General features: G+C 39.9%; 5 protein-coding genes across 7 annotated transcripts; 3 read left to right on the top strand and 2 right to left on the bottom strand.

The window, feature by feature from the left end:
• The first annotated feature begins 23,343 nt into the window (after positions 1-23,343).
• On the top strand, positions 23,344-26,339 carry LOC137612287 (junctional sarcoplasmic reticulum protein 1). The gene is made up of 7 exons (XM_068340747.1): positions 23,344-23,442; positions 23,977-24,077; positions 24,760-24,788; positions 24,881-24,956; positions 25,033-25,161; positions 25,245-25,342; positions 25,432-26,339. Exons 2-7 carry the CDS (start codon positions 23,984-23,986, stop codon positions 25,753-25,755), a joined length of 750 nt encoding a protein of 249 aa, XP_068196848.1. The 5' UTR covers positions 23,344-23,442; positions 23,977-23,983; the 3' UTR covers positions 25,756-26,339.
• Positions 26,340-26,420: 81 nt separating this feature from the next.
• sf3a2 (splicing factor 3a, subunit 2) lies at positions 26,421-29,347 on the bottom strand. Its single transcript, XM_068340746.1, has 8 exons — positions 29,296-29,347; positions 28,551-28,796; positions 28,397-28,443; positions 28,004-28,113; positions 27,820-27,869; positions 26,958-27,098; positions 26,779-26,847; positions 26,421-26,696 (listed from the first exon to the last, which is right to left on the bottom strand). Exons 2-8 carry the CDS (start codon positions 28,746-28,748, stop codon positions 26,421-26,423), a joined length of 891 nt encoding a protein of 296 aa, XP_068196847.1. The 5' UTR covers positions 28,749-28,796; positions 29,296-29,347.
• Positions 29,348-29,735: 388 nt separating this feature from the next.
• plekhj1 (pleckstrin homology domain containing, family J member 1) lies at positions 29,736-34,377 on the top strand. The gene is made up of 6 exons (XM_068340512.1): positions 29,736-30,084; positions 30,224-30,291; positions 30,999-31,065; positions 31,253-31,343; positions 31,551-31,614; positions 32,936-34,377. Exons 1-6 carry the CDS (start codon positions 29,991-29,993, stop codon positions 33,026-33,028), a joined length of 477 nt encoding a protein of 158 aa, XP_068196613.1. The 5' UTR covers positions 29,736-29,990; the 3' UTR covers positions 33,029-34,377.
• Positions 34,378-34,625: 248 nt separating this feature from the next.
• LOC137612081 (fizzy-related protein homolog) lies at positions 34,626-40,759 on the top strand. Of its 2 annotated transcripts, none has more exons than XM_068340406.1 (14): positions 34,626-34,766; positions 35,836-35,909; positions 36,489-36,617; positions 36,800-36,863; positions 37,549-37,676; positions 37,770-37,855; positions 37,945-38,128; positions 38,255-38,320; positions 39,139-39,241; positions 39,343-39,527; positions 39,630-39,863; positions 40,003-40,107; positions 40,269-40,361; positions 40,485-40,759. In XM_068340406.1, exons 2-14 carry the CDS (start codon positions 35,841-35,843, stop codon positions 40,524-40,526), a joined length of 1,488 nt encoding a protein of 495 aa, XP_068196507.1. In that variant the 5' UTR covers positions 34,626-34,766; positions 35,836-35,840; the 3' UTR covers positions 40,527-40,759. The 2 variants fall into 2 exon arrangements, with proteins under 2 accessions (XP_068196507.1, XP_068196506.1); XM_068340405.1 differs by having other exon boundaries at positions 37,546-37,676.
• Positions 40,760-55,102: 14,343 nt separating this feature from the next.
• On the bottom strand, positions 55,103-62,701 carry LOC137612663 (spindlin-Z-like). Of its 2 annotated transcripts, none has more exons than XM_068341300.1 (5): positions 62,610-62,701; positions 59,088-59,130; positions 57,850-58,109; positions 57,130-57,363; positions 55,103-56,316 (listed from the first exon to the last, which is right to left on the bottom strand). In XM_068341300.1, the coding sequence occupies exons 2-5, from the start codon at positions 59,105-59,107 to the stop codon at positions 56,111-56,113; spliced, it is 720 nt and encodes a 239-aa protein (XP_068197401.1). In that variant the 5' UTR covers positions 59,108-59,130; positions 62,610-62,701; the 3' UTR covers positions 55,103-56,110. The 2 variants fall into 2 exon arrangements, with proteins under 2 accessions (XP_068197401.1, XP_068197402.1); XM_068341301.1 differs by lacking the exon at positions 62,610-62,701 and adding an exon at positions 62,267-62,291.
• Positions 62,702-70,960: the final 8,259 nt, after the last annotated feature.

The following is a 70,960-nucleotide window of genomic DNA, read 5'->3' as shown; positions in this document are numbered from 1 at the left end:
ATACTACTGTGTGTGGTATACTACTACTACTCCATCTGGCCTTTCAATTTCATTGTACCATCCCTGTATAATGATAAATAAAGCTCTTTGTCTTTGTCTTACTGAGTGCAGTACTACTGTGTGGTATTAGAATAGAATAGAATAGGTATTGCTGTGTGTAGTACTACTGTATATGGTAGTACTATGTGTGGTACTACTGTGTGTAGTACTACTGTGTGTGGTACTACTGTGTTTAGTACTACTGTGTGTGGTACTACTGTGTGTGGTACTACTGTATTTGATACTGCTGCGTGTAGTATTACCGTGTGTAGTATTACTGTGTGTAGCACTGCTACATTTAGTACTATTATGTGTAGCTACACAGTGCTACTATGTATAGTACTACTGTGTTCTGTACTGTGATAGTAGTACTGTGTTCTGTATTGTGATAGTACTACTGTGTGTAGTACTACTGTGTTCTGTACTGTGATAGTACTACTGTGTGTAGTACTACTGTGTTCTGTACTGTGGTAGTACTACTGTGTGTAGTAGTACTGTGTTCTGTACTGTGATAGTATTACTGTGTGTAGTACTACTGTGTTCTGTACTGTGATAGTACTGCTGTGTGTAGTACTACTGTGTTCTGTACTGTGATAGTACTACTGTGTGTAGTACTACTGTGTTCTGTACTGTGATAGTACTGCTGTGTGTAGTACTACTGTGTTCTGTACTGTGATAGTACTGCTGTGTGTAGTACTACTGTGTTCTGTACTGTGATAGTACCACTACAGAAGGAGTGGTGCATTGATATGCAAATGATCAGAGCAGTAAAATCTACATAGTTGTTGAAGTTGTCCACAAAACTTCTTTCATTTCTTTTTAACGTTTCCATCTGAACGCTGGAAAAAAAACACAAATTTTAATTAACTCCATAAAAATGTTTTTTGGCAGCAACTGTCAAAGTTGTTCTACTGCATTAAATATTTTGTTAATCCAGTGAATGTAATCCTTTCATTTTCAATTTTTTTGAGGACCGTTTGAAGTGTGACTTACTACACACACATATGGACTAATGGATACCATACCATTATGCTCTGCACACTTTAACAGTGGGGAAGGATTAATTCAACAGTAGTTGTTTGATTGAGAAAAGAGTTGGCGCAGACAGAAACACAGTTCCTGACAATAATAAAGTGATTCCTCTGCAGCTCATCCTGTGGTCTCAGGCAGCATATTCACTGCTCCTTCTGCCTGAGCCGGCCACAGCTTGTCAGGTAATAACTTTGTCTTCTGTGCAGCTCCACACAAAATGGATTTACAGAAGAAAACAAATCCTCTACCTCACAGCCTTTCTTTGTATGCTTCTGAACGAGGATAATCAATGACACATTTATTAGGGAATAGCAGTTAGTTGTGATGGTAACGATGTTGGCGCTACATTATCTCCTGTCTCCTCTTCGTGTGTGTGTGTGTGTGTGTGTGTGTGTGTGTGTGTGTGTGTGTGTGTGTGTGTGTGTGTGTGTGTGTGTGTTGTGTGTGTGTGTGTGTGTTTATGTGTGTGTGTGTGAATGGGTGTTAGTGAGGGAGTCTTATCAGTGAAAACAGACCTGGACGTGAGCAGGGTGGCGAGCAGGAGGATGTGTGTGTGGGGTGGAGGGGGGAAGCAGGAAAGCAACAGCAAAATTTAAGGATAAGAAAAGAAATAGGAGACAGGAAGTGGACAGAGATAGGTGGAGGGGGTTGGATGATAGACACATGGGACATCAAAAAGCTATAATGTGTTGTGAACGAGGAGAACGCAAGATAAAAGACAGAAATGAAGGGGAGTGGGAGGGAAACAGGGAGCAAATGAGACGTGATGTGGATGGAAAGTGGGAACTGAGGGGGTGATTGGGAGGAGGAAGACAATAGAAGTTGGGTGAAGGAAACGGTGGCTAAAAGGCGATTAACAAGAGTAGGCAGGTGAGGGGAGATGAGCTTCAGAAATTAGGTTTTTGATGGACTAAACTGCCGTGGGGGTGGGTAGATGCCACTGTTAATATCATGTAGGTTTAGACAATAAGTTACATAAGATGCAGTGTATTCCTAAGCTATCTATACAAATGCATGTACAAAATATTAATAATTGTAATAGTATGTTGTTTTACATACCCTGGTGACATGCAAGTGTCCTTTTAGAAGACATTGTGAGCTTACACCGATGTAAAATTTGCATGCACAGCACTTCTACCCATGAAAATAAAGCGAGAAATATTCCAGGCCTGTGCCACTGAACACGTTCAACAGTTCATGTTCAAAGAGCCCGAAGCCTGTATTTGGGAGTCAGAAAACATTTATGAGAATCGTGTTCTCCTCCAAAAAACCAGTGTGAAAACGCACGCATATCGTCCAGGTCCAAAATCTCTAACTTGTGATTCATGTCTTCCACTGGATTCACAACAAGTTCATTTCTATGACATCAAGAATAACAGCATGTTTGAGAAGGCCTTTGCGAGTCAGAAAGAAATCATTCAGCTTGTTGTCGTTATGACCACATGCACACACATTGGTAAGACTTCAAAAAGAAATGCACACTAAAATCACTGTATTTTTTTTTTCATCTTCTATTTGATGCTATTTAATTTCTATTTTTTTAAGCCTGAAGTTTTATGTTCAGCACATAAAATAAATACAAACACCAAATGATACAAGCTGCATTTTATGGTTTTTTAAAGTGTTATACTAAAAAGTTCTCATTATAATTTCAGTGTTAGCTTGTGGTCCGCTTACTCTCCCTGTGTTAATTATTTTTTACAGGACGTAAAAGAGCCGTTGTCATAAGTGTCACAGCTGTAGCTGTTTTGCTAGGATTTTAAGGTGTGTATGAGCTTTCTTGGAAGTTTACTGGAGTTTTTCAGAAGTCAAACAAAATTATTTTGCAACACTATGGAACTCCATTTCACATCTGCACTCCTTTTAAATTCATTGTTTTGTGGCTGATTCATTGTGAATTTTTTTGTTTTTCCTGTATTTTATGTCTGATATTTGTAGCTCAAAAGTGAATGACTTGTCAGCATTTTATTTTTGTACTGGTTTCACATTGTTCTTATAACTATAGTCGACCCCATTATTATTATTATTATTATTATTATTATTATTATTATTATTATTATTATTATTATTGTTCCTTCTAACTGTCTGACCACCCCATCATATTGCATATTCCCTGATATCTTAGCATTTACATGGTCAGGATAAAATACCTGGATGAAAGAGAAATGTTTCAAATATCCCTTGAGTGTAAACATTCATATATGAAAAAAAATGTCCAAAAAATCCATCCCATTAATGTTAACCCGTCCTTAAGTAGGTGTTATATAAAAACTCTATCTTCAACGAGTTAATGGGATGCATGAGGGGGACAGAGATGCAATAAATTTTTGAGGACATTGATAGCAAAGAAAAACAAGGGATAAATGATAATGTATGACGTGGAAAGACAGTGTGTGCTTGACAGAGAGCTGGAGAAAAGATTCTAGCGAGGGAGAGATTATGTGAAAGCAACCCTGCAAGGTGGAGTCAGTGTGGGAATTAAGAGATATGGAGATATGACAGGAGAAGCTCTGTGAAAATCAATATAGCATTGACAGGAGAGAGATAACGCGGAATGAGGGGGAATTGAGGCCAGGAAGGATGGTGAATGGTTACAATAACGCTCAAAGAAGGGTAAAGGAGGCATGTGGAATGGGCGGGGGGTGGGGGGGTGAACGGGTGATAAGAAAAAACAAGGCAGAGAGAGGGTGTGATGAGAGAAGAGAGAGAAAGATGATGTGAGAAGAGCTGTTGTTTGTCCTCAGGCTGCTGTCTTCGAGGAAGGACGAGAATGTGGGGGTGGTTAGGAACAGCTACTGACATTAAATCTGAGTGCGAGTGTGTATGTGTGTGTGTGTGTGTGTGTGTCTGTGTGTTCATTTCTCACAGTAACCAGCCACCGACATAAACAGCCAATTATATAAGTATGATCAAAATGGAAGAAACCATGGTAACTAATCCAACAGCCACACATAGAGGGAACACACAACGTAAGAGAAGCATCCTAAAGATGTCAGAAAACAAAAACGGGTTTTGATAATCACGCCTGATGTTACTGCTCTACTGTGATTTAGAGACGAGCTCTCATCCTTGCCGGGAGAGCTGTTTTGTTATCACGCCACTGCAGACCACGAGGATCTTATTCAGAACATTCCCGCCAGCTCCCAGACAGCGACGGGTGTAGCTGCTGGTAAATGAGTTTATTTCAGGCCTGAAACAGAGGCCTGATGGACAGAAGATCAGGGCATCTGGGTCGCCACCCTACACGACTCCCACGATTCCAAAACCTCAAGCGCGAGCCTCCAAAGACTCTCCGAATGACCAGCTTAGGGGAGGATGAGGGGGATAATGGAGACGGCTCCAGAGAATGCTGTTTCACTAGCCACAGCTTAAAAGCTCATTTACATCTGTTTCACCCTCACGTAGGGCTAAACTGGGCCTTGGGTGGCCTAGATACCAGTCATTCCACCTGTCTTTACTCTTTGACAAACAAAACATGTGATTGGTTTCTTTTTGTTGCAACACGTCTGTATTTTCCACTGACTGAATGTCTCTGTCTGTAACTGTGATGCTTGGTGTCACTGCAGATGTCCAGAAGGTCGTGTCATCTCCTCCACCACGCAGGTTTCAACCTCCATCTGTTGGTTGGTTTATTTGTCAGCAGGGGTGCATAAAATCTGATAAAAGGATGGGACACAGGCCAATAAAGAACCCATTAAATGTAGGTGCAGACCTGTATCAAAGGATGTATAATGGAAAGGGCTTTTTAGGCATTTTATCTAACCATGTAAAAAAAACTACTGCATATGGAGGCCATGCTGTCACATCAATGTGGTAGCAAATATGAACACATTAGGAGATTTTGCAGTGGTATTCATGGGTAAGACTGAAATAACTATATAATGCATACAATAGAGAATATATAATGGTAATAACTCATATTTAATACAGTTCGAGCACAGAGGGATGCTTTTTTTTTAGCTAAATGCTACCAGACAATTTAACTGTTATGTTGGTACATTTAAACTTTATGCAGCATTTATTGGTCAATATTAACTAACTACTTAGGGCAGATTGGCAGTTTAATGATAGTGACAAATTAGGTTATTTTCAAACAAAGCAACATAACAGAAAAGTAAAATTATAGCTGAAAATATAATTAATAATGCATCGATTCCATTTAGTTGTTTTCATTTCATGGCGTTGGTATCGTAGCTGTTGACTCATTATCATAACTTACTGGGACACTCAAATGGAACGTTTACGTTATCAATAACATTCTGAACATTCTGCTGATGGAAGACCACATCACTGACACTCAAAATTCTCCATAGAGACAACTGAATGTGAGTGGAAGTTTATGTTTTGGCCCTTTTATAAAGTAGCAACATGTCATGGGGATATTCTGCCTCCCTCCCAAAGTCAGCTGGGATCGGCTCCAGCCCCAGTGACGCCGCAGAGGATAGACAGTAACAGTTAAAGGATTGGAGCGATGGCCAACAGTTTTTTATTTTTTCTGATCATTTGTTTGACAAAAACTTTATTTAAAAACTTCTAATTCATGATTTATAATATAATAATATAATTGACATGCTACAAACAAGAACTCTACATATATATATTTACTCCATTTGAAGTCACAATGACTCCAAAAGGACCACATACACACAAACACACACACACACACACACACACACACACACACACACACACATACACATTTACACATGCGCATACACACACACTTTGTTATCATTTCAGAACAGGTTTGATTATGCTGTATGATACTGTGTTGGTACCCAGGTGTGCATTGCATCTGTTGTGTCTGGTGCTGAATCGTTTCTATGAATATCATCACACAGGGAAGACAATAGAGTGATTGTAAAACACTCTGTCATCAGAGCTACTCTCTATTGCCACTGGATGAAAATATGCACCTAGAGATGATCTTTGCATTTCTTTCCCGTATTGGACATTTAATTTTTAATGCATAAAAAGCCATAATACAAGGCAGGATTGATTATGCACATATTCATCTTCATTACGCCACTGTTTGGTTCACATTACGACTCCAATTCTAGAATGGAAGCCAGGAGAGGAGTCCTTGTACGTGCCGTCTAGAGACAGAATGAAAAAACGATGAGTCAATTAAAAAGAAGCAGCAAGAATAATGTCTTCTGACATGTGGAATGAAGTGTAAGGATCACATATTGTCATTGTAGATACCCAAACACGAAAACACGATTATTGTGGCTGTGTGTTTCTGCAGTGCTCTAAACTCTACTGCATATGTGTGTTTATTTGCTTTTTGCCTGGAATCTGATGAGCCTTGAAAATGGTTTGTGACATGTGGAAGGCCAGAGGACGAAACACTGAATCATATTGTTTGCTGGTCGTATTAGACCCTCATGTTTCCATTTAGTCATGTGACAAGATACATTCTCACACCTGAAGGCTGTTCTTACTGTCCTGTTTGTGGAGTTTTATTTTGTCATAGCATCGACCTGATTTGGACTGCAGACCTGGGGGAGGAAGAGAGAGAGAAGGGGAGACAGAGAGATGGAGAGGAGGAGGAGGAGGGGGAGGGGGGAGAGTTTTTCATGGAGTGTGGAAGCATTATCTGCTTTTAGAGGGTGTTGTTGTTCAGAAGCAGCTGACTGAAGAGCCCTGCCTGCTGTACCTAATTGGAACTGAGAGTGTGACGCCCTGATTAGAAACCCAATGAAAGCACTCACACACACACACATAGACACACTCCATCCATCTGCTTTCAACTAGTCATGCATTTAAACCCACACTTCTACACACAAAATGAATTAAAGCCAAATCGATCAGATCAGACCACGTTCTGATTTGTGAAAAGAATTGATTTCACAAGGACCTGTTTGTACAGATTGTGTGCTGAATGCAAAATGTCCAAACATATTTCATTAAAAGCAGTCCAGTAATATGAGCACAGTTTCACTCCACTCTTCCCTCATATTCTTCAACCAGCAGTTACTGTTGAGGGAAACAGAGCTCGGTGGCTGATATGGGATGTAAGCCTTCTCTGGATGAGTAAAGGTTTAATAAATGCCAGCACAGACACACACACACACACACACACACACACACACACACACACACACACACACACACACACACACACACAACCGCTGACTGTGGATATATCTACAAAGAGAAGCTTGTTAGAAAGGAATCAGGTGATTAATTAATCTTTCACCTTCATCCCGGTGCCATGTTTTTTCTGCTACCCTATGTTTCAGTACATCCCTCAATCCCTAGTCTAACCTTTCATCATCCATTCTCCTTCTAGTTTTGTGGTTCTTAACCTTGTGATCATGAGCAGTGAGTGGCTATGCAGGCATAAAAAAAGGAGTGGGACTTGAATTGGCATGCATATATCTCCAGCTAGTATTAGCAGGCAGAATGGAATATGGTTAAAGTGCAAGCCTGGTAGGTGATCCACATCCCAGATACGGTAGCTGAAGATGTCTGGGATTGAAAGATCACATATGTTTTGGCTGAGTCGGTTAAATACAAATCCAGATTATTATAAATAGCAGGATGGTGTTTTTCATTACTGATGGGATGATATGTTATCACTCAGTAGCTCTGCTGTATTTTATTACATCCCGTCTTTGGACTGAAGGTTTGTTTTTGACAGAACTAAGGCAACATTTATGCTGTGAGGGATAGAAGAACAGAAATTGGAAGAGAAATTTGAGTGAAAATTGATGCACTAAATAATAGCCAATTATGGCTCAAAGATAGTTTTGCTTGGTTGATCTTTGACTCCTCTGTTTTACTAAACAGTCCTTGGGGGTAATTGATGAATAAATTGCCCCAAAGTTCATTGCTTGCTCACTTCTGGAAACACAGTTCATTAAGAAAGTGAACAGTCGGCAGCCTTAAAGCATCATTTTTGTTGAAAACAGTTTTCTCTTTGCTCTTTGAGAAGGTTCCATGTTCACGTGATAACATTTTAAAAATGATCCTTGTACAGACAGACCCACAGAAGCGGCTGTAAACATTAATAGTGAGCATGTCAGGTCAGTAGTTAGTCGTGTTCGTTTTCAAAATCAACACCAGACAATGAGATCACAATAATGATACAGAAAATTTATATTACAACAAATTAAAAAACAACGTCTACAGCACAAACAAAACCAGACAGGTGGTAGTGGTGACATTTTCTAACAATTTTATCCTCAATCAAAACGTTGGGTAAAAGCATCTACCTTATGCTCCAAGCATTCCTAGGAATTAATTGTAATTAGCCAACTGTCAGTACCAATTTAAATTATACCCAACATGTAGCAAAGTTTAAAAAAAAAAAAAAAGCCATAGAGTAGATATTGTGATGATGAAAAATATCTGACCGTCGTCCTTCAGGTTGGAATATTCAGCACATCATGGGTCTGCAATTAATGCTTGCTTTACTGATCGTTTTTAAATTTCACAATTCCTGCAATATTTGGATGTCTGTACAATAAATGTAGGTGAACATTCGGCATGTTGGTAATAATCTTTTTTTTTAAAAAGTTGTTTTGTCAGTATGAAGGTCACCTGACACTGTTCAGCCATCCCTATTCCATGCCATTATTTGCTGAATTATTATTATTTTCCTCATAATATTTAAGTATCTCAATATGCAGAAAAGGGAATTCTGCGGCGTCGGCTGTGCATTGGACCTTCTTGGCAAATCTCTTGATTAATCTGTGATCTATGCTCCAACACTCACCTAGGGTAATGAGCTTCGGGTGGTGACAGAAAAAACTAAATTGCAAATTTTATGCAAATGAGCTACCTTCATGAGGAGGCGGGGATCGCCCTTGAGGAACAATGAGGTGGGGAATTCAGAGTGGAGATGCTGCTCTTTAGTGTCAAAAGCATACTGTAGGTATACAGGTGGTTCAGGAGCAGATCAGGTTACCTCCTGGATGCCTAATGTTACAGGCTTAGATAGATAGATGGATGGATGGATGGATGGATGGATGGATGGATGGATGGATGGATGGATGGATGGATGGATGGATGGATGGATGGATGGATGGATGGATGGATGGATGGATGGATGGATGGATGGATGGATGGATGGATGGATAGATAGATAGATAGATAGATAGATAGATAGATAGATAGATAGATAGATAGATAGATAGATAGATAGATAGATAGATAGATAGATAGATAGATAGATAGATAGATAGATAGATAGATAGATAGATAGATAGATAGATAGATAGATAGATCGCATATGAACAAATCAATGATCCGTCACACTAACTTTAAAAATGTAAAAAGAACCTTGTCTACTACAATCACTACATGTCCAAGTAGAGTCATTAGCTGGCTTCCTTTTGCTAATGCCCTATTTCCTGTCCTTGTCCCGCCTTTCCTTTCCTAGGATGTCCGATCTGCATGGGAGGAGAAAAGAAGGCACATTAATCACCAAGGGCGTTACTCTCTAGACTCCTCACAGCCTCTGAAACACACACACACCCTCCAAAACATTAAAGATACTTAGCCTCACACATCCACAAGTTCTCTGGGCCTTCAGAAAAGCAGCCCAGTTCCATGCTGTTTAAGCACTCCGGGTCTCTCATGGGCTTTAGCAAAGGAAGGCTTACAGCCGTGTTGGAAGAGGTCAGGCAGACAGGCACCGAGGGATGGGGCAGAGAAAGAGAATAAGAGCCAGGAAAGGAGGAAAGTGAAAGACGTGATTTCAAACAGTAGAAGGAGAGATTAGCCAAAATGAAAGAAGGAGGTCTAAATGAGAATATATAATGCATGAAAGAGAGGAGGATTGACAGCTGAGTGGGCAGGAGCAAAAGCAAAATAGAGGCTTTAGCAGAGATGCAGTATGAAATTGGCTGCAGAATAAGAGCGCTGGGAGAAACACGATGGCGAAGAGGCCAGAAAATGAAAGGATTGTCAGAAGAGGATAAGAACAGTGGGTGACTGTGACTGAAGATTTGAATGTTACTTCCATTCACCTCAGAATGAAAAATGTATTCCTGCTAAAAGCAAAACAACACACCCACGCACATGCGCCCTCTTTTTCCTCTTTCACGCACTCAGATTCTAGAGATTGATCTGTGGATTTCTTGATTCCAACAAGTCATCGTTCTGCAGCTGAAGGGAAATCTGGCCTCAAATGTAGAGAGGTTATTCCAGCACACTGCAGTTTGTATTTTTTTTAACCAGAGTCTCTAACTTCATTATTGTGTTTCCTTTTTTAAATATTTTTATATAAATACTTTGGAGTAAGCGGCTAATTTTATACAACAGAGGCATTTGAATACGTAAAGATTCTGAAGCCCTAAGGCCTGCATACCACTCCATAAAAAGAAACAGGTAGTAGCAGCTGGTACTCTGTGCGTCTGAATGCATGAACTAGCTTATGAGATGTAATGCGGCATTACAGCTTCTATGCACTCAAAATAACCCACTGCAGCCTTGCAGCATACAACTATGGCATGTATGGCATACCTTCCATAAAAGCAGGCATGGAAAGAAATGTTTCTTTCTGAGTAGCACTCAGAACCATTAACAGGCACTCTATCAATTTATTATTGAGCTTTTCAATAGCTGGAAGAAAGGAAAGAATAGCGAAAGGACAGTGGATAAACACTGTTTTGCTAGAGATTTAGTACAGGCAAAAATTAGGAGATAGTACAGGTTTATGTGTCTGAACCATAACGAAGGCAAGAAACCTGAATTCTGTTGGTCCAAGCTGAGAAAACCCAAATGGCCTCACTGTGATATAATCACAGTTATTTTTTCAGACTTGACAAAACTCTTCCTTAGTATTAGGTGCTTGTCTGGGGGGAATTTTTTGTTAAACAAGAATATCGCTTCAATGTAGCTGGTTGTCGTGGCAACACCATCCGAAACTGCCATGGCAGTAATCTTTGACACGACGCACACCTTGTGATCCTCTCGTCAGGTGAAGAAGCTTGGCTGTTTAAAAATGGTGGCTTTTGTTCTGTACAGGATATTCCATGTGTACTGAGATTTGATAATGAATTGATACGGTGATGATGAACATGTCACGTTTTAACGTCTGGTCTACTACTTTTGAAACAAAAAAGTAGAAATGAGGTACTTTAAGCTAAAGGAAAATCGAAAAAGAATTTGTACCACATGATGGAAAAACAATGTTCAGAAGCAGGATGTGAAACGCAGCATCAGAATTGACTCAGTGCCTTTAAGGCGCTTGTGTTTTCTTCTCATATGTAGGCACCAGTGTGCAATCACATCTGAGTAATGTCTGTGAAACACGGGGGGGAGAAAGAAGTTATCCTTTTAGATTTCTTTGTGTGAGGGTGTGCTTGTTTAGTCATCGTCTGTGTGCGTGCATGCATGTGTGTGTGTGTGTGTGTGTGTGAGTGTGTTGGGGGGGGGGCATAAATGATTATGTGTGTGGAAGTAATGATGTGCGCAGTGATGCATGTCCAGCTCTTCATCTGTGCAGGACGTAATAAGCCAATCACCAAAGGATGATGAAGGGGGGATGAGTGATAAGAGCTTCATCTCCCAACGGAGGCAGAGACTGAGGGAGATAGATGGTGTGTGTACTGATGCAGGCTGAGCTGCTTTTTTGTCTGGCATGACCACCTCACAGCTGAGACTAACACAACGGTAGCCTCAATTGTTATAGAGAACACACACAGGGAATTGATGTCTAAAAATTATGCTAAAATAATTGCTGAAACTGTTTGTTTTGTGATGGATTACATCAGCGGAAATGTTGATGGCTCTGCTAATATTCACACCCGGAATTGATTATTACATGTTATATTAAGAATTTAACAAGTTCTTGGTCAAGCGTCATGGAAATTCATGCATACATAAAGGAACACAATAAAAAATTAGAATCTCAATAATTACTTCTTTGAAACTGCACTGAGGAAATGAGTGTATAGTAATTGTTTTTTTTCTATTTTGGCAACTGGTATGGGACTCCCATGTAAACAGACGTAGCTATTACAAAAGGCATTAAACACACAATCTACCATCATTTCATCACGTTCCCCTCTTGTAATGATCCCATTCCATATTATATGATTTCATTTTGTCTGTACATCTCACTTTATGCATTACTGTAAATTACAATCACACATGGATAAAAGCAAAAAAAACAAAAACAAAACCCTCTCGTAATTATTATTACAAAATATGCTGCACTGTCTATGATGGTGTCAAGAGTCATAATCATACAAATAAGGAGAATGAAGCCGGCTACAACAAATCTTCATCTACACAATTATTCATACATGGAAATGTTAAATCGACTTCCAGAAACAGAGGTCCCGTGTTGCCCAGGCAGCCTTTCATTAATTCCTACCAGGAACTTCAATTCTGGTCTGGGGTGATCACACAAATATATTATTACACATTTATTGTTTTGTCATCTCAGCAAGTTCGACTCGGCTATGGCCGACCATCTGATAGAATGGATTGTTGCCTGCAAAAAAGAAAAAGAAATACACTTGATGACATAACAACTACATACCAGTAATGAATGTAGTGTGTGCATGTACTGTGTGTGTATGCATGTGGGCATGCATGTGTGTTTGTGTTTGACCTCCCAGAACAACCTAAGCCTGAAGGAGACCAGTGGCACCCCTCAGTTCAATCACGCTATACTTTCTGCCATCTTGCCTTCCATAGATACTCTGTCTGTTGCCTTTTGTCTGCCTCATTTTACAGCCCATAAACACAGAGTGAGAGCAGTGATAAAGCAGTAAGGAAGAAAAATATCATCCTTTCAGGGGCATATAATTGGTATTCGTGTTGGCCTGTCATAATGGAGCTGCGTTGCTTAACAACTAAGTATGAGACATGCTAGTTCTGGTAAGGTTAATCCAAAAATTTTATTATTCAGTCAGAGAAAAAGAAATCATGCAGTTACTTTAAAATAATAAATCCATAAATATAAACCGCCACAGTTGTTGGTTGTGGTGATGATTTCTTATTTCCATTCTGACTGAGACATAATGAAGACATCACTTCACATCCAGTGTGCATTTGGACAGAGGAGAATTGCATTTATAATTTGTATTATTTAATCAGGAGCTTCCAATGCAATGAGATTTCCATTGCAAAAGAGGGCTGAGTGCAGAAAACCAGAAAAATGAAATAGAAAAAAAACGAAAAAAAACCATGTTAATCATACAGTTAATAGCATGGAAAGTCTAAATGGCAGTCAAAATGTAAATTTATATTAAATAGCAGCATGAATGTGCATTAAAAGACATCACAGGCAGACAGAGAGACAAGTCTCATGAATCTTTTCCGTAGTTCCAGTATTAAAAAACTGTTTGGTGTCTCTTCACATCACAAGGACACTTTCTGATATTATCATAGAACATTTTTGGGTCCATACTGAAGGAAAATGATGACAAGTAAGAGTCAGAGCGACTGTCAGAATGAGTGAGATAGACGGGAAGACAATGAGTATGTGTGTGAGTACAGTACGTGTTATCTTTCACTGCTTCGATCTTTTTCACTATTTTCTGTTTTTGCCTGCAGTCAAGTGCGCAGCTGTCATGGCTCCCCGTGGAACAGGAAGACAGACAGGTTCCTGTTGAGTTAGGGGCTGTAAGGCGTTCTCAAGTCTCTGCTGTCCATCCACAATTTGACTTATGTAAGCAGGAGACAACAAAGGAAGGATGGAGAAGAGGCCCAGAAGACAGTGAACGGAGAAAAGAAAGAGACGTAGAAGAATTGTCAGGTAGCTTGTGAGAGAAAAAGAAGGAGACAGAGGCGAGCTGTCATCATAAGGAATCTGACTCATTCCTACTGTTCTGGATATAGCACTGAGCTGAGAGGCATGAAGCTAATGTATGACAGCTCAAGCACAGTTATCGTCCTTCAAACCAGGATTAGTCTCACTATATGGAAGACAACCAGCAAGTCTTTACAAAACTGCACCGAACAAGAACTGTTTCCTTTAATAGTGCCACCAAATTATTTGTAGTCGCAAATTTTTCTGAAAGATTCAGATTTCTTCACTGAAGAGTAGATAATTTAAATGAGCAATTTCAAACTTGACTTGTCCTTCAAAGACAAGTGGGAAAAAATTAGTAATTTCCTGCAGAAAGGAGATGCAATGCTTACAATTCAGGGTGATAATAATGTCGCATTTGTTTAATCCTACTACGTGTAATAAATGTGGTTTCTAGATTTGAGGTTTTTACAGAATCCATACAGGAGAGCTGCTTTGTGTGAAACACCAGCATCTGTCAGCTATGTACTTTTTATTCAATCATATTCGCCCCTCCGTTGTGTCTGTAGTTATCCACAGAGACAGTTAAAGGACTCTGCTTGGCATGTTCTCCCCCTGAGTGCCTCTGGAAAGGACCGACTATGAAAGCTGCAGTCAAATAGCTGTAATTATCTACAATCAGTTGACAACAAGGGGCCAGCTGAAAGGCAGCTCATGCACCAACATGGAGGAGAAGAGAAGGCATTGAGAGGCTTGTGGATGAGGTGGGTGTCGAGGGTGGGTGTCACTGGAAAACAACAGAAAACGGTTCTGATGTTCAAAATCTGGTAGTGATGCTAATAATAAAAAGTACTAAGCTGTTAGATTTATGAGGAGTACATCAGTCCTTAAACTTAATGATTGAGTAAATGAGGAAGATGATCCTAAAGCACCGTTTTAGATTTTTTGTTTTTTTTAAAAGAAATGTTTTGACATTTGTTTAATTTACAGATGACAAATTTTTTGTAATCTGGGGAAAATTTAGAGCCACTTTCGAAAGAAAACACACTATAAAATGAATTATAGGTGGTTTGACAGGAACGTTGTCATTAGATTTCAACAAAACAAAAATTTGGTTATTTAGAAATTGTGAAATAAACATTAAGAGTTTAAGGAAATAAGTTTCTTTGTGTGATAAAATAAAATATATAACATATGTGCATAAAATAATATTAAAAATACAAGTTTTTTGTTGTTTGAACAACAACTGGGAAAATGAGTGACATAATCAAATGTTTACAACAACTAAATGGACTTTACATTATTTCCCTAACTGGGTAGACTGTGTTTCTCCATCACCTTCAGAATCTGCCTGGTTCTGAAATGCGTGTGTGTGTGTGTGTGTGTGTGTGTGTGTGTGTGTGTGTGTGTGTGTGTGTGTGTGTGTGTGTGTGTGTGTGTGTGTGTGTGTGTGTGTGTGTTGGTTTATTGGATTTCCACTTTAAAGGGACCAACAAAACCCTCATTTTAAACAGTCCATTTTCACATTTACTCTGCTGCAATTCAAACCAATGTTATTGGACTCCTACTTTATTTTACTTGCTCATAAAGCCTTGGAGATATTCCTAATGCACACACTGAACACACATTGAATTCTACTACCGGCAGGTCATGTGCAAAGTGAATGTTGGGTCCTTGATTAGGCAGAGAAGAGGACTGATGATGAGTAAATGGGGGGTTTGGGATGCTTGCAGCTGCCATTTCTCTTAAGTGCCATTATGTAAGAGCAAAGGAGATGCATTTTCTTGACGGAATTAAATAAAACTTGGCTCTTGTGAGAGATGCAGATGTGTTACCATTAGACTTTCTGTTAAAGGTTTACAACATCTGAGCATCAGAAAAGCTGAGAGACAATAAAAATTATGATCAGGCGTTTATTCTATACATTTCTTTCATGTGTGTTTGCTTATCAGTCCATACAGAAATGATTACCCTCTCCACCTTTTTGTCCCCACCCTCTCTCCATCTTCCTGTCTCGCTCTCACTATTTACAAATGAGAGCTTCATCTGAAATTGATTTGCAGCTTCTCAGATTGATTATGAATTGAGAACTCTGAAATGAGTTATTGATTGTAAGCCTGTGTGCATACATATTACATGCATTTGGGAAGCAGGCATGGAAATGGTATGCAAAGTAACAGACTCGCATGTAAATACTTTACAAATGTTGATGCTAGTGGTTTTCTTCCTTATCTTAATTTTCTGATATTTAAAACTTCCGTTCAGCAGCAAAACTTCACAAATATGAATCTTGTCCCTTTATTTATGATGCAGGATCAAATGTTAATGCAAAAACCTACAAATAAATTGTTATGTATTGCTATCACTTAAGATTAGTATACATACGAATCTATAGAGTCATTTAAATGAGCTCTGCTTTTACTGAAGTATGTTTTGATGAATAAATATACACTTTTATTTAAGCTAAGCTTGGAGTGCAGGAAATGTACTCAACAGTATTTCCATATTACTGCTATTTATTGAATTGTAAGATCTAAGTAGTTCTTCGACCCTTGCTCATATGTGTGTTACAACTCCTCTAGATGTAACATAACCATAAGAACAACAATAATAATAAATCACATTCTTCCAGGGTGCATGGGGTTTCATTTTACTCCCCTCCCGCAGGCGTTTAGGTCTCTACTAGAACATTAGGGGTATGACAGAACACGTGAAGCATTAGCCTGGAACTGCTGCTCCAGAGCACGTCGAAAGGCCGAACAGCCACAGATGAATAGATGGTAATTAATACACATGGCACCCAGGAGATCAGCGTACATTCTCAGGGCAAATTACCCTATCAATAAAATAGCCTACAGACACTAAGAGAGACAGAGGCGGAGGGGAAGAGGGGACTGGACGTTTTAAAGCCAAGCAAGTCTCAGGTGTTTGACTTTGAAAGTGAAGAGCTTTATTTATTGAAGAGACAATCACTCAGTCGTACCTCCACAAAGAATCAAAAATGAAGAATAAATATCAAACTTGTTCCAAAAGGTTAAGATTGTTGTGAAGGGAATCTGAAAGAAGAAGCTAAAAAAAAAAAGATATTACTGTCATAACACTTTCGCATCAAGGTTAGATAAAAATAGACAAGGACCTGTGGCATGGAGATAATATAGTTGAACTTATTATTCACTATCAAACTACACTACTTGAATTTCCGCTGCCTTTTAAGAAGTCCGATATCTCTAACCAATTACTCTTCTTGCCTCTCTCGTCTATCCAATCTCCTGTGCGCTTATCCCATAATGATGAAACAAAGCTTCAAGATATGTGTAAAAAAAAAAAAAAAAGATCAATCGGAGGAAAGACGATGCCTGCACATGATGAAAATATTTCACTGTCTTCCTCTGGGTCAGTGTCGCATTTCAGCTTTCTCACATAAATCTCCTAGGACACTAAGGATCTGCCTCCCAGAAGCTTGGAGAAAATGAAGGACAGATCAACACATTGTTTGGACATCTTGAATATTGACTTGCCTTAGGGCACCATCCGGATTTGTGGCTGAACCCTCTCCCATGTGCTCAGCAGGGGTTCAAGCTCATGATCCAGTCAGTCGCATGTTGCGGTCTCTGGGAGATCAAGGGCTGAAAAGCTGACTGAAGAGATGCACTGAAACACACAGAGTCCCGCGGTGATTCCAGGAGGACATGAAGGCTGTGGTTCGAGATTTAAAGTGAGAGGCAAGCGGCTCTGAGACATATGATTGACTCTTTGTGGAATCAGTGTCATTTCTCTTCACATGCAAGTTTAACGCCGTCAGCACATCAGAGGAGGAGAATGTCAGACATCTAGGTGCATTACTATGCTGGAGGGCAGTCAGGTTGTCTCGACAAATGAGGGTTACTAGTTGAATTCCCACTGGCAGCTGCTTGCTTCATCCATAATAGTAATACTTTACAATGTAAATTAAAGGTACAAAGTTAATAGAGTGATACAAATGCCAAATCAGACATAAACTATGATAACACAGTTCATTTTATAGGAGAAATGGAAGATCTATGTGGCTATATTTTAATATATGCATAGAGTATAGTCTTTGAGGGGGAGCTGTACTGCTGGCTCAGCAACATAGGGAGTATGCAAAGAGTCTAAAGCTCCACAAGAGTCACGCAGAAGGCAAAGGTATGATTTATGCTTTTAATCAACACAATTATGCAAATCAATGTGTAAATCAAATGAGGAATTACCTCATTTGAACATTCGACATACATCCCGTCTTTGCCCCTTGTGTGTGAATAATTGGAGTTAGAAGTGGTGAGGCTGCTCAGAACAGGATGGAGTCAGTGAAGCAATTCAAGAGGAGCTGAATGGAAAGGTTTGAGCTGTGCCGTTTAATAACAAGAATTGTGCAGAATGCAGAGAGGATAAACTATTTTCTATTTCTGTCAGGCAGCTTGGCAGCAAGGGAAGGTCTATTTATCCTACATGCCAACCCAGTGCGAGTTCCTTCTAAATTCAACTCCATCCATCTCTGTAAAGCGTCTCTGTCAAGAGTCTGGACCGAAGTTCTTCAAGTCTTTTACAAATTACACGTGAAGATAGCAGAAAGCAAATTCTTTCAGACATCAGAGAGATCTGAACTTCAGGATAAATTGACCCTCATCTTGATTTCATCAATTTTATTCCAGGTACGCCAAGAAACATTGTAATGTTGCATCCTGGTGGTCTTAAGATGACCCAGACAAAGGCCACAAGCAAAAACACAAGTTTTTCCTTATACTGGCAGCTTTGTTGAAATTGTTTTACCTCTGTTCATGAAAAGGAATATAAGTCACTTACAGCCACAGGAACTGGCAGGTGATTGGCTCAAAGGGTCACATGATGATGAATGTCTATACACCTTTTTTGACAATATGACAAGGACTAAAAGCAGTTTCAGGAATGCAGAACAACCAGACTTTAACTGTCATGCTTAAATTTATAGAAGCTCTGGCTGAAAAGTATTAAAAAGAAATTACTGAAATTTTAACAGTTAATTTTTTTCACTGTCAACAGATTCACCTGCAAGGGAAATAAGGAAATTCTTGATTTATGGTCAATAAGGAACTTATATCATTTTAGTCCTTTTCTTGCCTTGCTGTATTGCTGATAAGTCCTGTTACAGCATAGCATTTGAATATACTACGCCAGCCTTAATTTTTACTCGTGAAAAGTTAAATGAACCTGTTTGTTTCCTCATCTCAAGCTAAACGGAGTAAAAGGTCAAGAAAAGCAGGTGTCAGAAAAAAAAAATTAAGTCACCACTTTGTGACTTTGACGTTTAATTATGCTTCAAACTGACTTAGAAAGTTTACCCAAAAACATTTAAAGGCAGGTCTGTTTTGAGCTGGTCACTTAAGATGTGATGATTAATCAGTTAGTTGATCAGAAAAACTCTTTGACAACAACTGATAACAGATGTTCCATTTTCTGTTTTTATTTTTGTGTTCTTTGATAATGACTTGAGGAAACTTTGAGCTTTGGCTGCTTGTCGGACTAAAGAAGCAAATTAAAGGTCTTGCTCAAAGTGTCCAGGCAGGATTATTTGTATAATAATCAAAATAATTTTGTGAGTTTCAGACCTAATGGCCACACTTGAAGGTGGGACAGATGAGGGGTGAAATGCAATGAAAGCATGAACATTTTTTCCTTGTGGCATTGCAGATTTTTTTCCACACTTTTCAAGTGACAAAATTATGTTTAATGTAAGCATGTTCCTCCAATATGGTTTTCCCTATGGGAGGGCATAGAGCTGCTGTCGCTTTGTGAAGGTCAGTTAGTGTGTCTCCTGATCTCAGCCCCAATTATGTTGACGACAAATGGAGACAGGAAGCTTCACGCAGTTGTGAATGCTCCGCTGCCTGAATATAGATGCCCATCAGAAATGAGAAGCTAATGACATTAAGGAAGAAATCTGTCAGTCTCCATTCTCATTACACTCAAAGACTTGATTAGGAAGAACAAATAAGTCCAAATCAAATGAACTTTTTAATCAGAGTTGTTGGCGCAGCCGATGCAGTCTAACTAGTGGTGAGGCTGTAATGATGGGACTAATAAGCAGGACAGATCATTGGGGTGAGTGTCTGCAGATAAGCCCATTAGACATGAGCACTAAATGAGCTCACAGTCGCACCATAATCCTCAGAGTGTGTTTGTATACTGAATTATTAGCTCCAAAATCATACGTGTGCATTACATGCGGTGAAAGGAAAGTCTAAATTATAGGATGGAATAAATGTGACTATGTGTAATTGAAAAAAGTTTATTGAGAAAAAAGAAGGTAATTTGGTATTTTGTGCTAAAACCAGAGAATCAAATTAACCTTGTGGGAGTTTTTTTTCTTCGTTTTAATGGTAATTTATCTAAATATCTTTATCTGTAAAGAACACACATTTGGCTTAATTTGGCTTTGATTTGGCTTGCTCACATGAATATTTATGTGTGCACAATTATTAGGCAACTATTACAATGCATAAATATGATGCAAGAGCAAATATACAACAAAAAATTACAAATAAACTTTTTTTTTTCAATATTCCGTGCAAAATGACCACCCTTATGACCCTTAGAGTCCTTAGATTTTTGATCTACTGAAGAACAAGTTTGTACAGCAGCAACCACAGCTTCCCAAGTGCTGTTCAATGAGATTTACTGTTTCCTCAGTCAGGTCGGGTGAGAAAAAGAGGCTGTGTCATTATTCCACCAACTTTAAGAAATAGGTCATCTTTGCTGTCTAGCCAACAAGGGGAGGATTTGGATGCATTTAACGGAGCCTTCTTGAATGAAACAAACTAATTCCTATACCTCTGTTTGGAAGTTGACTTCCTGTTTGGAAGTCAACTCCCAAACAGGAAGTAGGTTTGGGAGTTGACTTCAAGTCCATCTTCAATCCAAAAAGATCCAACTCATCTTTAATAATAGAAGCCCATTCTACCTCCACAATGTGTGTTTCCGAATTGAGATGGAGCTCTGTGCCTATGAGTAATCTGTTCCACAGCCTATCCATCTGGTCCCTTAAAAGTCACTCTGATTTCATCCAACCATGAAACCTTTGACAAATCTGTCCTCAGACTGGCATTTCAACTTAAGGATCATGTTCAGTGGAGGTCATGTTTCAGCCTTCCTCACCTGGGCCGTATCTCCAGGCTCTCCTGGACACTCCAGGTAGGTTGCATCCTTCAACTATTTTACAGTTTTGAACATTCCGAATCTGTTAAACCTCTTTACTGACTCATTTGTCTGAAGTGAATATGTTGCCTAATGATCATGCTCATTATTATTTAGGGTGTTGATCACTTTAGACCACACCTTTAATCATTACACAAATAAGCATCCCCTGATAATGCTTAAATACAATTAGAATTCAAGTTTCTATTGCCTGGAAATGGAAAATACCCGTCCACTGATCATCTCATTTACAGGAAACTCAAACAAAACTCCGCACAGAAAAGAAATGAAACCCGAACCGTCTTGCTGTGTAACAACAGCACTACCCACTGCGCTATCGTGGCGCCCATGATACTCGTTTGCTTCATAATTGTGCATGTGTGTGCAGGTCTAAGGGTGCTGGTGCGTTGTGAAGGTAAATCATCAGGGAACTTTTTTAAAGAATGCGGGCAGAAATGTGTTACAGGGGGTAGCATTTAGCATTGTTTGACTCTTGGATATGGAAAGAATACAGGATATATATAAAGCCTCTCTCTTGAGAATAATATTATTGATATCTGCCCCCTGTGGAGATACATTTCCCAGTATGTTTCAGAAAAGATAAAATAAAATAAAAATTTTATCTCGTCTACACTGAAAGACTGGAAGGTTCAGGTTTGACCAGACTGCTCCAAAACTCTTTTTTTCATTCCTTTTCAGCCATTCAGAAGAAGAATTACTTTTATGTGTGGGATCAAGGTCTCGCTACATGACACAGTTTAGCTTCAGCTTCCACTTAGACTGATGGCCTGACATTCTTCTTCAGGATATCTGCCACTGTAGGTATCATGCACTTTTAATGGAATGCTGTGTTTGGGTTACACCAGAAATCAGTGGACCCTCGTCTTCAAACGGGTCAACTTTAGACTACACAAAATATTCTCAGAAAACCTCTGAGGGTCATCAAGGTGTGTTGTGTCTAAATTCAAAGAAACCTTAATGTTCTGCTTGGTTAAGTGTGGATTTAGCTTTGCCGTTCTCCTGTGATACTATTTTATTTTGTAGTTTCTTTGAAATAGTGGAGCAATGCACTGACTGTCACTGAGATGAGAGAGGTCTGCATTTCTATGGATCTTTTCTGAATAAGCACTTCTTTCTTGTTCTCAAAGGAATTTTGGAAGGTTTTCCTCTTCTGGGAAGGTTCACTATTATTTCAAGTCTTCTTCATTTTTAGATAATGCATCTCATTGTGGATCTACAGACTACCAAAACCTTTGAAATTGCTCTGTTCATATCTGAGTGGACGAGGTTTTGAATGACCGTTTTTCCTTTATCAGATAGTGCATATCATAGTCATATCATTGTCATAAATTGTCATTAAAAACTTGTTTCATGTTTCAATTTTATGTTATTTCAGTATAAGGTACACACAAAAGTAGAAGCAACAAGAGTAGTAATACCATTTCACATCTCTTTATGTGTGATTCAATTGGAGACAGCATTGAGTCCCAATAAAGGTATGAGTCATCGATATCACCAAAAGCCTGTTTACCAACACTTCCTCTCCCCTCCCACGAAAAGTTAACCAGAAACCACTTCACCCTGATAAAACCCGAATGCTTTGTGTTTCCAGCATCTATGGGTGTGAGGGCGGCGAACTTATAGCCTTATAGTCTTACAGTTTCATGACACACATTCACACATATTGTCCTCTTGATTCTTTAGTTGACAGGTTTACTGAAGACAGGTGCACTCAGGCAGCAGAAAGGGTATAATGCAATACAAAATGATTGACATGACGGTCATGTGTGTCCACAGTGTTTGATACAGTACGCCTGATGGTCAGTCCTTCTGTTAATCTGCATGACAGCTCGTCTGTCTGACGGAAGGGAGGCTTCAGCGTCCAGGAGCTGCATCCATATACACTGGTGCTCTCTGCTGGTGAAACATTCACATGTCCACATAATGACAAGAATGTTCAGACATGAGGAGGAACAATTGGATAGAATAAAGATCTCTCCTTCACTCAATAGTTTTTCCTTTTTCTGGGATGTTTCTCCTGTTGTTCAAAATCATTTGAATTTTTTAAATTAATGTTCAACAACTGAAGAAGATGTGATTTAAATAATATTTTTTAATGACGTTTTTCTAGGGTTTTTTAGAAACCGGTGCAACCCTCCCTGTGAGCCCTTCCTGACGATTTGACAATTGTATGATCATGTGGTGCGTGCTAATATCAACCCTGCCTCAGTCAATGCCTCTGACTGACACTCTATTCTTTTTCTTTTTTTCATTCTCCGGCACCTGTGCTCAGCTGTCAGATGGTTCATAGAGTGACTGCTACCATATCTGCACAAGAACAACAGGCTGTGTGACAAAGGTTCCCACCACTCTGCCCTGGGGAGCCCAAATGTTGAGGCAGGTAGGTCAGATCCTTTTTTCAATCACAGTCAGACATTAGGCTTCATCAGAGGAGAGACCATCCAAAGGTATAATGGGAATGTCAGGCCTTTTTTCCTGTATTGTACTGTACACGTATCCATCTGTTTCTCCAGTGGCACAGCTTCATCTATTTATAGGGCTGCCAGGTCATTAGCTCCATATCTGTGTAGAAATGTCACGGTAGACAGAAGGGCCTCGCGGCATTCATTTGTAAATGTGAAGGTCAAAAAACTGCTTCAGTTTTATTCATGAAGTAGTGATTTATTGGGATCATTTCTCAAAACTGGCATTAAAGACTAATGAGAGAGTTAGAGAAACTTTTGTTCTGTTCTTCATTGTGAAAAATACTGATAAGGACAACAACTACACTATGATTCATTCAATGCTTAATTTCGGGGTAAAAAAACAGCAGGCAAAAAAGCATTTCTAAAAATACCAGCTGTACAGTCAGTGCCATAGGCAGAGCTGTCCTTTGGCTATCACCAGGTTCATACTGCATGCACAGCTTGGGGTAACACATAAAACTGCTCGATGCTCAGTTTGAGCCACTTTTTCCATCTTTGTCCTTCCCTCCCTCTAAGGAAAGGGATGGAAGAAAGCTTTGAGACATTTGAAGAGGAGTTGGGATCAGCAAGAGCAGAACCTCCTCCGCGGAAGCCTGTTCGGCAAGTCCGCAGACCAGGTGGCAACACGCACACACACACACACACACACACAGACACACACACACAGATGGGGACAGATCATCTGTAATGCATTCCTCAAAAAAGCCTGCATCCATTGAAAGTCTTCAAATTTGACATAAGTCTATAAATACTTACGAGCACTGAAACACGACCCCTTGGGGACAAAGTGGTTTTGCCCCATAATGGTGGGTGTAATAAAACTGTTTTTGTTTTTTGTTTTTCCAAACATAAACTTTTCTTTGAAAATCTAAAATGTCCATATTAGACAATATATTTATCCAGTGTAGTCCAGACTGGAATCAGTTTTTGTGCCTGGAATCAGGCACAGTAGACTTTTTTTTTCTAAATGAAAGAAACAAATAATCTTTATTCAATTTGAATAAATTACAAATAAATATTATTCAGTATGGGTGATTTCCAGAAAAAGAACTCCCTCAGCTTGAATAAATTTAAAATAAATATATTTCAGTGTGGATAAATTCCAAATAAATATCTGTCAGTGTGAATACATTCCAAATAATTATCCTTCAATGTGGATAAACTCCAAATAAATATTATTTAGTGTGGATAACTTCCAGATGAATATCTCTCCTAGTGGATAGATTCCAGATTGAGAGCACGGCTGTTTCAGCCTTCATTTGTTGTTTGTTTCACTCCATCTCCATCTGTCTGTTCCAGAAATGTACGCTGCCAGAAGAGTCAGACAGGTTAGCTGGAAAACAGCCAACATTAAGCATTTTCACTGTCGTATCAAACCTAATGTATGTTCTCTTCAAAGCTGCATATTGTTCTCAAACAGGAAACAGCTCCACTTCCACAGCAACCAGGACCAGAATCCAGAGCGTTACCAAGGGAACAAAGCTTCACCAGAACGAGTGAGACACTCACATTTTTTCAACTTTCGACTTTTACTCTTCACTGCATTTCGTCTCCTGACTGTATTTCCTTCAGTGTCCTTGCAGAAACCTTTGTCCACCCAGAACCAAACTGAAACCCCATGGGAGAATGTCACCCTGAACCGCTGTCTGTTTGTGGCCATTATGATCCTGGTACTTTCCTCTGGTTGTCAGAAACTACATGGCAAGTAAACTAGTGAGTAAACATAGGATGATACTTACAAACACGCATGCCTACTGTGGCTGAATGGCCTGTCTTTACAACAGAAACTCTGCGTGGTCAGAGGACAGCAGAGGTGGAGGAGGAAGCTGGACTGACAGTAAGACGGTCAGAAGCGTTAAGACACAGAGGACATCCAGCAGAGGTGAAGAAGCTTTATTGATCCATATTTATTCTCCATGAAGACAATTTTGCATTTTATACTTTACACTATGTCATCCCGTCATCCTTTAGCCTGTCACAACTCTATGGGAAGTCATGTTCTGGTGGCTGCCGGACCTTGATGACGATAATGAGGGCAAAAAGGGGAAGTCGAAGAGAGGAGCAACATCGGGTGGTCTCAGAAACAGACCGCTACTAGACAAAAAACTCTTAAAGCAAAGAGGAGGGAAATTAAAAAGCAGGAGATCCAAGAAAGATAAAGAAAACAAGGGGAAGAAAGAAAGAGGTAACACAGAAGAACCCAGCCAGATGCTAGACGATGAAGATGAGGAAAATGAAGAGACTTTGCCCAAGAACAAAAAGTTAAACAAGCACAAAGAAAATACCCAAAAATGACGAGTGCATTCTTTACACTGCAGCAGATAACTTCCATTTTAAGGTGAAATAACATTTATGAAAAGGCTAAATTGGACAATACACCCTAGTAGTTTAAAACTCTTGAATATCTGCTTCCGCTGCAGAATGTAACACAATTATTGTTAGTTTTTTGCTACTTTTCCAAATAACAGTGATGTTATGTAACTTAACTTGGAATTTCTGCTTCATTCAGGAACATAAGATCCCCTTTAGCATCCCATAACCTATACAACCTCAATAAACTGCTTCAATGACTGGCTTTCAACTTTCCATTTGTGAACTTCCAATGAACTGGAGAGATAATCAACAATCAATAAATCTGTGTGTGTGTGTGTGTGTGTTGAGTCGCTGTGAAAACAGACTTGGAGAAAATGGTTTTACAACGCAGAATTTAATTACAAAAATGTTTTCACAGATTTTCAATCGGAACTCTATAATCAGAATCTAAGCATCCATACAAAACAGCAGGAGTACATGGGCTGCCTTCCACATTAAAATAAGCCAAAAAAAAGGTATAAAAATCCACTAAATGTGCACATCATTGTAGAACTAGTACAAATGAATGAACCTGTGGTATCTACAGGGGACAGATATGAGACAGGCAGCGCACATCATGACAAAATGTGATCATTATTGGTAGGTGATCAATTATTTCCTATTGTAAGACCCTCAGGCGGAGGTGGTCTCATAGGCATTGGGGGCATGGGCATCTGAGGAGGCATATGTGGCGCACCCGGGGCACCAGGCGGGAGAGGCGGGACAGACATCCCTCCTGGTGGAGGAGGGGGTAAGGAATCATTTGAAGGGCGAGGTCCAACTCCACTCATGAGAGGAGGGGGGCGCTTCACACCAGCAGGAGGTGGAGGACCGCTGGACTGGGGAATAGCTTTCTCCATTTTGAAGTGGAACTGTAGGAAGAACTGGGAGGAAAAATGAAACAAGTGAGAATAAATGGTGTGTTTAATGAGTCACGTTATCAAAAAGTAGCCAGTTCATATTTACCTGTTTAGTTTCTCTGTTCCAATGGGTCCAGAAGCGGTTTTCTGCTTTATCAATTTCTCTACTGGGAACCTAAACGGGGGGGTAAACATTGTGTAAACATAAATGAGGCTAACATTTTTATTAATTTTTTTCATCACAAGAAGCTTGTAGGGAACACAAGTAGTGCATCTTCTGCTCACCTTAAAGGCAATAGTTTCATATGGTTCGGCAGCCAAAAGCAGGTACTGCCAGCGACGATCGGGAGGCTCAATGCGCTGTTCATAAGCAGACATGAAACGATGCCTGGGTCCAATTCCTTCAGCGATCTCTGGGTAATCAATCTGGTCAAGAGAGAAAACCGGTAGTAAAAGAGAGTTTACAGATTTGCCTTTGGACGTCTCATTTCTACAGGTTTACAATACTGCTTAGGTATCAATGCTTTACAGCAATTTCATATAATGAAAGAGAGCATTAATCATCAAGTCATTAAATAGTGTTTAGCTGCTTTCTTAATTCAATAAATGTTAACAAATTGTGTCTAGTTTCTAATGCAGCTTGGTCAATCAGTTCCATTCTTGTATGGTGGCTACTTTTCTGCATCATTGTTTTTACCCTTTGATAACTTAGTTGAGATTTCATGCTGAGCAGATGTAATAAAGCACTACAAGCTGTTGATGGAGCTGAAAATCAGGAAACAACCACCGTTTCGCTGAGCTATGACACAGGATTTCCCCATGTCTACGTTTTTCTGCAATCATGTCTTACTGCTTTAGCTTTTTCTGAAACATGGTTTACCATGTAGCATAAATGGTGTTTTTATGAACTGCATTCCTTAGGGTCAGTGTAATAAAAGGCTGAAAACAAGATATTCTTACAAGCATACCAGTTGTAAGTGGTAAGACACGATGCCAGCCCAAGAGATAGTTTGAGCAACTTTATGGAAACTTTTCGATGTAGTGTTTTGATATTAGTTTTCCTCAATGAATAATTTTCTTTTCTAAAATCAAAAAACCAAATCATATCAAGAGGTTTACCCTAAGGATTCCAATCACACATACAAACCTGGAAAAGCAAAGACTGCTGTCCGGTCTCTGGGTCCCTTTGTTTGGTTACTACAAAAACAACGAGCAAGAAAAACATTTCTTGATTAGGGAGGAATAGGAAAGGCAAAAAAAGTACATCTAGAAAAGTGTGAAAGGGACTGAAATAATTACTTCACTGACTGCTAACCATACAGCCAACTTACCTTTATATCCTGGTCGACCAATTTTGACAAACTTCTTGACTTCAACTTTAACTTTAGCTGGAGCTGGCTGAGCTGGAGATTCTTTGGCCTCCTTGGCTGCTCTCCGTGCCCTGAAAGAAACCACACACAGCTGTTTATTACTGTCAAGTCAAATGTGTTTAGAAGAGACCTGTGGTTTGGTAAGGTTATAGCATGGAAAGGTGAGATAAAATGAATCAATGACTGCAAAACAAATGAAAACATAATAAGGAAGTACGAATGATAGCTCTGAGTTGGTATAACCCACATTTTTAGTTATTAATTGAACAAAACCAAATAGATCACACAAATACTAGATCTGATGGTGATATATATAATGATGTGTATTACGGTGCTGACAAGATGTGGACTTACAAGTTGGTCTGATGTTTCTTTCCTTGTGTGTGAGCCAAGTAACTTCCCTATAAATGCAGGATCACAATTTGTAAATTTGTCTTTCAAACAAGATATTAAAATAATTTTTAATTCACGTTATTGAATATGGAACAGTCTAAATTGGTCTACTCACCTCATTGTTGTGAAGTGTCAAACAAAGCTTGCATTCATATGATCCTAAATGATTCTTCATAAAGTAGGGGTCTTTGTTGATGTCAATGGTCTCCAGGGCCAGCTGACGTAACCTCTCTCGTCGATCACGGTTACTCTCAGAGGCAGAAGCCACACCACCACTCCCCGTTTTCCCTCCAGCTCGATGCTGGAAATCCATCTTTGCTATATGATGAGTTCAGTCACAGAAACACCCACACTCGTTTGCCTAGTCAACAAAAGAATCGTACATTAGATCCTCCATTATTGTCAGGGGGGAAATAACGTGCACCAGGATGTGAAAAAACTATAATACTGTCACTACCAGGCAATGTATTCCCTATGTGTGGTTTGATTTGGGTACCACAGATTATTTTTACTTTACACTTTCGGACTAGTGAGCTACCAACATCAGTTATTCACCACAACAGTCCCATACCACTTGCTGTAACACTGTTATCACAACTGAATGTATAAAAACACAATCCAGACATAAATTTCCAGGTAACTGCAGTATGCTAGCACATCACATTGAACGTAAAGCTAACGTGCCTGGTTTTGACAATGCTCATGCTAATTATGTTAGCGGCAAATAACTCATGCCTTCTTAACACATAAGAATGATCAAATGACACTCAAAAACAAAGCTAAGTATGTGCATATGATAATAGTTACTACAAAACTAAAACTTTACACGATAAACATTTCTTTTTTAGCATAACACTCACCGTAGTCACCGCACCGAATTTTGACCGTGCCGACTTAGATATTTAGTGCGCATGCCCAAGAAAGAGACTTCTTCATCGTCTGTTTTCAGTGATGACGAAGAGACTCTACTGTCTTGGCGCCTCCTGCTGGACTGGAGGGAAAGTGGCCCTACAACCTTATGACACCCGTAATATATCTGCTTCGAGGCGCGCCTGTTTTTGTATATTTTATCGCGATTGTTTTTCAAATTATTATGCGACATTTTGAATAAGGGCGAGTTTTAAACCAACGAATTAATTTTTAAAAAGTCCTAAATGTGGCAGATTTAGTTTTTACAAATGTAGATTCGATCCTACGGACATTGGTTGGCGCTCGCGCAACATTTTCGTTACAAGTGAACAACAAAAAACAAGAGAAGAAGAATTGAAAATAGGAACTACACTGACCGGCTTCCGTACTAGTCCGAAGTGAGGCGTGCCCATCCACAATGTGTATATGACGGAAGCCATAGACTAACCAAACACACTCCGTCACATTTTGTGATCCTCATACGGCGTGTCGGTGAAGTTTACCCCGCTGAACAGACACTTACTCCGTATCGCTGTTGTCTCGGCTCAGTATAATGTTTTCGATCGTGGAATGGTTCGCTTTTAGATGAAGTGTCTCCGTGGACTACCCTGAATAAGACGTGTTTTTTACTGCGTCAGTGACCGCTATGCGTTTCAACGAGAAGGAGCTGGTGAGTCTTAGCCGCCAGCCGTCAGAGAAAGCAGCTGAGCTGGGCATGAGAGGACCAAAGAAAGGAGACGGTAACATCTCACATATACGACTCATGCTTTATTGATATTGATCCCAAGATCAATACCCATAAAGCATTTTATCATTCAGCTGAAACTGTCTGAGATGTAATTTCTTTTTCTTTTCTTTCTTTTTTTAAATATTTTGCAGTTGTAAAGAAAAGACTGGTGAAACTCGTCGTAAATTTCCTCTTTTATTTTCGCACTGATGAGGAGGAGGTCAGTATTTTAGCACCTGATCAGGGGCGTTGCTACTCAAACACATGATGACATGTGCTGATCCACGCAGTAGAATGCCAGGTTTCCATGCCTATCTACGCATGACTGCTGCCGCTAATACCGAAAGTACTTTTCATTGGTTTACAGGTACACAAAAATATTAATCCTAGCCTATAAAAATATAAATCCGATGTTGACCATAACATCTTGATTATCACAAAATAAACAATATCTCAAACAAATAATTACTACACGATGACAATCGTCTCTGTTGTGCATTCTTAGTGTGAATTTTTTGTTTAACTCTTGAAAAACCAACAAAAAAAATGGCAACACAGCCTTTTTGATGCTTGTATTAATTAAGTTTTAAAGTATTGAAGCACAAAATATTCAAATAAATGAGTTCACTTTCTACTCCTTTATCATTGTGGATTAAACACAGCTTTTTTCCTGTCAATCTAAAGAAATCCACTGCCAGGTATAGGGGCTTGTTAAAACTTAAGATAAAACTCAAATGTGAGATTTTACTTTAGCACAGCAGTTCAGCACTAGTATACGTGCTCCAGTAATATGGTTATGACAATTCATCCTGTCCTGCATTTATTGTGACATTTATTCTTTCTGGCCTGCACTTTATTTTAAAAATGATAAAACTTCCTTTATATGACAACCACATGTTAAATAACTATCCAATATGTATTTGTCAGCCACTTGGAGCTCTGCTGCTGGAGCAGTGTCGGGTGGACAAAGAGGACAGTGTGACCTTCTCCATTGGTAAGATGCAGAATCCTCAGTCTTCACATTCACATTAGTAACCGACACCTTCTCCTTCACCATTTGATTTCTTTAGTGGATATATCACTGAGAAGCAACAGAGCAGTGTTCTATCCACTATAGTCCTTCATGACTTTGTATTGCAGTTTGTGCATTTGCATCATGGGTTTTTATGTTTCTTTGCTAGCATTTCTGGACGAAGCAGAAAGGAAGTATCTGTTTGAGTGTGATTCTGAAGAGCAGTGTGTGGAGTGGATAAACGCTATTATCAAGGCCAGGTAGGCCAAACTTTTTTTTACATCTTATTTATTTACACGACATTGATTAAAGTAAGGATCTATTTACCTCAAAGAAGTTGTGTTCTCATCCAAAAAAGACAGTTTATCAGTAACGTGAGAGGCCTTCTTCCAGCTCGAATCTTAACTTTCTTTGGATGCTGTTCTGCCCTTGAAATTTGACTGAAGTGGCCACTTCTTCTCTTGCAGTTACGAGTTCATGAGGAAGAACCTGATATTCTACAGAACTGAAATCCACAGGCTCACAGGAAAGGTGAGTTCATCCAAAGCAGCTTGTTACCATCCTCTTCTTCTTCTTTTCCTTTCGGTTTTTCCCTTCAGGGGTCGCCACAGCGAATCAACTGTCTCCATCTAACCCTGTCTTCTGCATCCTCTTCTCTCACACCAACTACCTTAATGTCTTCCCTCATTACATCCATAAACCTCCTCTTTGGTCTTCCTCTAGACCTCCTGCCTGGCAGTTCAAAACTCAGCATCCTTCTACCAATATATTCACTATCTCTCCTCTGGACATGTCCAAACCATCTCAGTCTGGCCTCTCTGACTTTATCTCCAAAACCTCTAACATGTGCTGTCCCTCTGATGTACTCATTCCTGATCCTATCCTTCCTGGTCACTCCCAAAGAGAACCTCAGCATCTTCATCTCTGCTACCTCCAGCTCTGCCTCCTGTCTTTTCCTCAGTGACACTGTCTCTAGACCAAACAACATCGCTGGTCTCACCACAGTTTTGTACACCTTTCCTTTCATTTTAGCTGAAACTCTTCTATCACACATTATACCTGACACTTTTCTCCACCCGTTCCATCCTGCCTGTACACGCTTCTTCACCTCTTTTCCACACTCTCCATTGCTCTGGACTGTTGACCCTAAGTACTTAAAATCCTCCACCTTCTTGATCTCTTCTCCCTGTAACCTCACTCTTCCACTTGGGTCCCTCTCATTCACACACATGTACTCTGTCTTACTGCAGCTAACCTTCATTCCTCTCCTTTCCAGGACAAACCTCCACCTCTCTATCTTCTCCTCCAATTGTTCCCTGCTCTCACTACAGATCACAATGTCATCTGCAAATATCATAAGACACTGGCTTGTGTCCTCTTGCGGCTACATTACTATAATCAATATCTGTGAAGATATGGGAAGAGCAGGTTTTCCCATTGATATTTATGCCACGGTCAAGTATGAAGGAGCCAGATATGTGGCAGGCATAGTTTTGAATTCCAGACTTTTGCTGAGGGGAGTATTTTGACAGTGTGGTATTAGTAGTTTTACGCCAGTCAAGGAATACTTTCTCTAGTGTTAACAGTTTCCGGGTCACTCATTGTTGTTCCAGACTTCAGAAATAGTTCTCAGTTCAAAGTGTTTGAGGTTTGACGAATGTACGTGGTTTTTGAGGTCATCAAACATTTTCATTTAAATTCCACTCAGATTTTATTGAATAGAACACAACATAGGTTAAAATGTTTAAGTGGAGGTAGACGTTCTCCTTTTTTATAATTTGTCACCTCTAGAGGTAACATAATTCTAATTGTTGTTATTTGAGTATGCATTTTCATTATTCTCTCTTCACAGGACCCCTTGGAACAGTATGGTATATCAGATGAAACTCGCTTTCAGGTCAGCAATGGCCTGCAGCTTCAGCCCAGAGATACCTCCTCCCTGTAGACCGCTGTGCTATGCTGTGTCCAGATCTACTTCATGATCATTTTAGTCCAGTCTGCCATTCCAGCATTCACTCCTGACTGGTTTTGAAAACTTAATGAATGTATATAATAATTTTCCAGAGAGGTTCTTGTACTGATGTTGCTACAGCTTGTCAGGGGATGTGCAAAGTGATTCTATCTTTTAAGTCACTGTCATCATTACCGGTAACATCGGGTATGAAAACTCTCCACTGTCTTGTTTAGATACATATGTGTGACAATTTCTGAACTATTTTTCTAATCACTTCACCTTGTTTAGTTGGATGGTTGTGTAAAACATTTACTCCTTTTTCAAATAATGTGACTTTTCTGTTTTTGTACCCTGCAGCTTTGACTTTCTTTTAGGATTTGTTTAACACGAATCAATCTAGAAGGTCTGAAAAAATACACATTGTTGATAGAGGCTTGTTAATTAATATTGATATTGAATGAGAATTTAGAAAAGTTTTGACAGTATTTACTGTCCTGATTTTAACTGCATGGGTCTTTTAGTCTGCTGAATTGAGCCTACTGTGTATTCCAAGTTTATCTCTGCAAAGGAGGTTACGTTTTTGTCACTTTTTTCTGTTAGCATTTATTTCAAAAAGTTATCAATGTATTTTGATTGTTTATTGGAGAAGCAGGAGAATGGCACAGTGAAGAGGCCATTACATTGCGTTGATGTGGATATAAACTGGGCCACATTGAATGACTTTGTGCTTAGTGCTGTGTAGTTGCCTACATAAAAGAAAATGTTCAGCTATATTAATATATATTGATCAGTTAGACTGTTCAGTTTTATAAAATATATTTTTGCACATTCCTGGGGTTGAGATATTTTTAATAGAATTTCAATTTACTTGAATTCTCTGTACCTACTCTGGTGCTTGGCGTAAGATTCTTAATCTGTTGGACCATGTTAGGACACCAGACTCTTGATATCAGTTTTTGTTTTGTTTTTTATTTTACTTATCCCTTTTGCTGAAACAGAGTTGCAGCAATTTGCAACATGAAAGTTTCGGATCAAATCACATTTCAGTATGCTGCATTGCTGTATCCTTCACATCAGTGAAATGATTCTTAGCTGTCGGGTCTATCAACATTCATGATACATCAATGGATGTGTCTGTATTGGGAACTTTTTGCACATGGAATGCATTTAGTCTTTTTACTTCATGTGAGATATTTGTTTCACTTTTTTTTTTATTAATAAAACCATTTAAGAGATACTGTAAATGTAACGTTTTTTTTGTATTTTCAGTCCAGTATCACTATCAAAGCGATGTTGATGTATTTTATGTCCATAATATTAAAAATTCCTGTCACATTCAACAGTCTCTGCTGTGTGTTTATCATGAAAAACGTCAATGTCACGATATAACGACACTGAGACGAGCTATAATTTTTTTTTTTTTATGGTTTCTTTTCAGAAGTTTTCTCATTCTTAGCTAGAATGTCAACACCGAGAGACTCAATTGATTTACCCTTACCTCCACTGAATCCGTGTGTTATGTTTCCCTGGCAACAAAAAAATGTGTGATTCAAAATCAGCTACGTCACGTCGCTCCCGTGATCCTTTGCGGACCTAAATTGAACGTACGGTTCAAGATATTTGTGTTTTACTAGACCTGTTTAGAACAGTGAAACCTAAACTTTAAAAACGATTTTAAAAAAAGGAAAGAAGTGTGTGACAGACAACGGGAGGTGTTTACCGAGCGACGGTAGGTACTAATTTCACTGAAGATTGAGAACAATGTTGCTAATGCCATTAGCCGGACAGCTAGCTTTCCCTAAGTATACCACAGTAGTCGATAGCATTAGCCTAGCTCTAAATACCGGACAATTTGGTTTTTGATTCGTTTTAACATAAAGATTATAGATAAATGATATTCACTAACACAAATTATTTTCTGTCCCGTGACTGGAAAGTTTTATCAGCTGTCAAAATAGTACTGGACGCATCAGGTTTCAGATTATCACAAATAATCTAAGTGACCATAGTTGAAGACTGCTGAATCAGTCAGTGTTAGCTACACCTGATGTCATTCCTCCGGTTTAAACAGCCTCAGTAGGACTTGATCTGAGATTTAAGACCAAATAATTGTTGGGTTTTTATTTGTAATCGCATCGATGAAGTCCTAATGTCATGAACTGTGATGGACGTTTTGACGCTTCGCTAATCAGTCATCGCTTACAGTGTAGAGACTATGGATCCTACTCATTGATATTCAAATGACATTACGTGTCACTAAGCATTCACTGTTCAGTATCGCAAAGCAACATGTTCAACGCTTTGCTGAATTCATGAAGATTACTTTATCAACAGAAAATTAACAATTATTTGGAAATTAATTAAAAAGGTAATTTAATAGCAAAGTGAAAAACATTTGACAAGCTACACGATAAGATGCTTGAACAAAAGAAGCAATTTAAAAAACCTCACCACTGGCACTGGATTTGGTGATCAATTTGTAAATGGACAACAAACAGGATAATTTGAAAACATAGTATTCATTGATTGAAAAATAACAATTATTTGTATAACTGCATTTGTTTTGACAACTTCCTTATCAGGCATTAAAGAACTAAACAGGTTTAGTTATCAGGGCACTATGTTTTGTGTTTAATTTCAGAAATACTTATTGTGCCGCACCACAGGTAGACATACTATTTCTTTTTAATAGTAAGTGTGACAAAAGTACAGTTCAGTTACTCCAGTATTTGTGTCAGATCCAGTATACATCAATGTGATGTTTATGACTCTCTTAACCAATATTGTTCTGTTTTCAGGCATCATGGATCAGGTCTATGAGTGCAGGCTGCTCAGGCAGATCAATATTCAAAATGAAAATGCAAGCCCACTAGTAAGTAAATAATAGGGACTCACATAGTTGTTGTCTGTCATACATTTGTCTGAATAGATACAAGCTTTGTTTTCTCTTGAACCCAAACTTGTATGAGAAATGAGCCAAAATGACCGCACCTTGCCAGGTGAGGTCATTGGCATCATAACTTGTGATTAGGTCATAATCTGTCGTCCTTGGAGTAGTTGTCAAGGCTACTACCAATAATCCTAATATAATGATGTTAATATGACATAATGAGATTGAATGTAATGTCCGTAAAATGTCCTGAACAGGATTGTTAACAAAGTCCTGGGAGGATAGTGTGATGCACTCATTGCGTTGAATGGATGATCATTTAAACAGGCCAGCCTCTTTCACTTGACACTCACAAGGCGTGCTAAGTGATAAAAACCTTATTGGCCAAATGGCTGGTTTTGTGAATGTAGCCTTCTGTTGTTAACACCTTTAACCAATGCACCATCTGCCTCCTAAAATATCTCCCAGTTGTGTCATCAAGCTTTCAAATCACTGTAGAAGGCCTGTTTTTGTTTAGCTCCCATTCAGGAAGTGCTCTCTGTCCCCTCCTCTGTTGTGTAGAAAGCTGTAGGAGCTGCACGAGCTCTGACACCCACCAGCTCCCCGCTGTCATCCCCCAGCAAGCATGGCGATCGCTTTATTCCCTCTCGGGCTGGAGCCAATTGGAGCGTCAACTTCCACCGCATCAACGTGAGTCTAATGCAATACACCCAGGGATATCAAAATGTAATCTCCTCCAGATCTAAGTGGTGATCGGCTGATAAAGAACTAAATTATCTTCATTTTTCCATTTTGTTTTTCTATAAATGCACAACATCTTTGTGAAGATGAAGTTGAAGATGATCATTTATTTATTTCATCTTGTGGCACAGGAAATTGAAAAGTCACACAATCAAAACAGGAAAACCAAAGATGGCACAACAGATGGCAATAAAGGTAAATCAGTCCACCTACATGCTAACAGTCTGATGTTGTGAAAAATAATGTGTGGGACAGTGTCGTGACATGCTCAAAAAGATGTAGCCTCACATTTGGTGATATGCAGCAAAAGTGAGTTAGTTATCCTAAGGGTAGCAACTAATATTTTCTTAACCAGCTGTCTGATAAACACACAGAATCATAGCTTTGTGTCCCAAAGAAAGGACTTCATAATTTCCTTTACACATAAACAGTGAATTATATCCTTTCTGGTAGTTCAGCCTTTTGCAAATTATAATTATAGAATGTATCTTTACTGTATCTCTTCCAATTAATACAGTCATGGTGGCAGACAAAATGCTTTTAACAGTACTTCAAAACAACAAATTCAGCTTGTTCATATTATTCTTATTATTTTAGTTTTGAATTTCTTGTATGATTGTCAGCTGGAAATGACTGACACTCATCTCACTTATACATCTTGTGAGTTTCATCTTTTTTATCAGCTCATGATCACAGTAGTTTAGTCGAAGTGGATCATCTGATCTTTACCGAGCCTGGGGAGAGTGACGCAATTCAGCGTTCTCTCTGATCTTTACAGGTGTGAACCAGAGAGATGAGACATTACAAGAGGGACAAAAGGTTTGAACGGCATCATCTCGACAGCTTTGTTTGAGTTTCTGTTTCTTCTCCCTCACAGCAGACGGCTTGGCCTACTCGGCTCTGCTAAAGAACGAGTTGCTGGGAGCCGGAATTGAGAAAGTCCAGGATCCGCAGTCAGAAGACCGTCGTCTGCAGCCGTCCACTCCAGCCAAGAGGAGCCTTTTTAGTGTAAGAACAGATGATGTGGCCATAACTTCGAATGTTATAGCTTAATAGAGAGGTTTTTCTGCTTATTGCTAATCATCTGTTGTGGTTTTCTAGTATTCTGTTAGCGCCAAGAGGGCTCTGCCAGAAGAGGATGGGAACACCGTCTCTCCGTATTCTCTATCACCTGTTAGTAGCAACAGGTATTGCCTCCTCCTTGTCAATTTTCCACTATCATCTCCTCTTTTTGGAGAAGTAGAATTAAAATTCTGATCAACGTTGTGCATTGCAGTCAGAAGCTGCTCCGGTCGCCAAGGAAACCCACACGCAAAATATCCAAAATTCCTTTTAAAGTTCTGGATGCTCCGGAGCTTCAGGACGACTTCTACCTCAACCTAGTAGACTGGTCCTCTTTGAATGTACTCAGTGTTGGACTGGGAACCTGTGTCTACCTGTGGAGTGCATGCACCAGCCAGGTATGTGTGTGATTGGGCCTCACTTTGTGTAAGGCCACATAAAGATCTCATGCTTTGGACGTAACTGAAGTATGTCTCGCATGTCCAGGTGAATCTGTGAAATTTTTTCCCCCTCTGTCTTTTCAGGTGACACGTCTGTGTGATCTTTCTGTAGAGGGAGATTCTGTAACATCTGTGGGCTGGTCAGAGCGGGTGAGTCTACGTAGTGTACTGTCAACTTTGCAAATTATTTGTAGATGCTTAAAATAACTTATTCACCAGAAACAGTCACAGATGTCAAAGCTCTACTGGAAGTAAAAGCAAGTGAGAAGAGTCTTTTTTTAGAAATGCACCTGGTCTAACTGGTTTGCTGATGTGCTCGGCCTTTTTTCTTTTGAATGTCATTTATAAAACACACTTAACCAATAAAAACGTGGATTTTAAATCTTCTGTTCTTGGTGCATTCTATTGATTAGTCATGCGCTACAACTTTGTAATGTCGTAGAATTCAAAATCTTTATTTGGGGGAAGATAGATAGATAGATAGATAGATAGATAGATAGATAGATAGATAGATAGATAGATAGATAGATAGATAGATAGATAGATAGATAGATAGATAGATAGATAGATAGATAGATAGATAGATAGATAGATAGATAGATAGATAGATAGATAGATAGATAGATAGATAGATAGATAGATAGAGAGATAGATAGATAGATAGATAGATAGCAAATTTACAAATTATCCTGTAATTAAATTATTTTTTTAAATCGCCTGACAGCACTACTTGAAATCAATCCTAACATTTACTGGATGCTAAAATCCTTACAGCATCTCAAATAAAGTTTTAATCGTATACTGACTTTATCTTCATTCACATTTTTTCTAATCAAGCACAAAGAAATAAATGTACTCATATTGCGTAATGTAAAAACAGCTGTTGCTACTCACGAGTAAAGATAGATGGAGTTGGCTTTTTTTCAAGTCATCACGGATTGTTCTGACATCAGTGTTCCTATTCTTAGGGTAACCTGGTGGCTGTGGGGACTCATAAAGGCTATGTACAGATTTGGGATGCAGCGGCAGGGAAGAAGCTTTCTGTGCTAGAAGGACACACAGCTAGAGTGGGTGAGTTTTAGCGGCTGGAGAGACAAATGTGGACAAAATACTCTCACTTTTGGTGGATCACCTCCCTTTTTAATGTGCTTTTTTTTATTCCCTGCTGCCAGGTGCGTTGGCGTGGAACGCCGACCAGCTGTCGTCGGGGAGTCGCGATCGAGTGATTCTCCAGCGTGACATCAGAGCCCCGCCTCTCCAGTCAGAGCGCCGTCTCCAAGGACACAGACAGGAAGTCTGCGGACTCAAGTGGAGTACCGACCATCAGCTGCTAGCCTCAGGTGGAAACGATAACAAGGTTTGTAGATGTGGGAATCTCACCCGTTTCTCTGTGACTCACATTAGCATCGGGAACTTGTCATGAAACATCTAAAAATTAATTTTAACCTGTTGCCCATAGTTACTGGTGTGGAACCACTCCAGCGTCCTCCCGGTGCAGCAGTACACGGAGCACTTGGCTGCGGTGAAAGCCATCGCTTGGTCTCCTCACCAACACGGCCTGCTGGCGTCTGGAGGCGGCACCGCCGACCGCTGCATCCGCTTCTGGAACACGCTGACAGGCCAGCCGTTGCAGTGCACCGACACCGGCTCGCAGGTCTGCAACCTGGCCTGGTCCAAGCACACGAACGAACTGGTAAGTCCCAAAAAGGTTGTTTTTTTGTTTTTTTTTGTTCAAGTGATTTATTTTTGGGCAGTATGCATTTACATACCCCAAACAAACAAGCTTAAATGAAGTCTGAGATAAATATGTAGATGCTGTTTGTGTCCTGCAGGTGAGCACACACGGATACTCCCAGAACCAGATCCTAGTGTGGAAGTATCCCTCTCTCACTCAAGTGGCCAAACTTACTGGACATTCCTACAGAGTGCTCTATCTGGTCAGTATACACTGTGACCACCTTCAGATAATTATGTCAACAGTTCCAAGGTTGCTATAAATAAGTACAAAAAGAAATCTAGTCTGAAAAAATAAATAAATACAAATGTGTTGTAAACGTGAAAGTACTGTTCAAATACTCGCTGCTGGTTTTGCTTGCAGGCCATGTCCCCCGACGGCGAGGCCATCGTCACAGGAGCTGGGGATGAAACCCTCCGGTTCTGGAATGTCTTTAGCAAGATGAGATCCACTAAGGTAGGAAGGTTGTTTTTGGATCTGAAGATCTTCTTCTCTTATTTCTTCATTCTGCCCCCACCTCCCCCCACCTCCCACCCCCCCAAACACATAAGCTCATATGTCCCCTCTCTCCACTTTTAGGAATCTGTGTCAGTGCTGAACCTTTTCACCAGGATTCGGTAGTGAGCACGCCTCTGCACCACAAGGGAAGGATGCTGGGGGGGGGGGGTTATCTTTGCATGTGTGGAGCCATAAATGGACCCCTACTGGCGACAGAAGGGCCCCTGATATATTTAGTCAGGTGGGGGGGCAGCTGGAGAGTGCAAAAGACGGCAGAGGAGAAGCACACACCTCCTCCAGAACACAGGAACTACTGTCTCCTCCCGAAGACCAGGGGGTGGGGTGGAGGTGTGGGTGGGGGGGGGGGGGGTCTTTCTCTCCTGATGTGATTTGTTTCGTTTATAGACTGATTTGTGCTTACCTGCCAAATGATTGAGTTTGTCCGTTTGTCTATTTATTAACTGTTTTGTTTTTTACCATGTATTCTCAGAAGTGTGTCTAAAGCCATTAGATGTCCTTTTTTATGTTAAACTGCAGGTCTGGTCTAATCTGTGGAGTGTGTTTTGGCTTTTCTCAGGTCTGAAGGGGGAAAGAAACATACAGGTGCTTTTATTTTACCAAGAGAGAATAGGTTTCTTGTACGCTGATGCCAGAATCCTGGGCTTCTTCATTATGTACTATTGGATGAATTATGGTGATCTTTTTAGACCCTTATGTTCATACCAGTTTGTGATAATGGTAGACTGATTATATGAAATTGCATTTGTTTTTATTTTCAAGAAAAACATTTTATTTTCTAACCAATTATGGCCTCTCGTGCATCTTAGAACGGCATACAATGTGAGAAAATGAGCATATTTTAATACAACTTTCATTCATCTTCCTGGAAATTCAAGGAAAAAAGGTAAAACACTTATCACTGGACTGCAACAGTAGCTATAGCACAGGAGAAAAAAATGTAAATTCAGAGTGAAGTATCTTTTTCTCTGCTTTCTCTTGTTTCTGCTCAGATCAACGAGCTGGAGGCACTTACTCTTTCGCCGCATCCTGCTTAGAAATCATTCCTGTTTTTAGCAGGACTTCTCAGATTTCTTATCATCTGCAACATTTTCTTCCAAGATTGATTTTGCTTTCCCCCATGTTAAAGTGTTTGAAGCAACAACCGTGCCACACTTAAATGTGCGCTGTTTATTTGTGCTGTGTACAAAAGCTTTGTGTTTGTTTACTAATGTCATCAGAGGAAAGCTGAACTCGATGGAAAACCTGTTTTTAATACTACTTCAGATTCGAGACAATGTTTCCAACAAGAATGACAGAGACATTGTTAAAAGGAAACACATTTCTGCAACAACATAATCAAAAATTAAATGATCGTATCTTGTACCATATGGCTTCGCCATTTTATTGACCAATTACTTGAGAATAGACCTCATAAAATCTCTGCTGCTGTGAAGCAAAAGTGAAATGATTGTATCACACACACAGACACACACACACCCACACACACTACCTCGGCGTATGATGTGAGGGATACAGCTATCCCTGTCCATCTGTTAAAAGGTTTTCTGTAACTCGATAAGCAAAACTTGGCCAGAACATCAAACATAAATGACACCAAAACTTAATTTTGCACATTTTGATGAAAAATATTCCATTTGTGCTTCTTCGAGTTTCTCTGGAACTTAACTTAAAAACTTCAATACATCTTCTGCAAACTGTGCATACACCTCAACCATATGCTGGAGTTATTCAGAATTTGTACTTTTTCTGTTACCATGGCAACAACTCAACCCAATTCTGAAGAAGGGAGCGTGTTTTTTGGGTTGTTTTTTTTTTTTAAACTCATCTTGCAAACTGCCTTTGTATTTGAATGATGCAAAATATATTTTTGCATTATAACTAATTGCATGGCTTCCATGGCAACAATTTAGTTTTAAACTTGACCTTATTACAGTTGTTTGTTTTTTAAGAAACTGGCGTTAAGCTTGGTTGGAGCGTTCGGAACCCATTCCAATTATGGGATGGATCTGAAAAAATGAGTAGATATTTTTCTTCCATATTGCAAGGAGGAACTTTGTCAATTACACTTAAACGCTTATTTGGATTACAATCACACTATATGAATAATCGCTGCTGCCCCAAAAATAAAAGGGGGATCCATTTTTATTTATTTATTTATTTCAGTTTAACAATGGAGAACCCTGACAGCAGCCTTTTTAATAGTATGTCTCAGATGATGAGCTGTACTGCTTATATGTGACCTACCTCTACTTCTGTGACGCTGATGGTTCTGCTGCCATGCAACACTGTTATTCCATTAGTCTGATTCATATACAGTATTACGGAACCAATTGTTTCATCAAGATTCTCAACTTTTTTGTTCCACTGTTTTAAAATATTTTTAATGCTGTTGTCAGAAGTAAACACCAGAGGGCGCCATCCCATGAACAGATCCAAAATGTATAATACCGCCGCTACCACACCCTTTCAGCCAACCTGAACCATCTCACCTTGAAAGATGCCAGAAGAAATCCTCAAAAAAATGTTGAGCTTTCTTTAAAACACACAATGAGCATTCAGCAAACACTGAGTCTGGTTTCTCTTAATGTCAGCCTTCACAGAACAGAAGCATTGAGTGCTAACAAAACCCCTGAGGCCTCGCTTTGTCCCCTGAAGTTTCCAAATGTTCATTATATAAGCTGCAGTCCAGCCCACACATGCATAGTTTTGGCTGAGAGCATGAAAAATAATGAATGTTCACAGCTTTCCAAAGCTCCCACACCTTTGGCCCAGAACTTTTGTGCAGTTAAACAGATTCTAGCAGAATTAAACAACAGCTGAAGCATCTGAATACATGAAGGTAAAAGCTTTTATTATGATCTACAAATAGAAATCATATAGAACCTGTTGAAATTTGCATGACACAAAATTAGCAAGAAAAACCTGTCAATTTAGTAACTTAAAATATTTGAGGTGATGCAGATCAACCACTGTTGGCCTACTTGACAGTTTCTATCAACACTAGAGAGCCTGAGTGTCTCCCCCCGATTCAGCCTCCATTATAATGTCATCTAAATAGCATGCATGTAGTCCATTATAGTGATCAGATTAATCATCTGAATAGAATAGAAGACATTCAACAAAAGTCTTCCAGCTCATCTGCGGCTCTTGGTGGGCAGATGTCAGTATTAAGCCGTGAAAGCAGCGAAGAGAACAGACGAGGACCACTAATATGCATAATCCCACCTCCTGATGTTTCTATCAAGAGGCGCAGAGACTGATGTTCATTATACGATAAAAGCCTTACAGCACAGTGAGCAGCATCGTCCCCTCAGGTTCCTCCCTAAGCCCGGCTCTTGAGTTGTATTGATAACCAGACTACAGGGATACAAAAGGAACAAGGCTTTTGTGATCCCTAACCACAGCCAGACAGGCTAGTTTTTGGTCATTTTTGCCAGAAGGAACAGGACACAGCAACCCATCAACACCCATCAAGCACAGTAAGGGTCGCTCAAAGAAACACCTGTCCTGACAGCAGCTTTCAAAAATTTGGAGGGGATCTGTAGATGTGTTTTTACTCATCCTGTTAACTGTGGCAAGCTGTCAAATTGCAGGTGTCAGAGATGATTTTAGAAAGTGAAAAAAAAAGGATAAAAGGAGCAAGATTCAGGAGGATTTTAGCAGAAGGACACAAATGGGCCCTTAAAAGCAAAAGGAAATATCCCTGTCAGAGAGTTCTTGATGTTTAATGTGATCCTCCAAAGTGAAATGGACCATCGATAATTGAAGTGCTGTTCAAATATATTGATTCACATGAAATGAACTCCAGTTTTTGGTCCACAAACATAAATAAAAATAAAAACAGCTTTTCCATTTCTCTGCATGTCACTGTGACAGCATTAAAATGCAGTTTTAATTCGAAAATAAATACCAATTTACTTTTCAACATATTTATATGCAAAAGACTAGAAGGAAATGCATGAGCATTTTTGTATTGTGTTCCTCAGAGAGCGATTCATCATAGGCAAAACCCAACTAGATGTCTGTCATGAAGCTTTCAGGTTTATTATTTAATTCAATTTACAGCCCATTGATTTCATACATTGAAAGTCAAAAAGGTCAAAGTTTCTTTCCATCATTCAGGGTCAAACAAAAACTCAAACCTCAAATATTAAAGCCAAACATGAAGCTTGAAGTGCCTCTCTAGCGTCTGTCAGTCAGAATTGCCGCTGAACTGTCAAAGGGGACAAAACACTGACCAATCTAATTTTACTATCTCATCCGAAGATGGAACCGATGATTATGATCTCCGAATCAGTTTTTAATTGTCACCCCCTGCTGACAAGAACATTTTGACTTGTGACTAAAAAGGGATACAAGACTCCTCGGGACTCCTCTCACCCACCAAACGTATTATTAGCTGCATCCCTTCTTTCACAAGGATGCTGTGATCGTCCTCCATTGTCCTCGACATATACAGCGACGTACATCAGCTCGTATTGCTCACAACATCCTGTGCAAATGCTGTTTTGCTCTTTCATTCCTTATTGCATTTATTCAAGGATGTTTTAAAAGCAAATTCCTTGAAGTTAAAATAACAGAAAACAAGCAAATCCAGACAAAGATCCACTGAGCTTATAGTTGATCTCCATGTGTACGTGAATGTATTAGCACATGAGGACAAATGTAATCATATTCTGCCCAGTTGTATTCCAAAGCAATTAATTTTATCGTTTTTCAATTTTCACAGCCCTTAGGATATGCAACTTCACTATAGTTGTTCCATTACCAATTAATTTAATGCATAAAGTTCAGGTGGAATTCAATTATTTGAGCTCCTCGTCACGTCGGGCTCAGGTGAAGCATTCTGGACTCTTGGAATGCATAGTTTTAATTTTGTAGGATTGACAGCAGGATTATTCCAAAAAATTAAGGAATAGATTTCATAAAATCTTTGTGGAGGATGAGTTTCAGGTCAGAATTGATCCCATTAAATTAATATTTAGATCTGGATGATGGGTGGATCCAGAAATCCTTTTTTTTAATTTGATTTTTGAACATTTTTATCTCCACTAAAATTTAATGCAAGCAATAAATTTCAAAACTCTTGGGACATGGTATGCTTACCACTGTGTAGCAGGCATATAATGAAAAAATACAGAAATATGTCTAATTTTAAGCATTTGAAATATTTATCTTTGTGCTACTTTCAATCAAACATGGATTTTCAGTATTACAAATCTTCAAATTCTACGTGTTTTTATTGTACATTTTACAAAATGACCCTGTATTTTTGGAAACAGGCTCCTAGAACGTTTTGCGTCATCATTGTGATTTCTCATGGAATAATGCCCGGATCGGTACCGTGAAAATTCCTGTAATGAAGGCAATCACAAGGAACTGTTTGAAATTTTTATTTTATTTTACTAAGGCAGAGACAGTTCCAGGCAGTTTGGATGAAATAAAAATACATACAGTAGTTCTATTGTAAAGACAGTAGTTGAATTGTTTTGCATTAAATCAGGAATATTTCCATGACTGTGTGCTTTAGTGTAAATTGAAATCTCACTTTCAAATTGGAGCTTAGTTTGATTTTGGATAAGTCTTGATTGGATTAAAGGGGTCTGTCTTTTTTTTTTTCCTCATTCTAGTTCTGAGCTCTACGCCCCAACTCCAAGATGTTCACCCCTGCTGACCCAGAAGCACAGGCAAAGTTGTTTCCAGTTGATCAGAACCACCTGGATAGAATTTAAGTTCTGGGATTCTGTTATGGACCGATGAAACATAACTGTAGCGTTTGCGGCCTGTGGATTGGCCACGTCTCTGCAGTGGGAGCTGGCAGCGTATCGAGGCTATGATGGATTCTGTCAAGTATTCCTCTGAGGAAACGTCTCGCCATCTGTGAGGGAACTGAAGCGTGGCCGTCATTGGACGTTCCAAAGAGACAGTGACCACAATGAGACCTCAAAATCCACCAAAGCTTGGTTAACAAACAAGTCCTGGATCATTCCAGAGTGGTCGCCGTTTAATCTGACTTGAATCCTACAGAAAATCTCTGATGGGATTTTATCCATGAGGAATGGGCTAAGATTCTTCAGGAGTGGAAGCTGCTTTTCTTGATATACATCAGGTCAGCAGCAGCAGATCACAGCAGCTGAAGGGTTTAATTTGATGTTTGCACACAGATGGTAAAATGGTATTTTGCCTTATAAAAGGAGGTTGAATAATTTTACTTCTATCAACATGTATGGTTAGAAATCTGGGCGGGAATCGATGCGTCTTCCTGCAACCTGGAGACATTTCTTACCATATACGTCCAGTCTCTATACGTTCATTCATATGCACCCTTAACCTTCATATAATGTAATTTGGTTGCTGGATTGGGCCGCGCCCTAAACGAGGTCTGTTATAAAAAAAAATAAAAAAAAATCCACGTCAAACGCGCTCCTGCAAAGCTCGTCGTCACTCCACGTCGTCCCGCCTCCTCCTCGTCGTCCTCTCCGGAGCAGCAGACGTATTTAAACGCGCTGATCCATCCTCCACCAGCTTACCCAGTAACATCATGATGACCGTTACGTGGAGCGCAGATGGGAGGGCGCAAAGGCTCCTCCGGTCGTGGGTAATTTTCTACAGAAAAAAAAAAAAAAAGAAAAGAAAAGAAAAAAAAAAAACACCCAACAGTGAAAGAGATCCAGATATCGGCGTCACCTGTTGTTCCCGTCGACGCACGGTGAGTCTCTTACAGTCTGTACATGTGATGTCGGCCTGGATTGTTCTGCAATATTTTATCGCGCTGTGGGGATTTTGGGAAAACAAGTGATGATGCAAATATCCATAAATAATAGGGGGGGGGGGGGTTGAAAAAAAAAAAAAGAATTAGAAACTAGAAGCCGACCTCTTCCTGCCTCGACTGTGTGTGTGTGTGTGTGTGTGTGTGTGTGTAGGGGGGGATGTTTATCATGTCGTCATGTAGAGGAAGAAAAAAAAAAAACGTGGTCTGACTTTACATCAGGAGCCAGGTTGATGGAAGCCTGACATCGGAGGTGTTTTATGTTGTTTTTTGTGTGTGTTTTTTAACTGCGATATGACCTCCTGAGAGAAAACTTTGGTTCAGCAGCAACAGGTGGCATGTTTCCTCCCCCCCCCCCCACCTCCTCCTCCTCCTCCTCCTCCCCCCAACTGAGATGCCGAGGAAGGAGATGGAGGAAAAGTAGGGCGTCATTCAGCACCGAGATACTGGACAGCTCCCGCGATGGAGGAGGCTTCTTCCCCCCCCCCCCCCTCTTTCCAGCAGCGGAATAACGGTGTTGTCGGTCCCGTTGATGCACCTTTACCGGCACCGGAGCGCGTTAGTGACATATTAACACCACCTAATGCTCAGCATTCACATGTACCTGCTGTTTGGAAGCTGATTGGACGACGTTTGAGTGGCAGATGCTGGAGTGTCATCCTGCTGGAGGATCGGCGGATGGAGTCATTTGTGTTTTTATTAAAAACGACTTGGCTGCACATCGCGGGTCGTCTCAGCTCAGCACTTCTCTTTTTCCTCCAGTTTACACTGGCAGACCCTTCCTCACCCCCCCCCCTTTTTTCCCCCCTCCTTTCCTTCCTTTCTTCCTGTCCCCATCACCCCCCCCCCCACCACCCTCCTCCTCCTCCTCCTCCACTGACTCCCAGTCTTGTTGCATAGCTACCAACGCAGAAACATACTGGAGATGCAGGACAATTTGCCTCCCCCCCCCCCCCCCTTTCTCTCTCCCTCTTTCAGCACAAATTTGACTTATTCAAAAGAAAACAGATCACTTTGGGTTGATGCTCTGCATTTGCGTTCCTCCTTTTGTCAATCTAAATAGAGTGTAATTGCATCTTGTGCAAGCTTCTGCCCCCCCCACCCCCCTCTCTCCGTTTCCTTGCATATGGTGAGCAGATTCTAAGAGCCGTGCCGTGCTCCTCTGTTCATCCCCTCCTCCTCTTGTCTCCCTCTTCTGAGAGGAGCTGAAAGGTTGGCATTACAACAACAAAGGAAGGATGGAATGTCAACAGGCTTCAGAGAGAAACGGGATGAGGGAAACACACAGACAGGATGTAATGTTTTCATCTTTTCAAATCTGAAGTTCATGACCCAGGCCGAGCGCTTGCGACACGTGCTCATCCTGACACGCTCTCCAGCTCAATCTGCAAAGGTGGCACCGGTTTAACACCGTAAAAAGTGGAGGAGAAGGATTTCGAACCTGAAATGTTTCAAGGCCCTGTTGTGTTACAAGGTTCCTTCTTTTTTTCTTTTACCACAGACTGAAGCAGCAGCTGTGGAGCTCCTCGCTGGGAATACGAGGATGACTTGGCATAGTGTTGGTCGTGCTAAGTGGAAGACTAGTGATTTTGTTGTGGTGCTAGTCAAAGAACAACAAGTCCCAGTCTGCCTCTCAGCACAAGCAGCGCTCTTCAGTCCCATGTCAGCTTTAACCTGCCAATCAGCAGCTGTTCACAATCCAGCCATGGGGCTGGGAGGGACTTTTTCCTCTTAATTCATCCGTAAGAAAGCGCAGATCCATCCTTGATGCCCCTCAGTAAACTGGCTACAGCACCTATATGGCAGAAGTATAAATGAAATTCATCACATTTTGTGAAAAATTGCTTTAAACTCTGACACGCCACAGTGTGCCTTGTGAAAAACAGGATGAAATAACCCGCTTATTGCTCACGGATCACTAAATTTCTACGCCGTGTAGATGATACCTGTTTGTTAATTTGTCTAATTTGTATTGACTGTCAAATAAAACTAAAATCTATATATATTTTCTGTACATTTCTTCATTTTTCTTCCTCAGCAATAACATGTCATGGCTGAATTTGGAAGCATCACAATACACAACAACACACCAAAGACTGTCTGTCTGATTAAACTCAACTCTGAATGACATATTACTCCTCTGTCCTGCTGCCAGAAAGGCTTTAAAACTTTACATGTGGGACTAAATACGTTTCATCTGTTAATAAATTCCCTCTGTGAACTACCTCAGCTGGTAACGGCTGCAGCGTTCTGATTAGTTGCACGTAATTATCCTACTTATTAAAATAAGTGTCTGGATGCTGACCTGACATTCTTTGTGTTGAGCCATTTCTCTGTTTAGATGAACTCAGTGCCTCAAAAAGATTTTCAGAATTTGCTCTATATGGTGTAGATGCGTGGTCTTCCTTGAGGTCACTAATAGCAGTCAACAGATGAAGGTAGTCACTGAGAAGTCTGGGAGTCATGCTCAAACAGCAGACACAAGTCTGATTGAACCTACTCTCCCACCCAGAGCTCCTGCAACCAAAGAAATACCACATCATCAAGATGCTTCACAAATACAGTGAATTCTACCACCAGTACTGAAAGCAGAGGAGGTAAAGGTAAATATTTATGGTAAAATGGACTTGGAGAGGATGGAAATGGTGGAAAATGCTTGAAGCATCAGGCGTTAAAACCACATATCCTTCCCTTGTTGTTACCAGGATACCTGCATGAGTGACCTGACAGGATCCTCTCTTTGGTTGAGCATGACAAACAGGGAGGCGCGAACTGAAATGTCACATTTATATCAGCGAAGTAAGAAAGTTCTCTGAATATAAGTCGTTTAATTTACATGGAATATTATCAGAAGCATGCAAAGTAGAGAATGCATGAATTCTAGGGCTGATGTGAAGTCAACCAGCAAGTTATATTTTAAATGATGAATCATCTTCATCACTGCTGACACTGAAAGTAGGAAAGAATCAATCATGTCACATCTCCTTTTGGTAACGATCCCAGACAACGCTGCTTTCACCCAGAGAGGCTTTAATTAAAAATGCATCGGAGGCTGGTCTCACTCACGCTGCTCTCCATGTAAGTTTCCAGATTGGCAGCGTGCTGGTTTTTCATATATAAGAATCAGGGACAGGCTGACGTTGCTAAGCAACACAAAAGAGTTTAATGTATTTGTTTATCGGTGAATAAGAATCCAAAGTTTTCAAGGCTTTTGAGAGCACCCTGCAATGAGGTAACTCCAATAGAAATACAGAGAAGTGGATTTTCTATCAATCATTGTGAAATTATCTATATTATATTATTTCTTTATATGTGACCAGTTCTGTTTTTACATTTGTCAACAAAGGGATCAATGTGAGAAACCACAAACAAAAGAAAATATACTTGATCGTTAAAATTTTAAGTAATTAACCTCACCAATGTTTGAAAATGACTCTACATAAAGAATTTAATATGATTTCCCTCTAAACTTTAACTTGTCTTAATTTTAAAATAAAATAACAGCTGTTTTGGTTTAAATAATCCATTCTGAACCTCTTTGGGCTGTTTGGAGAGCCTGGAGTTCCCAGAGGAAGGAACCCACGCCAAGAGGCCCCGGGTCCACATTGAACCCTGCCATCTTCTTCCTTCTCCACACCAGCAGCCCCACTCCGTTTAGTCTCGATAAAACTGATAATCCGTGACGTGCGGTGAGGTTCATTGCTGCTGAGGCACTTACTTCATCATAATCACAATTGCAAACATATGAACCTACAGTGTAGCTTATTCACACTTTAATTAATAAACGTGAGTGGTTATGTTTAAAGTCTCATAGCAGAATTATTTACACATACAAACTGTAACACACAAATAAGCACATTTGATTAAAAAAAAAACTTGTGTTGTTACTACATGTTTATTTAGCAGCTCCTTCTGAACAAGAGCATCGAAAAAATTCTGAGTTGAGATATATAATCCTCCATTTGTATAGTAAGATAAGGCGAGCGGGAAATACAAATTAATTTTACTTGACTTACTGACTTTAGGTTGTAGTTTGCTGTCACTTATTCAGCGGTCGAGGAGTCCCAAGAAGAATCCCCTGGGATCACCAGCGCCCCCTACCATGAGGCAGGAAAACTGCGTGCCTCACCTACAGCATTACGGTCTCACTGTATAGCATGACAGCACAGCTAGTCGAGCCATTGATCAATATATGGTGAGGCTCGGCTGGCTGCGGCCTCACAGCAGCTCTCTGCTCAGTATTCCAGGGGTCAATGTGAAAATTCAGCGATTTTTAGTAAAACAAATCTAAAATTGGTGTCGTTAAACAGAAAATAACTGTATAATATACATCACTGGATAAATATAACCATTTAATTTATTTCTTCCATTTTCTTTTTTTTTTTTCTTTCACGAAAAAAAAACCTGGAAAATGAACGCACGTCACTGGTGATAATGGACTTTATAGCTCTATTTGAAATTTCCTTTCGGTGAGCAGTGTCGGGTCGGTGGTGAGGAACACGTGTGTTCCCAGTTTGTCTTCTGAACAATAAAAATAAAAAATAAAAAACTGCTGCCATCGTAGCAAATGGTTCCATGAAGGAAGAAGGGAATAAAAAAGAAAAATATGTGTAAAAAGAAATGCACAACAGGTGACAAGTTGCATCAGATGCGTTGTCAAGAACGCAGACCTTCTGTTCTGTGCGCGTCCTCCTCCTTGTTATCACTATCTGGGAAACCAGCCTGGCGTGTTAGTGTGCCAACTGTCCCCCCCACCCCCAGTCAGAAACGGCACCCTGCCACCTCAGTGGGGCTCTGGGGGGGATGGAAAGGACGTCAGTAGGCGGTGCGTCGATGTATGTGTCTCATTGTCATCAATGCAGGACTGACATTCGATCAACAGACATACGTTCCGTCACATGGCAGAATGATCTCAGCATTAAATAATGATAAATAACTACAGAAGGTCGTTTCCAGCATTATTTAGTTGCATGAGGTAATGTAGGGAAATACCAGCTGCTTTCATCAGCGTGCGTTAAGAGCGAGGAGAAAGCTGTAGAGGCCATTAACACAGTCGATTCGAGCAACATCTCTAATAGCCTGCTCCATGGCGAACATTAAAAATGGAAGAATAATCAATAAGGATTATAATAATGCGTTATTTCACACGGTGTGTGAGCAGACATTCAGGAATATCCGCTGTGATTATTCCTGGGCTTTGGGTTGGAGTCACCAGTGTTGAAAAATGTGATTGATGTCCTGTGGTGATCATCAGCTGATGCTGATCACTGACAAACAGGAAATCTTTTTTACTCATCATTAACTTCGACGAATTATTTTAATCTAATCTGGAAACAGTAGAAAAATTGATTAGAAGTGTACGTACTAGTAACCCTCCCCAACCACAGACTGAGGTTGAAATCCTGATGACCAGGGTCTCCCAGTTCAGCAGCATAGGCCCAAAGGAGTCTGGGGGAGACCTGGTCCGATCCAGCCACCTTCTCAGGCCGGAGCCTCTGCAGCGTTAACGTCACCTGGTCCGCAGCGATGGTGGTGATGGGTTTTGGTGCAATTACATAAAATATAGTTGTTGTGTTTTGGTATTTAGAAGTTGTCTCAAATTAATTGAACCCATTGGGATTGAGGCCATTAATGCCCCTTAACACAGCGTGTTGATTTTAATGCAAGAATGCTGAGGTGAGGAAATAAATGACAGATTGCAGAGATTGTGATAGCAAACATTTATATGATAAACATTATTTAATGTGGGTGTTAAGGCTATAGTCTCATGGTCTCAGAGTCCAAAGGGTAAAAATAAACCGTAAAATAATTGTATGTTAAGTGTGGTGATCTGCTGCAAAGGCAGTTTGTAAAATAATAGCATGTCTGAGTCAACTCATTGTTCTGTGTCATGTACGTTTAATTAAAGAAAAATGTGGGCGATAAAACGTAGTTGACATTTTCATTGAGATTGAAGAATCAAGGAAGAGAGTGCAACAGGTTTTCAACATATAAACACACACAAACTAAAAATACTCTTAACACCCCCTCGCTTCCTCACTTCCTCTCTCCTTCTCCTCCTCTCTCCCTCCCACCCAAGTTCAGCATATAGTGCAAGACAAAGAGGATGCAACGCAAACTAATTAAAACAAAGGCAGCCTGCCAGGTCTTACTGAGATTCTATTCTGCAGAGACAGCTTTATTTTTTCATGCTCAGCCTGTCCCAGCTGACTTGCTGTGTGAGGGTTCACCATGGAGGAGTCACCAGTTCATCACAGGGCCACATAGACAAAAACAACCAATCACACTCACATTAACACCTACGGCCATCGTAGAGTCGCCGATTCAACTATATTGCGTATTTTTGGTGGTAGACCAGAAAACCCAGAGGGAACCACAGACAATGTGCAAAACAACACACAGGTCCTCAGGTGGACGTGAACCCAAGACCTTCTAGCTGAGCGGCAAACAGCACCACCCACTGCACTGCTACAAGCGCTGCCCCCACCAAAATCAATGTCAAAAAAATATTTGTTTGGCAGTAAATAGACCAGAAATCCAAGGAATATACTGCTGTGCTGATTTTAGCGCAGATTTTGTGTCCGGTTTCTTTCTATCTTTGGACAGTGAGTGCAGATAAAGAGAATGGCCTCTATCTTCATCACAATGTGAGGAAACATCTCCTTAAGATTTGATCAGGACTGATGGCATTAATGGAGAACTTGAAACTGAGTGAAACAACGCCTGGAAGTGACGGAGCCAGCTTCATCCACTTAGTTGTCTACGCTGTATTCATTATTACTATTGCATTGATAAGCAAAAAGTGATCCTTTTCTGTCTGAACATTTTTGGAGGCACCAGAAATTAGGCAGACTGGAAAATGGGTACATGCCATTTCTGACCTGGAAATATCTTGATCTTTGTGAGTCTATACATTATTTACATCTGGTGGAGAACCAGGCAAGGGTTCCAGTAATAGAGGTCACAAATTGAATGAATGAGTCAGTCTCTCCAATATCAAGCTGGGAGGGTGAGAATGAAGTATTTTCCTGCTATGCGGGGAGAAAATAAAATCCCGAAATGAATCTTCATTTGCTCCCAGATTAGATGCTCACATTAAACTTGTCTAAAGAGACACCAACACAAACACTGCAACCGAAGTGTACAGGTGGCATCACTCACGCTCCATTCCACAAATCATCTACGCATATTTAAAAACTATTTAAATTTATGAAGTCCAGCAGCAGAAATGAGGTCAAGGAACAGCAAGATCTCCACTCGGTTTTAATTCACAAAGTTATATTCTTTATTTTCTTTTTATATTCTGCAGCTTCTGGAATCCCAAACAAAAGAGAGGGAAGCAGAAAACAAAACATGGAATGGGCAGGAACTCGGCTGCAGCAGCTGGGAGAAAATATCATGTTAACGGTATTATGAGTGAAAGCGGGCTCAACGCCCAAAAATGATTGTTAGTCTGTACTTTGGCCTAAAGAGAGGCATTCATTGTTGTCAAGTGATCACTCTGTATTTAGAGAAGTGGAATGCTGGTGTAGCTGCATGGATGGGGGTTTTATATTAACTAACATGTTTGTTACACTCAACTGGCCTTTAATTTGAGTTATGAACAAGAGTTTGAAATGCTAAGCTAATCAGTCCAACACGGGGACCAAGTGTAGATTGTCGTTCTTCCAGGAATGGATATGGACAAAATACGCACCATGTCGTGATCGGAGAGCATTCACACCGAGTGAAATTAATGTTTTTATAAAATGGATAGGAAGTCACACACGTGCCTGATCCCAAAAAGAATGTTTGAACTAATTGATGTAATGTTTTGTGCTTCTTAGAACTATGACTGACACAAATGAACAGAACTGCAGAATAAAACGTGTTTCTTAATAACCTGAGGAGAAAATAATTGAAACCAAAATAATCTCAACACAGCCTTGTTTTAAGGTCATAAAAATGTCTCAGATTATATTTACACAACATAAAGGGTCACAATAAACAATAAACAATATTTTGAAGCCTGAACATAGCATGATTCATTTTGGCAAATTATAAAGACTTCTGTCCAAAATACCAATAAACAATGTTTGCTGCTAATCTGAACTACATAAATAGTGTGTAGCACAAACACCATTGAAACAAATTGACATTAACATCAGTCTTTTTCATATATTAACATAGTGTAGAAAACTTGCCGTTTACAATGGAACATAGCAGAAACGCGATATATGTGAAAAGTGAATAATAGAATAATTTGGGTCTGGGGTTTTGTTTTTTTTCTCCGTTGATGTTAGACAGTCGAGTCACATCAACGTCTGTATACTTTAAACTGAAACCAGGGTTCACTTTGATGGTACAATTATCACACTGCTCAAATTAATTTTACTTCTAGAATCACCAAACTGAGAACTACCCAGCGACACACATGAAGCACAACAGACAGCCGTTGACAAGAAGTTACAGCAGCACAGCCAGTTGTTCCAGAGGAAGGGAGAGCACAGATGAAGAAAAGTGAAATCAAAACATAAAGGGCATGGGGAACAGAGCCGAGTTACTTTGCTTGAATGAGTGTTTGCTTACAAAAAAAGTGTTAATTTCAAGTTTGAAAGATGCACTTAGCATCTTAGCCAAACCCAAACATCTAGCTCCAAGTCATCTGCTGGGCTGTACACCTGCATTATTTACATTAAGGACATCTGAATAGAACGTTAAGGTCAAATTAATATTGACAATCAAAACTTCAACATGTCATGAGATGTGAGAATGAACGAAGCCCACAAAAAGAAAAGAAAAACTTTTGATCTTCAGCTCAATATCTCCTGCTGGAAGGGGAAAAAAAACAAACTGAAATGTGTGACATGTCAGCCAGTGAACGACATGTCGGGTCGGAGATGAGCTGTTGGTGGTGTGTCAAACCGGACAGTCAATATTAGGTCGTCTTCACCAGATCGTAGACGTGGATGTGGACGTCATCATCGTATTTGATGTAGTACACTGTGGGCTTAGCTGGGACCTGGTAGATGACCAAGCCCGTCCTCTTTAGGCCATTATCTGTGACGTATTCCACCTGTTTCCCCACCAGGCTCTCCGGCTCCTCCCCCGGCTTCCTGTCTGCTGGTAGCAGGTGTTTGTTCTCTGGGGGGCAGACGAATAAACAGTCCAAAATCAGACCGGGGTACTTCAATCACTCTTTTCTAAGCAGTCGACCTTCAAACATTTAAAGATGCGTTCACACCTCGAGGTCTGTGTCAAACTTTTAGCTTTCTTACGCAGAGCTCGTTAGTTTTCAGGGCCCACAAGTAAATTGAAGAGCTTTTCCCAACATACCTACAGCCTGTGGTTTTCATCACTGACGCCTGAGCCTCCCTATATTTGATGACTGATTGTGCCCAATTTTGTTCAGATCATCATAAAAATGGAAAACTCCTTTTTTTTAAATGCAGCATTGTTATTGATAACATCACACACCTTTACATACTGCTGCTAGTTTTCTTACATTCAGGCGTTATGTCCTCTCCTATCCTGTATTGACGCTCTGGTCTCTTCCTCTCCCTGCGTGTTCCAGCAGCTCATTTTTAACATCTACCGATTGTTTTTCTCTTGGCTTTGTTTTGTTTGTTTTTTCCTCCTTCGCTTCCTGGCGACTGTCTCCTGCTGTAACTTCCTGTAATTGGTCGGAAATTGTGACAGGTCCAAGAAAGCATTTCACACTGAAAACCAACCGAACAATGGTTCAGTTTGGTCTGGACCAACGCTAATATTACAAGTTCATGCGCCTCTCCTAGTCTCCTCTAGTTCGTGATAGACGGTACTGTGACTGATGCACGCTCAGAACAGATTCATAAAATTCTCAAATATAATGCAGCATAGAGACTGACTATGTAAATGTGTTCTCTGCTCTTCCTCCCACCTTCAGAGAACCAGTCACAATCAAACTTGTTATCGTACCTGATTCAGGCAGGACACGCAGATCCCCGTCCTTGTAGTCGTCCCAGAGCTGGTACATGTACAACACCGGGTCCTTCTCGTAGGTGATGTAGTACCAGTGGGTCATGATGGGAGCTCTGGACAGCACCATGCCTCGCCACTCATTTTTCTCACCGTCCTCCTTCTCAAACAGATGCTCCACGGCTCGACCCACCAGCTCCTCTGCCCCGGTAGGCACCTTGATCTTATTGTTGACTATGAGGAAAAAAGACAGTCTGTTGAATCTGTTCACGGGCAAACTTTAAAACCCTCTTGTCACTTATCAGTAGGACATTAACTTTACAACAGAAATGTCAAAAAGGCGAGTAGAGTCGAGCCAAGCTCCCATCTTAAGTAAAAGATTTCATACAGCATTTGGTTCTTGGAAACACATTAAATTTTTATTCTGGCACAAAACACGTGATAAGTTTCATGATTCTGTTAGACAAAACAATGGCTCATTAGGAATAAACAAAACAACGAGGTAGCTAGAACCGTCCACACATTAGTTGGATATTATGAGAAAACCAGCAACTCAAACTACAAAAATAATGCTGCAAATTGATCCCAGAGAGACAGAAAAACACATACCAGACCAAAGCAGCTGGCAAACTAAAGAAAAAAAATCTAAGTACCATCTTTTTAAACACAATTCATGCCAACAAAAAAGTACAAATTAATACAGAGAGCTGTCACACCTACCAACTTTCTCTGTCAGCGCCTGTAGGCTGGACACCCGGTTATCTTTGAAGAGTTCGATGCCGTACACACAGTCGAAACCATCGTATTTGACCATGTAGAGGGAACTGTTCACAGTCAGGCGCTCCAGGACGGTGCCTTTCCACTTGGTTACGTTGCCTTTCTCCCTCCAGGTGTGCTGAATCCTACGGCCCAGCAGGTTGTCAGGGTCTGGGCTCAGGGTCGACTCCGAGCTCTCACTCAGCTCTCCACTGCTGCGTTTCCTGATGGCATCGAGGGAACCAATGAGCATAGAGATGAGATACGGTGTGGTGCTTTGGATACAAAGTGCAATTTGGTAACCATCAGTGTGTTATTAAAAAAGTGCTTTGAGTAGACTAGAAATCCTTGGATTTGAACGCATTTTGTTTTCCATACAAGTCCATTTTGAGCTATGTGAACAATATTTGTGTGAGGTTATTGTTGTGGACTGAAAAGGCTTTAAAGACATGAAAATGTGCACCTTTACAAACATCCAGTAGAAAATAGGAACTGTCAGCACAAACAGAGAGGACTCCACTCCACGGAAATGTTAAACATGGCTCTCCCTGGGAATGCCGGATGCCTGGGGCGCTCATTACCCACACAGGAGGACGAGGAGTCCTTTTCTTATCTCCATGCCTGTGTCACTGTTCTGGTTTGTTAGTTTTTTTTAAACTGTTTGGTGCATTATTCTTTTTGTTCACTCTTCTGTCCTTGTTCAAACTAAAAATGACTAATAAATTAAAACTGAGCCAATTGTTTGTTAATTTTTAAATTATTAATAATTTCCAGAGTGATGGGGATGCACAAATGCTTTAAGCCCTATACAGTCTGGACAGATTTATCTTGTTTTAATTATCATCCACATACAAAGGCCAAGTCTTCCCAAAACACTGCAAAATGAAATTATTATTATGAATACTCATCCTATAATCCACAATCTAATTTTGTTTCAGCTTGACTGAAGGGCTGAAATAGACAAGAGCATAAGGCAAATATGTCTAATAGTTTTAAATAGTGTTTGAACAAAAACGGCAGACACGAGACTGTGGTTGATGTTAAGGGGAACACCATAAAATGCTGGAATTAAAGTTATTAGGTTTCATTTCCAGATTCAATTGCATTAATTCCTGCTGTGTCATTCCAGGTGCACAGTGAATTATATGGTTATTGACTGTAATGCACTTGAGTCAAAAGAGTTTAATAAGATTTGATCCTACCTGCCCCGTTTCTTTGACATGTTTCCATAAATTCGCACAAACCCTGTGAAACACAAGAAAAAGCAGTTACTGGATACGATCTCACCGACTGACGTTTACATTCTTCGCCAACATAACAAGAAGGTTAGGAGATTGCAGCCCTCTGTCGAGGCCGAGCGTTCCCTGAAAATCAGCTGTTTTTTTTCCCCCTGGCAGCAACACCTGCATTTAGATTCCTTCACAGAACTCAGTTCCATCCAAAACTTTTGTCTTAGGGAAAAACAGCTGCTCTAGAAGAGTCAGCATTTCCTGTTTCCGCTGGATGGAATGTTGCCAAAATGGAATCACTTGTTCCATCCCAGATGCCTGTGTCTGATAAAGGATTCATGCAAATCTGTGTGAGCTTTTGATGTCGAACTCTTTGAGATCTCTCGTTGTTAAAGAGAGAGACAAAAAAAATATCCTGGATTCACCACTCCAGTCTGACAGTCCAGAATTCCATTATTCTGTCTTTGGGACAACATCTACTTTGTCACATAGTTTCAGGTAATCCATCATGCATTCAATAGCTTACTATAATGCAAACCTCTGCTTATCTGTATCTACTTATTTCATCGATTGTGAGAATGGATCATCTGACTCACTTCAGACTTAGCATGTGAGTTGCTGTGGGCGAAAGGAAGACCATTGTAGAACGGTGGCTCAATCACATGCTCAGTTGTAATACATTTAAAAGAAACAGGCGAACGCCATCGTTTTCACAAGCATGAGGGACTTATCAACATCTAGTGTCACCGATTGTAACGGCTGTATCCATTCCAAAACAGCATATCAAAATTAAAAACAGTCATCTATTTGCAGGCCCTGAGCCAAATCCAGACCATGAGAGACTTTTATCTGGACCTCAAAGTCTTTTGACACTACAAGGAAAAATTTGGTCTATTTTTAACTTCTGCAATAAAGGGGATTGTGAACAAAGAACAAAGGTCCAGGGTGTACAGTACTTCGGTCTTCCTGCTGCAAGGCTGCTAACATACACTGCTATGAACTGTAAATATGAACACTATGGTAGATACACACAACATGCATGAAGAGTGAGATTACAACATACTAGATAATTTGATACTAAAAAATGAAGTCTAGTGTCTAATTTGCATGGAGTCTGTGGTGGTTGACAAAGTGGTATAACAGATTACATGTCGCTACAAAGCTAAACAAAGAAGCCTGAGGTAAGAATGAAGGAAATAAGATCAAGGTCCATATAGTCTTCTCTGATCAGCCTTGGAGAACAGGTTTCTTTTTATGCAGAATTTTTCTGGTCAGAAATGTCTCCACATTTTCAACTCAAAAGATCAGCACATTTGGCACATACTGGATCTCTAGAGACAGGACTTACTTATCTGTGTGGATATGAGGCATAGTGAAAGCATTGTGGAGTTTTCCCATTGATTTCTGGAAGAGATGCTGCATGTGACAGCACACATGCATGTAATTTGTAATATGTGATCTTTCTTTTTTTTTTTGAGTTTGTCCGTCCATCTTCAAATGATTGGCCAGCTCAATTCCGCCTAAAAGAAAACTTGATTGAGTTTTCCTTTGAGGATGTTTTCTTTGTATAGAAAGAAAATAACATATTTACAATATAAGTATGGAGAAAAAGAGTTTATTGCATTTTTTCCATGTCCTGTATACATATTTTTTTTCCAGTTTGAGTCTGTTAAGTTAAAAACAGACACAAATTTTAAAAGAAAAAACTTTAACTGCAAAAAAAACAAACTAAATAAAAATGTGAACTAAACTGATTTCCTCAATCCTTCTCCAAGCATGAGTATGTATTTGTAGGTATCTAACTGTTCAGACATCAGCAGGGGAGGACGGCTGACTTATAGGATCTCCCGCAATTTCATCTGAAAAGCCATGCGTTACGGTGAGATTCCTCAGAAGAAAAGGCTGCAGGTACAATCCTCGCCTTCGATCATCTGAAGCGTGGGAGTATTTTAAATAGAAAACCAAACAATGTGGTCCTCAGTAAGCTCTGCAAACTGGAACTTCTCAAATAAATGCAACTGCTCTGTAGGAGAATTTGAAGTGAAAACCCTGGAGTGCTTTGTCAAGACGGAAGAAGACAACACAGTGCTAAAGGTTTAGGTTACTTTGATGCATTTTTGATTGTAGCAGCCACTTATTACTTGAAAAAATTAAATATTCCTGTAAGATCTTTAAATAAGTATTACTATTGCCTTGCTACATAATGTAAATACTGCATACCATGTCAGGTGTATGAGTTACTGGATTTTTAACCAGGTCCACTCCATAACTGAACTTATTCTTGCTTACTATACAAAACAAAATTCTCGACAAAGTTTCATCAAATGCATCAGATTCATGACAGATCCGAAATTGAAATATTAGCATAGAATCAGAATAAATTATTTGAAGGCAGCTCGAGTTCAAATTTTCTATTTGGAAACTCTATTGGAAATTTACCCAACATAATTAATTGTATTATCACAGAGTCCCTTCTTGTAAACTGTGACCATAATAATACAAATGCTTTCTAGTTAATTTGGGTTTTTTTTCACCTATCATTGTTTGTGATATGTTTAATATTAATACATCAGTGATGTAATCTCTACATTCTTTGGAAGGTTTCAGTTATTATCTGTAATATCTGAAGCTAACCTTCACAGATAACAAAATTGTTTTCTGAGTTGATCATGAAAACAAAAATAATTTGTCATGATTGTCAAAATTAGGATTACCAAATTAACAGCACACTGGAGTGGGTCAATGTTGTAATCTGGAACAGAGTGGATTTTTATTCCATTTAAACTCAACTCTCTCACTAAATTTAACAAAAATCCACATCTGCAGTCTTAATGAAATCCTGCTATCAAACAGACAACAAAATAACCTGTTAACTTCACGACGGAGGCTAAAAGTTAACTCAGAAACAACAAAATATATTTCACATTAAAACGCAACAGATAGACTTTCGTGTACTAAGCGGCCCCCTGCCCTCAAATCGGCAAACTATAGTCATGTAAATTAGCCAACACACCCGCGGTTGTAACCGGATGTAAACAACATACAGTAACTTAGCCTTTCGCTAATGCTAACTTACGTAGCTACATGCTAATGAAGCCACATTAACCACATCTGCACTGCGAACCATATGGCTGTTAAATCTAACTTTATACCTTGACGAGCAGAATAAATGCCAACGTGTCGAGTATCGTCAGGAATGTGAAGCTACAGCGTCTCTAAAATCGGAAAGAGCAAGATAGCCACGGTTAAATTACGATAATCCCCATAGTCATATTTCATGATTGACATTTCTGAGAATTTGGCTTCTATATTTCTTCACATAAGCTAGCCGAACAAAAGAAAATGCTTCGCCATGTAAGCGCTGGTTTTGGTAGTAACGTTAGCTTCTAAATTTACGGGAAAAACAAGGCCTAACCAGAACAAATTAAATTATATTTTGCATACAAAAGCTAATATCAATAAGTAGAAGCAGTGATAATTCACTGTTTGCCCTACCTGATCAATAATTTCACGTCTTTGCTGAGTAGATTCCACCACCTAACGCAAGCTACATACACGGAAACGAGCCCTTGTGGACTACAAGTACCAGACGCAAGTGAAATCTCCCAGAGAAATCTGGGATTTGGTGTTATTTTGATTTACAAAAATTTGAGTTGTTCCAGTGAATGCGAAACTAAAACTCTACAACCGTATCCACGTTTGTGTAGTCTGATGTTTATGTTTTGAGCCAGTTAGATACTAATGTATTTTAATCGTTTCTTCACTTTAATATTTGTATGACTTGGGTAACACCAAAGGAGTCCTACACTACAAATCCCATCATACATAATAGACGTATGAGTAACGCGACATGTAAGACATTTTTCCTGATGACATTCCTACACTTTCAGATGTACAGCTACCCCTTCAAGCGGAACTATTGAACACAATTATTTAATAATATAACACCATAGAACATGCAGAGGCGGAGTCTGAAAAATGGTAAATTCTGGAATTAAATCTAATCAATCTGTTGTTTGTAGAATTGTAAGTTTATGTATTTGGCTCAAAGCTCTATTTGGATTTTCTCAATATTAGTCTATAAATATGGTCAAAATGGCTAAATTTATGATGGTTATAACAACAGGGTTTAAAAGAGTTCTGTTTGGGTGTTCTTACATTTATATTGTCTTTCTCTATATGCTTCATGAGATTCATATTTTGTCTTGACCTGAGTATATTCAGCAATTCTTTACATGTAAGAAGTTTCTGACATTGACACTGATAATATATGACTGTATTGCATTCATACAAAAACAAATTGTTATCTCACTGCCTCTTAATCAAATCTAGAAGAGTTGTGGGGTATTTATGAAAGAGAGTATTACCTGCAACTATTTTAACTTTTGTACCTGGGCAGAGGCGGCCATATAGTGATTTGTTTGTCTCCTAGTGGCATTTCACTAAAACTAGCAGACCTACTGCCATAAGTTTTGGTTGGGCATGAGTTAGAAAATGATCATCTGCCTTAAAGCAGACATGATCATCTTTCATATTTACTTTGTGAAAATTAAATATTGCATAATTATATATTATACCATCCAAATCGTTCATATTTCATTTTCATTGTTCTATCGTAAGAGTAAGATAGACATGTGGTAGTGTTCAGTTTTTGTTACGGTGTCCACTGTACTATTTACATTCCATGTTTTTACTGCAGTCGTAGAATACTGGAAGAAAGATGGATTTTACTTTAAACTGAAGCATTAGTTTCCACCACAAGATGTCATACAAATCCCTGCCACTGGCTCCAGACCTCAGATGATGGACTGTGTGGGGAGTGAATCATGCAGTACCCTTGGGTGTCCATCTGATCGCTTTTTCAGAGAGGAATATTTTAGTTTTATTTTGAACCAAACCACCTGTATTGTATGACTCAGACATGTTAAGTATTTTAATATTTCTTTTTAGCTTTAAATAACAGACATCTATGAACTAAATTACCCATTAACCACACATATGTCATATCAGAACCAAACAGAAGAGTAATAAACAAAAAAGAGAATGAAGAAAAATATTGATGACAAGCTAATCAAATAACCATCACCATAAATGGTGATGTGTGGATGGTTATTTGATTAGCCATCACTATTTATCTTAATTAATAAATGGTGATGTGTACCTGTTTCAAGTTTTAATTTAATTTTAATTTTTTTTTTTTAAATTAAAGTCTTCTTTTCCTTTCGGCTTTTCCCTTCAGGGGTCACCACAGCGAATCAGTTGTCTCCATCTAACCCTGTCTTCTGCATCCTCTTCTCTCACACCAACTACCTTCATGTCCTCTTTCAATACATCCATAAACCTCCTCTTTGGTCTTCCTCTAGGCCTCCTGCCTGGCAGTTCAAAACTCAGCATCCTTCTACCAATATATTCACTATCTCTCCTTTGGACATTTCCAAACCATCTCAGTCTGGCCTCTGACTTTATCTCCAAAACCTCTAACATGTGCTGTCCCTCTGATGTACTCATTCCTGATCCTATCCTTCCTGGTCACTCCCAAAGAGAACCTCAGCATCTTCATCTCTGCTACCTCCAGCTCTGTCTCCTGTCTTTTCCTCAGTGACACTGTCTCTAGACCAAACAACATCGCTGGTCTCACCACAGTTTTGTACACCTTTCCTTTCATTATAGTTGAAACTCTTCTGTCACACATCACACCTGACACTTTTCTCCACCTGTCCATCCTGCATGTACACGCTTCTTCACCTCTTTTCCACACTCTCCATTGCTCTGGACTGTTGACCCTAAGTACTTAAAATCCTCCACCTTCTTGATCTCTTCTCCCTGTAACCTCACTCTTCCACTTGGGTCCCTCTCATTCACACACATGTACTCTGTCTTACTGCGGCTAACCTTCATTCCTCTCCTTTCCAGGACAAACCTCCACCTCTCTAGCTTCTCCTCCACCTGTTCCCTGCTCTCACTACAGATCACAATGTCATCTGCAAACATCATAGTCCATGGAGACTCCTGTCTAACCTCATCTGTCAGCCTGTCCATCACCATAGCAAACAAGAAGGGTCTCAGAGCTGATCCCTGATGCAGTCCCACCTCCACCTTGAACTCCTCTGTCACACCTACAGCACACCTCACCACTGTCTTACAGTCCTCATACATGTCCTGCACCGATCTAAAATACTTCTCTGACACTCCAGAATTCCTCATACAATACCACAGTTCCTCTCTGGGCACCCTGTCATAAGCTTTCTCCAGATCTACAAAAACACAATGCAGCTCCCTCTGGCCTTCTCTGTACTTCTTTATCAGCATCCTCAAAGCAAATACTGCATCTGTAGTTCTCTTTTTTGGCAAGAAAACCATACTGCTGCTCACAAATTCTCACTTCTGCCCTTACTCTAGCTTCAACTATTTCCCATAACTTCATTGTATGGCTCATCAGCTTTATTCCTCTGTAGTTGCCACAACTCTGCACATCTCCCTCGTTCTTAAAAATGGGCACCAGCACACTTCTCCTCCATTCCTCAGGCATCTTCTCACTATCTAAGATCCTGTTGAACAACCCAGTCAGAAACTCTACTGCCACCTCTCCTAGACACTTCCATACCTCCACAGGTATATCATCAGGACCGACTGCCTTTCCAGTCTTCATCCTCTTCAATGCCCTCCTAACTTCATCCTGACTAATCTTTGCTATTTCCTGGTCCACAACAGCCACCCGTTCTACTCTTTGTTCTCTCATTTTCCATGTTCATCAACTCTTCAAAGTACTCTTTCCATCTTCCCATCACACTACTGGTACCTGTCAATACAGTTCCATCCCTATCCTTAATCACCGTAACCTGCTGCACGTCTTTCCCATCTCTGTCTCTGTCTGGCCAACCTGTATAGATCAGTCTAGTCTCTCCCTCCTTACTGTCCAGCCTAGCATACAAGTCATCATAAGCCCCCTGTTTTGCCATTGCTACCTCTACTCTCACCTCACACTGCATCTCCCTGTGTTCCTGTCTACTCCCCTCCGTCCTCTCAGTGTCCCACTTCTTCCGAGCTAACCTCTTTCTCTGTATACACTCATGTACCTCCTCATTCCACCACCAAGTATCCTTATCTACTTTCCTTCCAGATGACACACCAAGTACTCTCCTATCTGTCTCCCTGATCACATTAGCTGTAGTTGTCCACACATCTGGAAGCACCTGACCACCCAGAGCCTGTCTTAACTCCTTCCTAAAAGGCATGCAACACTCTTCCTTTATCAGCTTCCACCATTTCGTCCTCTGCTCTGCCTTTGCCCTCTTCATTTTCGTGACCACTGGAGTCACCCTGCATACACCACCATCCTATGCTGTTTGGCTACACTCTCGCCTACCACTACTTTGCAGTCACTGGTCTCCTTCAGATTACACCGTCTACACAAGATGTAGTCTACCTGTGTGCTCCTACCACCACTCTTATAGGTCACCCTATGTTCCTGCCTCTTCTGGAAGAAAGTATTCACTATAGCCATTTTCATCCTTTTGGCAAAGTCAACCACCATCTATCCTTCTACATTCCTCTCCTGGATACCAAACCTGCCCATCACCTCGTCATCACCTCTGTTTCCAACATGTCCATTGAAGTCTACACCAATGATAACTCACTTCTAGGTATGCTCTGCATCACTTCATCAAAGTCCAACCAGAATTCTCATTCTCCTCCAGCTCACGTCCTACCTGTGGAGCCTACCCACTAACAACATTAAACATCACACCTTCGATTTCTAGCTTCAGACTCATCACTCTATCTGACAATCTTTTTTACCTCCAGGACATTCCTAACAAACTCCTTCAAGATAACTTCTACTCCATTTCTCTTCCTATCTACACCATGATAGAACAACTTGAACCCTGTTCCTAAACTTCAAGCCTTGATGCCTTTCCACCTGGTCTCCTGGACACACAGTATGTCTACCTTCCTCCTCTGCATCATGTCGACCAACCGTCTACCTTTTCCTGTCATAGTTCCAACAATCAATGTCCCTACTTTCAGTCCTATACTCTTGCCGTTCCTCTTCTCTCTCTTCCTACGAACACACTTTTCTACTCTCCTTCTTTGACCAACAGTAGTCCAATTTCCACCCTGTAGGTGAACAGCACCGATGGCAGTCGTTGTTAACCCGGGCCTCAACCGATCCGGTATGGAAGACATAGATTTGACTCGCATCTTTGATTTGGCAAAAGTTTTATGTCGGATGCCCTTCCTGACACATTAAATTACATTTTTCTCTAAATTAAATGAAAAATGAAAAAAAATATTGTTGAATAAAGCCTTTTTAGAGTGTTCCATTTAATCATGAAAACACTTCAGTGATAAGCAAACGAATCAGTTCCATAAACCTTTTTTCTGGCAAAGTGAAAGCTATCCAACAGCATCCAGACTCCAACTCATGAAAATGGTACAACAACAAAAATAGTTAAAATAAACGGAAGTTAAATTTGAGAACTTTGTTGGTGTGGGACTGGAATGTTTTGATTGGGGATGAGCAGGATATTTGAAAGGACACTGATGATCAAGTTATCATAATTTAAAAGTCTCAAACGTATTTTTGAGCACCTTAACCTCACCTTGATGTTTTGAACTTGATTTGCTCTTATGAACTCATGTGACATTTCAGTAACTTCAGTAAACTGGCTTAAAATTAATCTGGTTTTAAATTAAATTAATCTGGCTTTAAATTAATCTGATATTTTTACCACCATAGAGACCATGGAAATATGAGTGACTGAAGTCACTGAGTGACTGATGCTTCACTAACAGTCAAACCTAATTCTGACTTACATACTTGGACCACAGATATCGGTCCACTAAGGACGCAATTGCTGTGAGGAGTGAGTCAGTGCTGTATAGCTGACAGCCTTCATGTGGAAGCCAGTGTTGTATTGACACAAAGCTGTCCTGCATCCAGGGCTATCTCCTTTTCTCCTTGTTGTTGTCAGAGGAAAAAAAAAAGCATGACTGCTGGAGAAATAAATTAGTTTCTTATTTCCATTCGATGATGTCCCTTAGTTTTCAGGGTGAAATGAAGAATGATTACACAACCTATCCCAAACCAGTTGGCTGTGTTGACTTGCACTGAATTTGTTGCTTTTTCAGCTATTGGGAAATATGAATCCTTGTGTTTAATTCTGTGTGACTGACATGCATTGCTGCTCATCTCCAGCAGTTTTCTCCAGTGCTGCCATCCGTGGAGGAGAGCCCACAGCAACCTCCTCCCCTGAGACACCATGAGAAAGTAGAGGTCTCCTCGTCCACTTATAACTCCTGTGTTCATCACTGTCACTGGCAATCATTCGAGGGAGTAGAACAGGCTCACATTCTTGCACACAATCCTGTTGTGTTTTTTTTTATCAAGTGTTGCAGGGAGATCGCACGCCAGATTTGTAAAGTCAACCCAAGGTTAATGGTGTGTGTGTGTGTGTGTGTGTGTGTGTGTGTGTGTGTGTGTGTGTGTGTGTGTGTGTGTGCGCGTGCGCGTGTGTGTGTCTCCATTGATTAGATGTCTCTATTATTAGCAGCATCCCTATGCAACCTGAACTATAGTAGCTTTAAAGGGGTGCGTATCACGGCTGTATCACCTATGTCTGGAGCTGAATTGAATATTACTCTCCTTATGTGTATGTGTGCAGCACACGTGAGCATGCGCATGTGTGTGTGTTTGTGTGTGCGTGTTTGTGTGCATGCATGTGTGTATGTCTGTCGGGTTATCAGAACTAAAAGAGAAATGTGTTGCTGATGACTATTTAGAGCTTTAATTAGCAGTGTTCTGTTTCTGTCTGGATCAGCACCTCACCTTTCCTCCCTGAGGATGAAATGGCAGTTATGAACACATTCCACAAACCCCTGTGAGCCAAACTGAGACCGAAAGTGAAGAAATAGTATCTTGAGAATTCTGATTTGGATGATACAAATTTAGAAGAAAAAAAAAAAGGAGAGACTGTAGGGTCACAAGAAACAACACACAAGCATGTGTATTTGGTAGGCTGCAGGCTATTCCTGTGCTTTCTTTCATATTGGATGAAAGCTAATTTCTCTTTAAAACTGTTACTCATTTTTGAGTTCTGAAATAATTTTTAAAATCTTATCTTTTGCCACATCTATCCCAGGAGGAATATAATCCTTACCGAAGTGCTGAGACGTTCACATACAGTATATTCAGTCAAATTTGAAACTTCTAGAAAGAAAATGAAATGTGTTTGGATTTAACATGTATAATTTCATTTCTTGGCATAAAGGTAAGCAGGGTTGTGTGTACTGTGTTGAAATTGGCCTCATTTGCCTCTCTCTCTTCACCTATGCATCCACCTTAGTATCCATCTACCTAACTACTTGTAAATAAAATGCTGCAATGAAAAAAAAGATCCTTTCTGGGAGCTAAATGAAGTCATAGCATCTGCAATTTAACACTTAATCATGAGACTAAATGGTTCAGTGTAATTATGTCAAGTCAATGTGATAATAAGTAAATCCTCTCATTAATTGGGTCTTAGGATTGTGTGGTTCCTGCTGTCACAGCTAATTGACCCCAAGAATTAAGAGGCATACATCTGCCTTCATTTGAGCACATCTCTAATTAACACCACCCCAGAACCAGAAAGGAATCAGTTTGAGTGCACAGTACATGCATGTGTGTGTGAGTGTGTGCCTGACATGGGATATATTAACCTGACAAACTGACGAGGAGAAAAAAACATACTGTAATTGTCATGAACCCTTTTTTTATGTCATCTTTTACAGTCAGTTTTTGGTATTTGTGTGTAACTACAGCAGTCCTGTACTGCATAGGATGGTGTAAAGGTTTTACTGCTGTCAGGTCAATGGCAAACTGAACCTCTATCGTTCAGACAATCATATCCCTGCAATACAGTTTTTGGCTTCTTGGGGGCAGTGGAAACTAGTCATTAGCACCACACTTTAAAGATGATATATCGACTTGTTTTCAAACAAGTCTCTTTTCAAATCCAGTAGATATCAATTATGTCTGAGAAAAGAATGTACAGTTTTCTCCTTGTGCTGAGTGTCCACCAAGTCTTGAGGTTGAAGTTGGCTGTTAAACATGTGGTCCACTATGTTGACTACCTGATGGATAACTTTGCCTGAAAGCTGTGTGTTGCCTCTTAAACAGCCCTGATGAGAGCAGTGAGACTGAACAAGAAGAAAAAGTTACATCCAGTAAAGTGAAATTAATGTGCTAAAAATCTTAAAGAGTTTCAAAGAACTGAGTGAAAAGATTATTTTCAATTTATATATACAATTGATCCATGTCAGAAATTACTGTCCTACACATTCATTAGGTCATTTAGTTTGTTTTCCCAAAAACACAAACATGTGGACGTGAAATTTGTTCACATTAAATAATTTGAAGGAGTGGATGGGTTTCTCAGGGACTTTAATTTGTCTCTGTTATTGATGGGCAAATAGCTGTGATGGAGATGTAATCTGATACTACCCGCTTACAGGACAGCCACTTCAAAGGGCACACACACCTATCCATTACTAATCACGCACTAAGAATTTATTGCAACTTAACATTCTTCCCACTGATGTAGAGGTATAGGTATAGAGTTGTCATTACATCAGATGCTGATTATGGTTTATTCTGATAAGCACCAATAAAGAGTTATTCTTTGTAGTTGGGCTCCTGGACTCAGTGGACTGTCAGCCCACGCCTTCTCTGACTTCTTCTCCAATCCTTTAATCTCTGCATAAACCCATTCTGACTTCATACACCCGGGTCATACTGTATCACAACAGACTATGAAACCCTAGCTTCTCACAGCATATTTTGGTTGTCACAGCATTTCATGTGTTTT

This window comes from Antennarius striatus, chromosome 18 (genome assembly GCF_040054535.1).
Source record: "Antennarius striatus isolate MH-2024 chromosome 18, ASM4005453v1, whole genome shotgun sequence".
Classification (NCBI taxonomy): domain Eukaryota; kingdom Metazoa; phylum Chordata; class Actinopteri; order Lophiiformes; family Antennariidae; genus Antennarius; species Antennarius striatus.
Note: the sequence above shows the minus strand (reverse complement) of the source record. Positions and strands in the feature narration are given on the sequence as shown.

Coding starts and splice junctions, on each gene's coding strand:
- sf3a2 (XM_068340746.1), bottom strand. CDS start 28,748: ATGGATTTCCAGCATCGAGCTGGAGGGAAAACGGGGAGTGGTGGTGTG. Junction 27,870..28,003: donor TGGTCGACCAGGATATAAAG/GTAAGTTGGCTG, acceptor TTGTTTTTGTAG/TAACCAAACAAAGGGACCCA. Junction 27,099..27,819: donor AGCAGTCTTTGCTTTTCCAG/GTTTGTATGTGT, acceptor TCTCTTGACCAG/ATTGATTACCCAGAGATCGC.
- LOC137612663 (XM_068341300.1), bottom strand. CDS start 59,107: ATGTCAAAGAAACGGGGCAG. Junction 58,110..59,087: donor ATGTCAAAGAAACGGGGCAG/GTAGGATCAAAT, acceptor CGATGCCATCAG/GAAACGCAGCAGTGGAGAGC. Junction 57,364..57,849: donor GGCGCTGACAGAGAAAGTTG/GTAGGTGTGACA, acceptor TTTTCCTCATAG/TCAACAATAAGATCAAGGTG.
- plekhj1 (XM_068340512.1), top strand. CDS start 29,991: ATGCGTTTCAACGAGAAGGAGCTGGTGAGTCTTAGCCGCCAGCCGTCA. Junction 31,066..31,252: donor CAGTGTGACCTTCTCCATTG/GTAAGATGCAGA, acceptor TTTCTTTGCTAG/CATTTCTGGACGAAGCAGAA. Junction 31,344..31,550: donor AACGCTATTATCAAGGCCAG/GTAGGCCAAACT, acceptor CTTCTCTTGCAG/TTACGAGTTCATGAGGAAGA.
- LOC137612081 (XM_068340405.1), top strand. CDS start 35,841: ATGGATCAGGTCTATGAGTGCAGGCTGCTCAGGCAGATCAATATTCAA. Junction 38,129..38,254: donor GGAGTGCATGCACCAGCCAG/GTATGTGTGTGA, acceptor CTGTCTTTTCAG/GTGACACGTCTGTGTGATCT. Junction 39,864..40,002: donor CCAAGCACACGAACGAACTG/GTAAGTCCCAAA, acceptor TGTGTCCTGCAG/GTGAGCACACACGGATACTC.
- LOC137612287 (XM_068340747.1), top strand. CDS start 23,984: ATGGAAGAAAGCTTTGAGACATTTGAAGAGGAGTTGGGATCAGCAAGA. Junction 24,957..25,032: donor ACAAAGCTTCACCAGAACGA/GTGAGACACTCA, acceptor TATTTCCTTCAG/TGTCCTTGCAGAAACCTTTG. Junction 25,162..25,244: donor TGGTTGTCAGAAACTACATG/GCAAGTAAACTA, acceptor TCTTTACAACAG/AAACTCTGCGTGGTCAGAGG.